Below are 72,089 nucleotides of genomic sequence, written 5' to 3' on the forward strand. Positions count from 1 at the left end.
AAAAAGCCAGAGATACAAGAGACCTGGGCAGGGTGGTTAACGTAATGGTTGACACAACACTGTTACAGCGCCAGTGACCCTGGTTTGAAACTGGCATTGACTATAAGGAGTTCGTACGTTCTCCCCCTGACCTGCATGAGTTTCCTTTGGGTGCTCCAATTTCCTCCCACCCTCTGAAACATACGAGGTTGGTAGGTTAATTGGTGTTCTTGAGCATGTCTGATTTCAAAGGCCAAAGGGTTTCAGATTCAGAGTTCAGATTTATTGCCAGAGTACATACATGACATCACATACAGCCTTGAGATTCTTTTTTCTGTGGGCAGGGCAGAATTATCACTTATTGGTACTGCAAAAAAAGCTGTGCACAATGTACACATGTAAACATGGACACAAATGTAGCAACTGACTGCAATACAAAGGAGAAAAAAACAAAGTGCAAAAGTCCTTAAATGGGTCCCTGATTGAGTTTGTTGTTGAGGAGTCTGTGGTGGAAGGGTAGTAGCTGTTCCTGAACCTGGTGGTGCGAGTCTTGTGGCACTTAGACCTCTTTCCTGATGGTAGCTATGAGAACAGAGTGTGTGCTGGGCGGTGTGGATCTTTGATGATTGCTGCTACTCTCCAATAGCAACGTTCTCTGTAGATGTTCGCGATGGTGGCCTGTGATGTTCTTGGCTGTGTCCATTACTTTTTGCAGGGTTTTATTCCCCATACCAGACTGTGATGCAGCTGGTCAGCACACTTTCCACCACACATCTGTAGAAATTTGCCAGGGATTCTGATGTCATACCAAACGTCTGCAAACTTCTGAGGAAGTAGGCATGCTGACCTGCTTTTTTCACAATTGCATTAGTATGTTGGCTCCAGGAAAGATCCTCTGAGATAGTGCATCCTAAGAACTTAAATTGCTCACCCTCTCCAACTCTGATCCTCAAATGATCACCTGATCGTACTCTTCTGGTTTTCCCTTCCTAAAGTCAACAATCAACTCCTTGGTTTTGGTGATATTGAGTGAAAGGTTGTTCCTGATGCAGCATTTGGACAAGTTTTCAATCTCCCTCCTGTATGTTGATTCATCGCCTCTTTTGTACAACCCACTACCATGGTATCATCAGTGAATTTGAGGATGGCATTGTTGCCGTACGAAGCCACGCAGTCTTAGGTGTAAAGTGAGTTGAGCAGGGGGCTAAGAACACAGGCCTATGGTGCTCCACTACTGATGGAGATTGTAGAGATGTTCTTACCAATCTTTATTGATTGTGGTCTGTAGGTGAGGAAATGAAGGATCCAATCACACAGAGGTGTTCTGAATCCCAGGTCTTAAGGGGATGATAGTGTTAAATGCCTAGGACATCACAGACCACCATTGATAAAGGGCATGCTGATGCATGCATTTTTCCAGGTCTGCAGGGCTGTAGGCAGTTAAAAAGAAAATGAGATATGAGCCTTGAAGGCAAGTAAAGGAATAGAGTTTTGAATCGGAAGGATTTGAGATGAGTGCAGGTCAGGGATTACAGGGGCAATAGGTACTTTGTACTCATGGATACAGGTAGTAAAAAATTGTGGAGGTGGGAATGGCTTCAGAGATAGATTGTGGTCAGAGAAGAATAGGGTAGGCTGCAAAGGATTAGAATAATCAAGAATTGATGGACTGCAAGTGATAGGGACCAATGCAGACACAGCTTCAGATATTACTGTGGAAGTAGCCAGTGTTTATGATGGAAAGATACTTGTGCCAAGGACAAATTGGCCCTGCCAGAATGTGATAGGTGAGATATACCACCAGGTTATTGATTATCCACTTGCTTCACAAAACAGAATCATAAGGTACTCAGTGAGAGGATCTCCCAATCACAACAACCTAAACACATCTGGGAAAGATGCCTGTGATTTAATCTGTAACAACTTAAATCAATGTTAGACTCCATATCCTTTCCTAAGTTGGGAGATTTCCATCAGTTTCACCGAATCATTTGATGCCACATTTAAACCACTTGAAGTTTCTGCAATATAAATGATAAATAATCTAGAAATAAAATTATTGATTTGTATTAAAAAGGTCAGAAGGTGAATGAAGCTCACCAATTTTGAATTTGTATGGGTTTGAAGGGGTTGCACAAATCTTCATGGAAATTAAAACTGTAAGTAAAGGCATTGAATTTCATTTGAGCAACAAGATGTTCTGAGGAAAAGCTGTGTTCATTATTGCGGAGTTAAACAAGAAAGTCTCCAGGTGCAGTTCTTGTAGTTTAATACTCAAAAGTGCTAGACAAACTCAGCAGGTCACACAGCATTCTTTATGGCAAAGACATAAGGTACAACCAATGTTTTGAGCATGAACCCTTCATCAAGGTGTGAGCAAAAAGCAAACGGGCGCCTGAAAAGTAAGGTAGGGCAGGGGAAGGGGCACAGGCCCACAGGATATGGATGGGAGGGTAGAAGAGAAAAAATGCTGGAAGTGACAGGGGGAGGGGATAGCTCTGAATGGCAAGGGGAAGGGGAGCGGAGCTGGAGAAAAGGAGACAGAAAGATGGGGAAGGAGAAAGAGAAGGGCTAATGGAACCTGGAGAAATTGTTGTTCATGCCATCTGGTTGAAGAGTGTCTAGTAGGAATATTAGGTATTGATCCTCCAATTTGCAGAAGGCCTCAGTTTGAGGCCATAGACAGGCATGTTGCTGTGTAAGTGGAACACAGAATTGAAATGGTTGGCCACTGGGCAGACCCAGATATTACAGTGGACAGAGGAAAGGTACTCAATGTCAATGTGTCAAGTCTTTCCGATGTAGAGGAGACTAGATGGCCCCTGTAGATTCACAAGTGAAATGTTGCTTCACTTGGAGGACTCTTTGGTGGTGATGGAGGAGGTGTGGGCATCACAGGGGTAGGTTCTAAGAGGGTAAGTTCTAAGGGGGCAATTAGTGGGAAGGGATAAGTAGACAAGGGAGTCACGAAGGTAGCGGTCCCTGCAGAAGCTGGAGAGGGGAGGAGAGGGGAAGATGTGTCTGGTGGTGGGATCACATTGCAGGTGGTGGAAATTATTGTGAATAATATATAGTATGCGGAGGCTTGTGAGGTGGTAGGCGAGGACAAATGGAATCCTGTTCCTGTATTGAGAGCTGGAGGGAGCCAGGGCAGATATGCAGGAAATAGAGGAGATGTGAGTAAGGGCTAGCTTGACAGCAGAAGAGGGGAAGCCATGTCTTTTGAATAAGGAGACCATCTCGGATTATCTGGAATGGAAGATCTTATCCTGGGATCAGATGTGATGGAGACAGAGGAAATTGAGCAGGACAAGTAGACTGTGTCATTGCATTCAAATGGAACAAATATTCCTTTCAAGCTGGATACAGGGGCAAAGGTCAATTTGATCTGTGAGTGCGACATCAAGGCAATGAAGATAAAGCCATACATCCATGCAAATCCTGTGCAACTCAAAGCCTGCAATGGATTGAGCATCGACATGAAAGGTACATGTAAACTCAAGGTGAAAGTTAAAGATAAAGAGTACCACCTCAAGTTTACAGTTAGTCCAGGATAGATATGAATCACTGCTGGGTGACAAAGCTTGTGAAAACTTAAGCCTAGTCAAGAGGGTGTACCATATTAACAGCGCCAATGCACAGTCCAGTGTAGAGGAAATACTGGATCAATTTCCAGACATCTTTTTTTATTGATTATTTTATTTTTGATTTTCATTGACTCATAAACATTCAAACAAACAATACAATCTCCAACACTCAAATAACATAAAGAATCTGCATTTATCCCCCTCCTTCCCCTCTCCTCACCACCACCCTCACCACAATACAACTAAATTATACAGTGTGGCGACCCTTTGCTGCTTCCCCATGGGGCCTCACAAAATGAAGGACGAACGCGATGATCCAGCAGGCTGCTCAAGGCCTGCAGGGCTGCCCTACAATTGGCCGCAAACAAAAGAACTTAACTGGCCTATCAGGGAAAGCGGATCACAAATGCACCAATGAGTGCTGCGAGGGCTTTGACCACGCCCCTCATCTTGAGAATAAAAGCAAGGCCGTGAGCCCAATAAAGCTTAGTGTGTTAAATCCACTCAACTGGGTTTGTGTCATTCTTTCTGGGAACAGCGTGTTCTTTCTGAGATAACCTGCTTGCAGCTATAACCTCTCCTGTGCTATAGGCTCCGCAGAGCCACAGTTTGTAGCAGCTAACTACAACAGATACAAATACTGGTGGGGTCAATTACTCTTACAGAAACTAAGAAAAACAACCAGGGTGACTAAATAACAAAAGGTAAGGAATAAAAAGAAAGAACTGTAAACAAAACTAGAAAAGCATGTCATCTGTGGAATGTCCTTAATTCCACTCATTTCCCTATTGGGACGGATTATTACAGTACCCATATTTCGAAGGTGGGGAGAGAGCTAATCAAATCTGTAGGCCAATGTATTTCAAATAGGGTTGCCGCACCCTAACGAATGTGTCATATTTCCTCCTTAGGTTGTTCGTGATTTTCTCCAGAGGAATGCATCTCTGTATTTCCACTTTCAATCGTATTTTGCTTAATTAGGAGTAAGACTTTCACGCAACCGCTATACACTTCCTGGCTAACGACAGGGAGATCTTCATGAACTGCATTTGGACAGTCTAAAACTCATGTCCCTGAGATACAGCTGGTGCAAGAAATTGTATTGCACCATCCTGTAACTGGCATCGATGACTTCAGTCACGCTGTCCAGACACGGGTCTTGCCACCATTCTTTGCTGATTGTTGTTCCCAGGTCCGACTCTCATCTCTCCAGCTTCAGGCCCTCACTTTGAAATATGTAATACATCTCAGAGATAAATTTACACACATTCTCCTGTCGAATTAGAATCTCCATGTGACTACAGTTAGGTAGGGTTATAGATGGTCCCAATTTTTACCTTAAGAAAGATCTTAGTTGCAAATAGCAGAAGAACATTCTATTAGACAAATTGTATTTGTTCTTCAACTGCTCAAATGACATGAGCTACCTTTGCTTGTAACAATCCTCAATACACCTGACCCCCTTCTGGCACCAGGTGTCCAGGATTTTATTACCTAGAGTCAAGGGTATTATGTTGTTCTGGGTCAAAGGCATTTTGGGAGATATCCCCTCCTTCATTCTAATACGTCGATTCATTCTTTGCCATGTCTGAAGTACATGGGGTTATCCTTGATTAAAGGGAGAGGGTAGATTAGATTTAATTTTAGTTTTTTTTGTTTCCATTTTCCTTTTTTTCTTATTATTCCTTTTTTTAAGATTAATTGATTATATGTGGGTTTAAATATAGTTGTGCTAGATCATATCATCAAATTAGATAGATATTACTCTGTGTTTTGACTATGGGTTGGTATAATGTAACTCAATTAGTTTCTATCCAGAATTATTTTTAGGAAATAATGTTAAATCAACAGGTATGGATGATTTTTTAAAATTACATTTATATTAATTTGTGATAAGTATATGACATGACATGATTTTTGTTATATTAGTAGACTTTGTATATTGGAATATGATGTTAAATTCAATTAAAAGATTTTTAAAAGAAAAGACCATATCTAGCTCAGTTGAACATGGCATGTCACCTGCTGAGTTTCTGATAGGACGTGGACTACGCACCACACTTCCCTACTCTGCAAACCCAAAAAAGAACAGAGATGTTGAAGATGTCGAAGACGTCAAATGGAAACAAAAGTGTCTGCAATGGAGAAAAAAAAAGCAAATAGAAAGCAAGAAGCCACTGGCACAACATGACACAGTGAGACTCAAGACATTCCAATGCTTGGGGCAAAAAGGCTACTGTTCTGAAGGAAGTAAATCCAAGGTCCTACATGGTCAGAACAGAGGATGGTCAAATACCGAAGAGGAATCAAAAGAGCCTGCTGAAAACAGAAGAGACACTGCAGGAACAGACAAATGCAGAAGATCCAGCCTGCACAGCAACAAAGGAAACACCACCAGTGATAGACAGTAGTGGACCCGCAGAGCTGACATAAGCACCTGTGTTATCAAAGCACCTGACAGACTGAATCTCTAAAATAAAAAGAACTGCAACCTTAAAAACTTTGCTGATGTTTGTGTTTACATTTGTGTGAACTTTAAATTGAAATGAATACTGTATTAGTGTGACATGTTGTTAGATTAAACATCTCAAGGAAAGGGGATGTACTGAGAGAATATTAGTGAAACTTTTGACCACTAGAGGGAGTTGGAGATAATTTGTTGCAGCTAGGGAGTTATTCAAAATGGATGCCTCCACGAGTCATAAGTACTTTAGCTAATATATTTGTAATAAAATAACTCACAGGGATGGCCGTTATTTTGGGTCAAGACCATGCATTTGGACTCATGACACAGGGACTCGACACAAAACACCCCCGAACTCTTTCCCTCCTCAGATGCTGTCTGACCTGCTGAACTCTCCCAGCAGTTCATTTTTTTGCTCCAGATTTTAGCAGTTGCATTATCTCATGTCTGTTATGCAAAATCTAATGAAGGAACATCATGTTACTGTACTTCTGTATGACATTTTCCCCATAGTTGATGTAAAAGTTGTTGGAATAAAAATGCAATGGAAAATAAATTTTTTGTTTTTATAAAATAGATAAATGGTTTTCAAACATTTTCTTTCCACTTACATCTTTTCTTTCTTCTTTCTTTGGCTTGGCTTCGCGGACGAAGATTTATGGAGGGGGTAAAAAAGTCCACGTCAGCTGCAGGCTCGTTTGTGGCTGACCAGTCCGATGCGGGACAGGCAGACACGATTGCAGCGGTTGCAAGGGAAAATTGGTTGGTTGGGGTTGGGTGTTGGGTTTTTCCTCCTTTGCCTTTTGTCAGTGAGGTGGGCTCTGCGGTCTTCTTCAAAGGAGGCTGCTGCCCGCCAAACTGTGAGGCGCCAAGATGCACGGTTTGAGGCGTTATCAGCCCACTGGCGGTGGTCAATGTGGCAGGCACCAAGAGATTTCTTTAGGCAGTCCTTGTACCTTTTCTTTGGTGCACCTCTGTCACGGTGGCCAGTGGAGAGCTCGCCATATAATACGATCTTGGGAAGGCGATGGTCCTCCATTCTGGAGACGTGACCCATCCAGCGCAGCTGGATCTTCAGCAGCGTGGACTCGATGCTGTCGACCTCTGCCATCTCGAGTACCTCGACGTTAGGGGTGTGAGCGCTCCAATGGATGTTGAGGATGGAGCGGAGACAACGCTGGTGGAAGCGTTCTAGGAGCCGTAGGTGGTGCCGGTAGAGGACACCAAAGCCTTCGACACCGTGAGCAGGAAAGGGCTTTGGCAAATACTAGAGCGCATCGGATGTCCCCCAAAGTTCCTCAACATGATTATCCAACTGCACGAAAACCAACAAGGTCGGGTCAGATACAGCAATGAGCTCTCTGAACCCTTCTCCATTAACAATGGCGTGAAGCAAGGCTGTGTTCTCGCACCAACCCTCTTTTCAATCTTCTTCAGCATGATGCTGAACCAAGCCATGAAAGACCCCAACAATGAAGACGCTGTTTACATCCGGTACCGCACGGATGGCAGTCTCTTCAATCTGAGGCACCTGCAAGCTCACACCAAGACACAAGAGAAACTTGTCCGTGAACTACTCTTTGCAGATGATGCCGCTTTTGTTGCCCATTCAGAGCCAGCTCTTCAGCGCTTGACGTCCTGCTTTGCGGAAACTGCCAAAATGTTTGGCCTGGAAGTCAGCCTGAAGAAAACTGAGGTCCTCCATCAGCCAGCTCCCCACCATGACTACCAGCCCCCCCACATCTCCATCGGGCACACAAAACTCAAAACGGTCAACCAGTTTACCTATCTCGGCTGCACCATTTCATCAGATGCAAGGATCGACAATGAGATAGACAACAGACTCGCCAAGGCAAATAGCGCCTTTGGAAGACTACACAAAAGAGTCTGGAAAAACAACCAACTGAAAAACCTCACAAAGATAAGCGTATACAGAGCCGTTGTCATACCCACACTCCTGTTCGGCTCCACTTACATACCACTTAAAGTAATCCCTGATACCATAGCTATTCTGTGATTAGTAAGGGATTGCTTAAAGTGTTGTGTGAGTGGGAAGGGAAGGTTGACAATCACTGCTTTAGTCCAAATGGTTACTGAAACATTTTGCTTGAGAAAAATTGTCATTGGCCCATTTCCTTTGGAGTTATGAAACCGTGCACATGATGAGTCAATGAGATACGATTAAAGCAGTGGTTTTCAAACTTTTTCTTTCCACTCACACACCACCTTAAGCAATCCCTACTAATCAGAGAGCACCGATGGCTTAGGGAATACTTACAGTGGGATGTAAGTGGAAAGAAAAAGGTTGAGAACCATGATCTCAGGACATCCGGATGTATTTTACAATCAATGAGGTATACCTAAAGTGTACCACTGCAGACAAATCAGCAAGCAATGTTACAATTGGCAGCAATCTCCTTATTCAGAGCTGAGCTCTTCCTTGGCCTCCAAATGGATCCTGAGTAATCTGATCCAAGAGCCACAGATTTACCCACTGAAATTATTGCTACTCCTCTCCTCTTCCTTTCTTCAATCTCTTTTCACAGTGATTGGTGGTAATTTTAGTGCCATTGGAATCAAATGGCGGCTCAGCTCTACTTAGATCATCTTGTTTACGTCTGTTTTCTTCAAGCACCTCATAGGCATAGACCATTGCAAAAATAAGGGAGTAAATAATCATTTGATCTGTTTTGATGTAGAATAAGGAATGAATCCTGAGAAAGACAATATATTGGAGGAAAAATGAGGAATAGACCTTAACTTATAAGGACTCACAAACTTTGCTCAACTCCACTCGAGTTGTATTCCATGAATTTATTTTTGATCGATCTATTGAGATCTTAATATTAACTCAGCGGAAAGACAGCACCTCACACTATTACTGGTCTTTTGGTCACATTGTCTGTGCTTTCTGATGCATGGATGAAAATATATCTGAACCAAGGCAACATTAAAAAATCAGAATGACAAATAAAGTTGTGATGGAGATATGGAAAGTGTTGAGACAAAAAGTAAATATAAAATTGCCTACTTTATTCTTCTGTGATATTGGTTCCAATTTCAGTTGTCATTAGAGATTAATTTATTTTATTATTACCATTGATTCAGATGGATCAGAGGGAGAAGATTAGGATTTATTTTTACTGTTAATCGATTTGTTTTAGCGGCAGTTATCCAAGGAAAAGAAGCCTTTTGATAGAAATGAATCCTATTATAATGGCCAGCTTGTATGTGAGTGAACAGTTATTCTACTGAGTGTTCTATTTGTACTTTGAATTCTCCAGTGACGAGCGTCTCATTGAATAAGGGCAGAAGCAATACAATTCATCATGGTGCGTCATCAATGAGCACTTGTGAGGTCACCAGAAAATGTGATTGACATGACTGAAAGAAGACTTGAAAGAAGCACTCAACTATTGCCATTTAGATGATTGCAATCCCTGAGTCTTGCTGATTACTGAATTGCCAAGGCCCTTAGCGTTCAGAGATTACTTCTTTTAATTTGTTTTCTGTGCCCATCCCGACGAAGCATTTTTAGCTTTGCATTCTTGCTTCTTATTCTTAAAGAAGAAACTACAGAAGAGAGAGAGAGCAGTGATGGCAGGGACAACAAGAACCCAAAAAGCTGCAAATGTTGGAAATTGGAAGTAGAAGCCAATGAACTTCACTTAACTAGTGACCTTGTCAGGGAGGCGCAACAGTGGACTGCATTTCCCGAGAGATTGAAGCAGGCAAGGCTACTGGCCACCATCATGTCAATCTTCTATAGGGCCTCTATCGATATTATCCTGGCTGGCTCCATCAGAGTGTGGAACGGTTGCTGCAGGGAAATGGATTGGAGGACAATCCACAGGACCACAAAAGTGGCAGAATGAATCACTGGAGTCTCCCTTCCCCCTCCCCATCTGACTTGATCTACTAGGATCATTGACTGGAGAGGGTGCACAAAATCGATGAAGACCCCTTCCACCCTGCACACAGCATCTTTCAGCTGCTCCTGTCAGGAAAGAGATAGAGGAGTATCAGAGATAGAGGAGTATGAGAGCCAGCACCAGGCTGAGGAACAGCTTCTTCCCACAGGCAGTGAGAATGCTGAACAACCAAAGGAACTGCTCACACTAACCTTCTGAGACTCTCATGTTGACAAAACAATATTGATTTATTTATATGATACTTGTCCTGCATATGTATTGTTTGTCTGTACATGTGTTATATCTAGTTGTGCATCTGCGTGTTTTGGACCAAGGACCAGAGAACGCTGTTTCGTCAGATTGTACTTGTGCAATCGGATGACCATAGATTGTCAAGTTGACCATCTTGACTTGACTTGAAAACAGAGGATGCCAGAAACACTAAGCAGGCCAGGCAGCATCTGCATGGAGAGAAACGGGATTAATGGTTTAAGTCACTTCAGAACCCTTCAGTCAAGTGAAAAGAAAGTTAATTTTAATTTGCAGAGAATGTGGGGGAAGATGAATTGGACAAAGGAAAATCTCTGATCAAATGAGGCCAAGTCCTCCATTCTATGGGTTAATGGGGGCCATAAGAAAGAGTGAAAGTGAAAAAGGACAGTTAGGGAGGGAGAAGAAGAAAGAATGAGAAGATCCAAAATGCAGTGGTTTAGGACATGGCCCAGTGGTTCAAGCTGTGCTGGAGAGAGAAAACCTGAGCCCATGTCATAGATAAATGACTTACAGCTCAAACCTCTACAGAGAAAGTGTGTTACCTGAAGTTGTAGAATTCAACATCGCTCTGGATGAACGTCATAGGCCCAGACAGAAGATGAGGCCTTGCTCCTCAAACCTCTGTTGGGACTTAATATAACAGTGCAGGAGGCCACTGATTGTTAAGTCGGAGTGGGATGGAAAATTAAGATGGAAGGCAGGAGAGAGCTCTGAGTTACTCCTGTAGACTGAACGTAGTTGCTCAGCAAAGTGATCACTCTATGTGCATTGTAGAAGAGAATATTCATTGAACACCAAACTCAATACACTGGATTGGAAGAAGTACATGTCAATCACTGCTCCACTTGGAAAGATCGTTTGGATCCTTGTATGGTGTGGAGGGTGTGATAGTACAGATTCTATCACCAATGTGTATATGTACAGATGGTAGTGTAGGATGACTGTGATTGGCTGAGAGTGTAGCCACACCTACTGGCAGGTCTTGAAGGATTGCTCTTAGCCAGACCAGGTCATTCTAGACTTGTCGACCTACTTGTGATACGTTCCAGTCTTTTAGTTAATAAAAGCCTTGGTTTGGATCAATAAGCCTTTGGTTTATCGACGCACTCTACAGAGGGAAGAGGTGAAAGCACAAACGTTGTCTTACCTGTGGTTGCATAGGGAAGTGCTCTGAGAAAGGAAGTGTTTGTGCGGATGCAAGAGCAGAGAATAGTGCCTTTGAAATGCTGAAAGAAGTGGGAAGGGGAACAATTGCCTGCTCGTGGAATCTTGCTGAAAGTGGCAGAAATTGTGAAGAGCGATCCAATGAGTGCAGAGGTTTGTACGGCAAAAAGATAAGGAGGAGAAGGGGTCAGAGCAGAGGCACATGGAATAAATGCGATACAGTCAAAGTCTCTGACATCTTTGGTTATGGGGAAGTCACGGTTCAGGAAGAAGGAAATCTCATGCACCTGTGTGGAAAGTTGCATCACCTGAGCAAAGCTGGAAAAGTCATACAATCACACAGCATACAAGCAGGCCATTCAGCCCAACCATCCCTGCTGAATAGTGGGCACCCTTCCATATTAATCACATTGCTCAACACATACTGCTCTTCACCTAAGAAATTCATGTGCTCAAAGGCTATTAGCAACCCAGCTTCAACTATTATCTCACATAATGCACTCCTGGTACTCACCTTTCTCTGGGTGAAGAAGATCACCCTCATATCCCCTCTCAATTCGTCCTCCATCCTAAATCATTGACCTCTAGTTTTATTTAACCTCTGATATGGGGATATGTTTCCCACAGTCCTCCCTTATTTTAATGTAATTAGACTTGCCCAATTTAATAATTTTGTTACTGGTCCATTCCCATCCCTTTTCATAACCACTTAAATCTATATTGAGTTATGGCCACTATTTCTTAACTGGTCTACCACTGACAGTCCACATGAACAGTAGCATTCCCCAAGATAAGGTGCAGTAATGTTGTTTCCCCCATTGGTCTCTCTAAATCAGGGGCTCCCAAACGTTTTAGACGATCGACCCCTTCATGGAATCCTTGATCCCTCATTGACCCCCCCAGGCACGTACAAAATAAATAAATAAATAAATATGAAGAATTACGTAGACGTGCACCTTCCATGTGCATTAGGGAGGGAAACTGCATATCAACACCTGCTTTGGTTGGAGATTGGTGAGTTTTAGTTGTAAGTCACCACTCTCCTTCAGGTTCAGTCTGTTTTGCTATAATTGCATTTGTGTGGCTAAAACCAGCTTCATCCATGTACGAACTTGTGAATGCAAGTGAAAATGGCTCAACCGCTGCACTAAACCTGGGGTATTTAGTAGCAGTATTTACATTGCTCCAATAGTCACTGAGGTTTTTTTACTTTTGAACAATGATTTAGCTTTAAGATTCACACACATACCAATGAGTTGATCTTCTAAGTGAGATTCAATGTCTGCATTTTCCATTTGCAAATCAAACAGTGTAATAATCCAGACAGGTACATGCATTTTCTCCAGGTCCTTGAAACATATTTTAAAGCCTTCCCTTAATTTTTCAAGGTGCTTTATGTAGATCTCCAAATCATAGTCTGAAATGTTTTCATCTTCTTCCAAAACTGAAAAAAATTCTTAAAATCTCTTCATGCCAATGAAGATTTAAATAGGCCTATTTTGATTTGGAAACATATTAGGATGGTTCAGGCTTGAATAATTGTAACATCTTTACCTTGAAGACATTTCTGTACTTCACTAAATTTTGAATCTAGGTCTGCCAAATAGAACAGATGGTATTACACTTTTTCAACTCGTCACATAGTGATGGGTCCACATCCGTAAGAAACTCCACAGTTGACTCATACAAGTCAACAAGTCTTTGCAAGCTATCACCTCTTGACAACCACCTTACCTCGGTGTGCAAAAGTAATTGATTCAAAGTTTCATCACTTTTTTCACAAATCATTGCAAATAGTCGCAATTTGAGAGGATATGCTTTAATTTTATTGACTGACCTAATACACACTTTCAAGGCGTCATGCAGTTCACCACTGAGTTTCTTGGCTACAAGATGGTGTCTGTGTAATGCATGGTAAACAGTATATACATTGGGAACCCTTTCCTTGAGTAAGGTAGCAAATCCTCTGTAATGGCCATCCATTCCCCGATGCACCATTGGTAACCACTGTAGTAATATTCCCGAAGGGAAACACTGTGTTTCTTCAAATAATCTCCAAACATCAAAAAATTGTCTCACCTTTCACATCATCTTTAAGGTACTTGGGAAACAAAAATTTGTCAACAATGCATTTTAGGCTTGGACAATAATACCTCACATCGGCCATGAGAATATTTGAACTGCCGCAAGTTGCTTCATCAAGTTGGATGGGAAACTTGCAATGTTAAAGGTTTCCTACACTTAATGGCATGCTTTTTAGAACAGGTTGAGAGTCTTTCTCCATAATTTTTTCAATCACATCTTTGATTACAGGTATTATGATCTCCTCATCAATGCTAGACAATTTTTGTTTCTTTGCTATATTAAGGGAGAAACTGTATGATTCCTTCAGTCCTCCTTCATTATCAGCACTGGCAGGTGTTTTAAGATAAGTCTTTAAATTTCCAATTTTTTTCTTTCAGTGCCTTAAAAAAAATCAATATCTTTTTCTTATCAGAGTGAATCCTTTCAAGGTGGTCTTTAATCTTTGCAGGTTCCATGGCATCATTACTTAAAGCCTTTTCACATAACAGGCACCTAGGTATTGTTTCATTAGTAAATGAAGGTACGAATCCAAATTTCAAATACTCTTGTGAATATTACTGGTACTTATTCTTAGCATTAGTGGCTGCCATAGTGCTTAATATAAATGTGGCAAATTTACACAGTAAATACACAACTATCAGTTCACTGACACCTCCCTGATCACTATGGATGTTGAGTATGCACTGGCTGTTTCTGGACTAGTTGGCGTCGTTGGACAGAAAATGACGTAGCTGGGAAACTCTCCCGAGCATTGCCACAACCCGGATTTTCATTACATACTTGGAAACAAAGCAAAGGCTAAGCTAAAATGTGACAAGACTACAATGCTAAGTATGTGTTTATCGACCTCCAGGCTTTTATCGACCCCCAGGGGTTGACATGGATCACTTTGGAGACCCCTGACGTAAATGCTGCATCAAAATCTCTCCTGGAAAACTCCTCAAAACTTTGGCCCGCTTGAGTCTTTAATACTAAGGCCATTCCAGTTCATATTTGGGAAATTGAAATCTCCCAGTACAATAACCCTATTTTTTTATATACATCTTTCTATCGACCTCCAATATTTGTTTTTCTCTCTAACTGACTTTTGGTCTGTAGTACATCCCCTGCAAAATGACAATAGCCTTTTACTTTTCAATCTCTACCCCATGGCTTTTAATGAGGAGCCTTTAAGGATATCCTCCCTCAATAATGAAGGAATGTAATCTTTGACCAACACCTCCTCCCTTTTTACTTCCTTCTCTGACTTGCCTGAAAATTCTGGGATATGGAAATTGAATGCAATTTTTAAACAGAAGGAACTTGGGAGAAAGGATCGTTGGGATGGCTGTGGGAATCTGCAGGTTTGTAGTTGATGGTCCTGTTGCTGTCTTGTTCGCCTGAGATGGAAAAACCCAGAAATGGAAAGAAAGAGACAACGGTAGACTTGTAAAGGCAAGAGAGGGATGGAACTTGACATTTTTGAGCTCTCAGTGACTAAAAGTGAGGTGATGTTTTCAGTATGAGGTCCCCTCAGTTTCTTGTGCCTTTGAATTATTGACTCAGATATTGCTCACAGTTATATTAGAAGCCTGGGCTTCACGAGGCGAAGTGGTATAGATCTGTGCACTCAAGAGCAACTAACCTCTTTATTAATGTTCTTCATTACCCACTTCCTACTCTCCCTTCATTACATATTCGAGAAAGGTCAAGCCATTAAATGCAATCATTATATTAACATGCTGACTATGTAAATGGACTGCAGTGAAAAGAGACTAGGATAGATATTATTCAATGTCTGGAAAGGCACTTGAACTGGTGTCTTCTCTGAGGAAATACCGCAACCTCATCATTCTCTTGGACTTGATGGCCTGAAGCAATATACAGTAGAAGTCTGAAAATCCAGACTCCCCGGGGATTGGTCAGTCTGGATTTCCTGGATTCTCGGCAGTACTTTTAAAGTTCATATTTAAGGAGAAATAAAGAGATGTACAGGCACATTTTGATAGTTTATTCATTAGCAAATACAGCATGCTTCATTTATCAAAATGAGCAATTTAAAATAAAATAAAAATGCCACCGGACATCTATGGCTCTTACGCACACACACACAAAAAGCCTGGCTAAATTTTTTAAAAGTTTGAGAGTTATCGAAAAATCCCAATTCACAGGTGATCCGGATTTCTGGCATCTGGATTTTTGGACTTCTACTATAACACTTCTTGCCCAGTTAATTTGCTGCTTCTTCGATGAATTCCAATAGGAAGGATCCAGATTGTGGACCCAGTTTGGAGGTCACAGGGCAGAGCCCTGTGAAAGAGGAAAAGTCAGGATAAAGGAAAATCAGCAGAGGGGGAGGGGAGAAATTGCAACATCAAGGTAATGGTAGCAGATTGCTATCCTCTGTGGGAATCCATCTTCTCAATGGAGAGGCACAATGAGATCATTTAAATTGTACCCCTCTGAAGCTAGCCTTACTTCTGGTTTCTATGAGATGGGATTGCCCAGGCAGGTTCCCTTTAAATGATTCCAGAACAGGCCTTACCTGCCTGTGAAGAGTAGTACCACATGAGTGCCATAACCATTGCAGGCCACTGTTGTGAAAATTAGAAACAGCTTCAGCTGAGCTTTGAACTCTACAGGATGCCATAGCACATAGATGAATCGAACTCAGCCTGTGTGTAAAACCCCAGAAGAAAAACCATGGATTGATTCTCAACATGTTATTATTCAGTGGATATAAACATTATGCTGCATTTCTTTGCAAATCTACACCAAACAGCTTCAATGTGAAATATGATTTTTAGAAGAGATGATTGAAATAAAATCTCTCCAAGTGCTTTGTATAAATTCCTTTTCTAAAAGCATCTGATCCCAACATAAATGTGGAAAGTTTCTCAAGAATCTCGTCATGTGGTTTGTGCATTCGGAGCACGAGTTAAAGGCTCCTTCTACACCCACTCCGAGTAGATTCAGAAATGCCTCAGATATCGGAGCTGTTCACCTGAAACAGCTGGGAGCCTCGCAGATTTATATCAGTCGAATATGTAACATCCTGTTGCTTGATGGGCAAAAAACCTGTGCAGCAAATTAAATTTCAAGGCAATTTTTTGATTTTACACATCAGAGATCAGAGTCTGGTACATTGTTTCATTGAGGCTTTGAATTTATTCACCTTGCCTGAGAGAAAGATCCCATCAGGAAAACTGTCCTGCGAAACACTGCCAGTTTTAAAATAAATGAGATAGCTCTGCAGTTGTCCCACACATAGGTAACCAGTGTTATTTGTAACCATGGCAATCCCTCTCCATGACTACCCTTTAACAATCTGGAGAGTCAGCTGTACATTATCTCACTGATGATTCCCATACAAAATCATATAAGCATCAAAATAAAGACCGGATCGAATGAGTGTTGACACCACCCTTATTTAACAGCCCACTAATTTCATAACATAATAATGATCAATGTATTTTGTGGTATCAATAACTTTAGCTGCCTTCCCAGTCATTCACTCCATTTCATTTTCTCCAGCATTTGCTGAGGCTGAACATACTGTTCACAGACTTTGTGGCGAGCTTTCAATCACAACTCTCTTTCAGTCTGTCTGCTTCAATTTCCTAATCTGAAATACTCTTTAAAACCTACATCTTTTCTATTTAAAATATTTTTATTGTTACTTAAAGTATAAACAGTTGAATGGTACAATTATACAAAGTGCAACATATTTTTAAAAAATACAAATATGATCATAATTAAAGAGTCAAGAGAGCAGTCTTAATAATGAAATAGAACATAACAACAAAAAAAGGAAGAAAAAAAGTTTTCAAGGCCATTTCAAAGCCCCCTTCCTCTAAGCAAGGTTGAAAGTTGTCGTGTACGAATCTAATATCTTCCTCGTTGGAGAGGGACAGCACTGCGCCAGAATTCCAAAACCACTAAATCTTAAGATTATGATAGTAGTCCAAAAAAGTAGTCTTTTGGAATTTAATATTTGAATCTTAGATAGCATATCTATTTTTCTACAAATTTAAACACGACCTAATATCGTTTAGCCATTGTGCACGTGTAGATGGCGTATTATCTCTTCATTTTATCAAAATTGCACAGTTGGCGACCAACGAAGTAAAAGATAAAATTCGCTCAGTGTGGAAGTCAGTAATACATCATCCTCTTGAGATATTCCAAAAAGAACAATTAAAGGGCAAGTTCTAATTTTAAATTTGAAATCACCAATAAGTGTTTGAAAAGCATGCCTCCAAAATTTCTCTAAGCTAGGGCAGGTCCAGAACATATGAACTAAAGAAGCATTTGTCACATAAAGGATTCATATCAGAAATAAAACGGGACAATTTAACTTTAGACATATGTGCACTGCGGACCACTTTAAATGACAATAAACCATGCCATGCACAAAAGGAAGTAATGTTAATGAAATTAAAAATAGAATCCCAAACCTCATTGGAGAGCGAAAGTTTCAGATCCTGCTACCAGGCGTTCTTGATTGTCTTAATTTAAGAGGTCTTAAATTTACCACTTTGTCATAGATAAGAGATATTAAGCCTTTATAAGGAGGTTGCAATTCAAAAAATGTATTAAGAATATTTATCTCAGGGATTAGAAATCTGAGACCAAACAAAATGTTTAATTAGCAAATATCTAAAACAAAATAATTTTAGTACAGTTGAATTTTACCATTAATTGTTCAAAATATGCAAAATTGGTGTCAAGGAAAAGATCTTTGAAACATTTAATACCCAATCTATGCTAGTCATTAAAGGGCTGAGTCTTGCAAAGAAGGTTGAGAAACGTGATTGGATATAATATGACTGGCAAAAGGAAATCTCTGAAATCAAAAAAAACCTTCTAAATTATGCCCATATTCTCAAACTCTGTTTAATTGTCAAATTATCAGTTAATTTATATAGAGAAGAGTATGAAGAGGACCCTGTTAATCTTCAACAGGGTACTCATCAAGGTTGCCCTTTAAGTCTATTGCTTTTTGATTTCGTTTTGGAACCATTAACAATTGCCCTTTGTGAGCGTCGAGGGTATTTATAGGAAGGGCATTGAACATAAAGTTTCTTTATATGCAGTTGATCTATTGCTCTTTGTATCTAATCCAGATGCTTCCTTACCAAACATACTACCTTTGTTATCACAATTCAGACAGTTTTCAGGTATAAGTTGAATTTGCATAAGAGTGAACTTTTACTTTTAAGTGGTCCTACACCAAGATTTTCTGATTCTCCTTTTAAGATCGTGAAGGATCAATTTACTTATCTTGATATTACAATTACAAGGAGTTATAAACATCTTTTTAAAGGAATTTTTTCTACTTTATTTAATCATGTAAAATTGCTCATAAGAGATGGTCACCCTTATCTATTTCTGTGATTGGTTGTATTAATGCTACTAAAATGAATATTTACCTAAATGTTTGTATCTTTTCCAATCTAAACCAATTTTAATTCCTGCCTTTTTTCAATTCACTTAATTTGCTTATATCTTCTTATATATGACAAGGAAAATGCCACCACTTGAACAAATTTAATCTTCAGAAAGCCAAAAGGAATAGTGATTTGGCATTTCCTAATGTTAAATTTTATTATTGGGCGGTCAATATATGTAACTTTATTCTTTTACTACAATTTGATAATTGAGTTGACTGCCCTATGTGGGTAGAAATAAAACTAAATTTTGCTAAGAATACATCCATGTTGGAAATTCTAGGGTCCTGTTTATCCTCTTCTCTATATAAAAAAAAACTTACATCTCTGCCCAAACATCTTTTGAAGTAATTTCAAATGTTAGTTGATAACATTTCTGTGAAGCGCTTTTGAACTACACTACCCTGAAGGCTTGATATACACGCCAGCGATGAAGTCCTGTTGCAACCAAAAATTATAAAAAGAGAAATTTCACTAAATGCTCAGCACACCTATGGAAAGAGCAATGCAGAAAATGTTCACACTCAATTACTTTACTTAGGATAAAACTGATGAAAATCAGTTTGATGGTGTGATAGACAGCCAAGATTTTCAAAGGTGACAGAGGGATCTGGAAAAATAGGCTGAAAATGGCAGATGGAATTTAATGGCGACAAGTGTGAGGTGTTGCATTTTGGAAAGACAAACCCAGGTAGGATATCCATGTTAAATGGTCAGGCACTGAGGAGTGCAGTAGAACAGAAGGATTTGGGAATACAGATACATAATTCCCTGAGAGTGGTGTCATAGATAGATAGGGTTGTAAAGAGAGTTTTTGGCATATTGGCCTTCATGAATCAAAGTATGGAGTATAGGAGTTGGGATGTTATGGCAAAGTTTTTTAAGATATTGGTGATGCCAAATTTGTAGTTGAGTGTGCAGTTTTAGTCATCTAACTACAGGAAAGATATCAATAAGATAGAAAGATTGTAGAGAAGATTTACTAGGATGTTGGCCGAACTTCAGGAACTGAGTTGTGGGGAAAGGTTAAACAGGTTAGAACTTTATTCCCTGGAGCGCAGAAGAATGAGGGGAGATTTGATAGTGGTATTTAAAATTATGAGAGGGAGAGACAGAGTAAATATAGCTAGGCTTTTTTCCACTAAGGGTAGGTGAGATACAAACATGGGTTAAGGGTGAAGGGGGATAAGTTTAGGGGGAACTTCTTCAAACAGAGAGTGGTGGGAGTGTAGAAGCTGAAGTGTGAATGCGGGCTCAATTTTAACATTTAAGAAGAATTTGGACATGTACATGGATGAGAGAGGTATGGAGGGCTATAGACTAGATGTAGGTCAGCGGGACCAGGCAAAAAATGGTTCAACACAGACTATGAGGGCCAAAAGGGCCTGTTTCTGTGTTGTAATGTTTTGTGGGTTTCTGTAGTTCTAAAACCGTATCTTTCACCAGGAGGAAGGTGCAATCTTTTGTAAGTTGCTGTAAATCATTAATTTTTTTACAGCATTACTAATCCATGCTAGATTTCAATTTAATATTAATTATGCAAGGTTCATTAATGTAACATATTTCACAACTATTGGAATTATGGTAAGTACATTGAAATCATGACTTTACACACAGTGAGGTCTAATAATTTCCTGAAGATACCTAGTGGTGCAATTAGAGCAGGAATCAACTGAGGCTATGGTAATCTGATAGAGGGCACGTAAATCCTTTTTAATCAGATGGAGCAACACTCCCACTAATGGGAAGTTGTTTATGGGAGTTGAAATGGGGGAAGCTGGGAAAATACAGATAGAAAGAAGACAAAAAAAAACTAAATGCAAGGATATGCTTTAAAAACAGTTATCTCTCAGACTATAAGGACAAATCACGTAGCTGCAAGCTATAATTTTAAGAGTGTATTTAAAAAAAAGCTCTTTTTTCAAAACTAGTTTTGATTTGTAATTGTGTTTATGTATCAATCAGGAGGGCTAAACGAAGAAGCGAGTTTGCTTTGGCAGACAAAGTAAAGAAAACCGCAAAAGGTTTCTACAGGTATATTAAGATCAAAAGGATAGCAAGGGACAAAGTAGGTCCCCTTGAAAGTGAGAGTGGTTGGCTTTGTATGGAGTCAGAAGAGATGGGGGAGATTATTTTGCATCAGCATAGAGTTTGGGGAAGGAAGGACAACAAGCAGTGAGGTCATGGAACCTGTACAGATTGAAGAGGAGGAGGTGCTTGCTGTCTTAAACCAAATAAGGGTGGATAAATCCCCAGGGCCTGACAAGATATTCTCTAGGGAGGGAGGCTAGTGTAGAAATTGTAGGGGGCCTGAAAGAAATATTTAAAATGTCCTTAGCCATGGGTGCTGTGCCAGAGGGTAGCTCACATTGTTCTGGAGTTTAAAAAAGGCTCCAAAAAGAAACCCAGGAAATTATAGGCCAGTGAGCCTGATGTCAGTGTAAGGTGGACATTCCAAAAGGTGGACATGGTCATAGGTTTGCATTTGTTGTCTTTTCAATACATTTAAAATTTATTTTAAAAATATATAACCTATGACCATGTCCTCCTTTTTGGAAATTTGGAAATGGCCACATCAGTGGTAAGTAAAGTATTGGACTGTGTTTTAAGAGATTGGATATACAAGTATTTGGAGAGCCAGGGACTAATTAGGGATGTTTAACATGGCTTTGTGTGTGGTAGGCCACGTTTAACCAATCTTTTAGAGTTTTTCAGAGGTTACCAGGAATGTTGATGAAGGAAAGGCTGTGGATGTTGTCTATATAGATGTTGTCGACATTAGACCTGGTCAATAGCAAGGCTGTTGACAACATCCAACATGAGAAAATAGTCAGGAATGTTCAGTTGCTTGATATTCATAGTGAGCTAGTAAACTGGATTCAACTTTGGCTCTATGGGAGAAGCCAAAGAGAGCTACTGCTTCTCAGACTGGAGGCCTGTGATTAGGATTATGCCTCAGAGATCGGAGCTGAGACCATTGTTGTTTATCATCCATATCAATGATCTGGATAATAATGTGGTAAATTGGATCAGCAAGTTGGCAGATGACACAAAGATTGGAGGCATTGTGGACAGAGAGGCATGCTTTCAAAGCTTGGAGAGAGATCTGGACCAGCTGAAAAAATGGGCTGAAAATTGGCAGATGTAATTTAATGTAGACATCACTGAGGAGTGCGGTAGAATAGATGGATCTGGAATACAGATACATAATTCCTTGAAAGTGGTGACATAGGAAGATAGGGTTCTAAGAGAGGGTTACAGAGTTCTGTGTTGTTTATTGGCCTATGTGTTGTGTGGTTTTATGTTTGCCTTAGAGAACCAAGGTGAAGGTGGACTGCTGAGAGAGTGGGAGATGATCTGAGCACGTGCAGATGGAGTAGAACATCCTATTTTGTACTTCTGGAAAAAGTTTAATGACCATCAACGAAATCACTCAACCATTGAGAAGGAGTTATTAGCGCTTGTTTTAGCATTGCAACATTTGATGTGTCTATTTTTACTGCTCAAAAACCATTAATAATATATACAGATCATAATACATTAGTTTTTCTGTCTAAAATTAAAAATAAGAAAAGATGATTATTGAATTGGAGCTTGATTTAATTATTACGCACATAGAGGGTATGGATATTGTAATAGCAGATGGTTTGTCAAGATGTTAATCTGGGTAGATATGAATCTTTCTTTTTCAATCTTTTTATTATTATTATAATTTATAAACACATACAGTTCAAAGAGATATAAAAATACATAGTAAGTAATGAATTAATACAGAGATATTAAACAATAATATTACAGAATAAAAATATATCATAAAAAAATTTTTTTAGATCAGTTTAGGGTGCGAACTATCTCTAAAAAAAAGATATAATTAATAACAATATATGAAAAAAGAGAAAAAAAAAACCCAAAAAAGAAGAAAAAACAAATCTGAATTAAAAAAACTTAAAAAAAAAACAAAAAAAACCTACAGATATAGCTAAACCACGCCGATCACTCCGATCTCATCTTACAGCCCAATTATCATACATAATCATAGAAAGAAAACAGAGCCAGATCAACTCACCACAAATGAATCTAATCACATAATTATTTTTAAAAAATAGTGTTTTTATTTTATTTTATTTATGTAATACTTCCATTAATTTGTTCTTGTGGACCAAATTTTTTTTTTTAGCAGGAGAGGTGTTACAGAGTTCTGTGTTGTGTATTGGCCTATGTGTTGTGTGGTTTTATGTTAAAAAGTGACAGTTTGCCTTAGAGAGTCAAGGTGAAGGTGGAGTGCTGAGTGAGTGGGAGATGGACTGAGTATGTGCAGAAAATTATCTAATATTTCTGAACTTGGACGATAAACCACTGTGCTGTGGAGTGGAAGAAGGCCCAGGGCATAAATCATGGTCTGGAGGACAGTTTAGAATGTTGGGATTTCAAAAAGGACGAACATTCTGAAGGCAGCCAGAAGGATCCGGACCAAGCCAGTGGTTCCTCTCTCTGTAGCAACACAAGACAACTTTGAATTTTGTGCTCTCTCTCTCTCTCTCTCTCTCTCTCTCTCTCTCTCTCTCTCTCTCTCTCTCTCTCTCTCTCTCAAAGAGCTTTTGGCTTCAGTTTACCAAACAAACTGAATTTTGTTTATGATCTTTGCTTCAGTTGAGATCGAAGTTTTGTGAATCTTGTGTGTTTTGTGTTTGTTTTGTGTCTAAGTTTTTCTGTGGGCTGATTGGAAATATAACTTAGACTTTAATTCCATATGTTATATTTAGGCTGGGGAATTTATTAGTTTTACACTGTTATAGAGATTTGCATAGTAACCAGTGGCCATTGTTATAAAAGGGGGGGGGGGATTTTGAATTAAAGTTTGAAGGTGAATTTTTGTTAATAAAATAATTGTTCATCTTTACTCCTGTGTGATTTGCCTTCTTTGTGGTTGCTGGTTTGATCTTGTAACATAATTTGGGGGCATCGTCCGGGATCAAACCAATTTGGAAGCTTTAGGGGCGATTGACTTGGGCTTAGTTATCAGTCATCTGAGTTTGACTCAACCTCCAGCTTGAAATTAAAAATAAACGGTGACTGTATAAATCACCAGCAGAAAAACCAGCAACTATGAATATTGACCAGTTCATCGCGAACCCTTCAGTGGTTAATTTAAAAATGGCTAAAAAGTCAGAACTGATGGTTATAGTTGGCAAGTTAAAACTTCTTACAGTAAGAACTGGGATGAAAAAAAAGGAAATTGCCTGAAACACTGTTAAGCACTATGTAGAAAGGGGGTATTTGAAGAAGCTGCATCAGAACAGTTTCCAAATGAGAAAACTTCAGAGGAAGTTGGCTTTGAGAAAACTAGAGTTAGAGGAAAAAAGAGAGACAGAAAGGAAAGCCAAACAGGAAGCAGTAAGGCAGACAGAAAGGGCAGCTACAAGGGAGGAGAGAGAGAAAGAATGGAAGCACGAGCTAGAACTAGCTAAATTGAGGCAGACCCTAACCCAAGGAGAGGGAGAAGCCCAAAACCCAGGTGCTGGTCAGAAGGAGAGGTTTCTGGTCAGTAGAGAAATGAGGTTAGTTCCTCCATTTGAGGAAGCTGAAATAGACCAGTATTTTCAGCATTTTGAGAAAGTAGCTGTAAATTTAAAATGGCCACCAGACCCTTGGTCACTCCTGCTACAAAGTGTTCTTAAAGGGAAAGCCCAACAGGTGTACTTGTTTTTCAGTGTACAACAAGCAGCTGATTATGAATTTGTAAAGCAGGCTATACTCCGATCTTATGAACTAGTTCCAGAGGTTTATAGACAAAAGTTCAGGAGTTTAAAAAAAGCAGCACCCCAATCTTACCTGGATTTTGCTTATAGGAAGATTGTGTGTTTTGATCAGTGGTGTGCCACAATGAAAGTAGAAAATAACTTTGATTTATTGAGGGAAATCATTCTGATTGAGGAGATTAAAAATGGTGTTCCTGGCGATATTCAAGTGTACTTGGGAGAGAAAAAATATAAAAACTTGGCAAGAATTGGTTAAATTGGCAGAGGAATATGCTTTAACCCACGAGTCTTAAGTGGACACCAGGGAAAACCTTTCAAAGGAATACTGCTGATAATCCAAGTAGAGTAGAAAGAAAATCTAGAAGTGAGGTTAAAGGAAGAGAGAAAGATAAATGGGTGAAGGAAATATTTTTGACTGTTATTTGCCACTATTGTAAGAAGCCAGGGCACATAATAGCAAATTGTCTAGTACTGAAAAGGAAGAAAGAGAAAGGGGTGGTACCAACTGCCTGTGTTCAGAGTGAGAAAATTAGGGATATTTTTAAACCATTCATGACTGAAGGTTTCATTTCAGTTAAAGAAGGATCCAATCAAGTGCCAGTTAAACTCCTGCGGGATACTGGAGCAGCCCAATCGCTTGTATTAACGTTTTGAATTTTGGTGAGGAAACCGATATTGGAGATGTGAATTTAATTAAAGGCATTAGTGGTGAAACTGAGCCTAGACCTTTACATAGAATAGTGAGGAAATCAGACTGAGTTAATGGCCCGGTTACGATAGAGATAATAGGGATAAGATCAAGTCTGCCGGTGGATGGAGTTTCTCCTTTGTTAGGAAATGATTTAGCAGAGGATAAAGTCATATCTGCAGTGAAACTCACAAGTAAGCCATTGGTTTATGAGTCTGAAAAGGATTTGGAAATCTACCCTGTATGTGCCATTACTAGAGCCATGTCTAGAAAAAAGGTAGAGGTAGAGAAAGTCTGTGATGATCCTGTAGTGGGGGCAAGCATTGAGGACAAAGCTAAGGATCCAGCTTTGCTGTTGTCAAGAGAAGAATTAATAGCCAGACAAAAGCATGATCCTGATCTTGTTGGGATAAGAGATAAGATTCTGTCTAACCAGGAAATTGAAACTGTGCCAGTAGGTTACTTTGTTCAAGATGGAATATTGATGAGAAAGTGGAGACCACAAGTGATACCCGCCAGTGAAAACTGAGCGGTAGTAAGGCGAGTTGTAATTCCCAAAACTTACAGGAATGAAATATTAAAGTTGGGTCATAGTACATCTTTAGGAGGTCATCTTGGAGTGAAGAAGTTTTATTGGCCAAAATTAAGAAAGGATGTTGTGAACTTTTGTAGAACCAGTCACACTTGTCAACTGGTGGGGAAGCCTAATCAAGGACCACCAATTGCACCTTTACAACCCATCCCTGTTTTCGGGGAGCCCTTCTCAAAAGTGATAGTGGACTGTGTTGGCCCATTGCCAAAAACCAAAGCAGAAAATGAATGTTTGTTAACACTCATGTGCACAGCTTCAAGGTTTCCAGAGACTATTCCCCTGAGAAACATTAAAGCAAAGACCATTGTAAAGGCTATGCTAAAATGTTTCACACTGTTTGGCCTACCAAGTGAAATTCAATCAGACCAAGGGAGTAATTTTATGTCTGGAATATTTCAACAGGTGGTGTATGAATTGGGGGCCCATCAAATTGTGTCATCTGCCTATCATCCGGAAAGTCAAGGGGCCTTGGGAAGGTTCCATTTAACTGTGAAAAATATGATGAGGGCTTATTGCATGGAAAATAATAAGGATTGGGATGAAGGAATCCATTTGTTACTGTTTGGTGTTAGAGAGGCAACTCAGGAGTCTCTTGGCTTTAGTCCATTTGAGTTGGTATTTGGTCATAAAGTCAGGGGTCCATTACTATTGTTGAAGAAACAGTGGATACATAATGATATACAATCAAATCTGTTGGATTACATTTTCAAATTTAAAAACAGATTACATCAGGCTTGCGAGATGGCAAGGAAAAATTTAAAAACTGCTCAGGGAAAAATGAAAATTCGGTATGATCAAAAAGCAAAACTTAGAGACATTAAATCTGGTGAAAAAGTATTGGTTTTGTTTCCAATGCAGTCAAACCCTTTGAGAGCTCAGTTTTCAGGACCACATAAGGTGAAATCAAAAATTAACCAGGTCACCTATGTCATTGAGATGTCTAATCGTCGAAGAGAGACACAGGTCTGTCATGTGAACAAGCTTAAACCTTACTTTGAGAAAATGACTGAGGAGGAGACCAGGATTTCAACCAACGTGCTAGTTATAGAGGAAAGTAAGGAGGAGATAAGTTTCATGGAAGGTCATGGAGCACAGAAAGTGATAAGCCCCAGGATGGAAAATTCTATAGTTTTACAAAACATAGACTCCAAGTTAATGCATTTGACTAAATCAGAAAGAGAAGAAATTAAGACATTACTTATGGAATTTAAGGATATATTCCCAGATGTTCCAAGAAGAAGTACTGTGGCTTGTCATGATGTGGAGGTCAGTGATGCTAAGCCTATTAAGCAGCATCCTTACCGAGTTAATCAGGAAAAGAGCAGATTGTTGGATCAAGAGGTGGATTATATGCTCAAAAATGACATCTGAAAATTAAGTTCAAATTGGAGTTCACCCTGGTGTTATGGTGTCTAAGCCAGATGGCTCAATTATGTTTAGTACAGATTATCGAAAGGTAAAGATGGTGACAAAGACTGATGTGTTCTCTATTTCCAGAATAGATGATTGTATAGATAAGGTGGGTAAGGCTAAGTTTCTTACAAAGATTGATCTCTTAAAAGGATACTGGTGTGTTCCTTTGACAGAGAAAGGCAGGGAGATTTCTGCATTTGTTACACCTTCAGGATTGTATGAGTATAATGTTATGCCTTTCGGGATGAAAAATGCACCTGGCGCATTTCAGAGAATAATTAATGCAGTAATTCAGGGTTTAGAGCACACAGGAGCCTATATCGATGATTTAGTAATTAGTACGGATACATGGGAAGAATACATGCTTGAATTAGAGCAGTTATTTCAAAGGCGGTGGAAGCACACCTCACAGTGAATTTGCACAAGAGTGAGTTTGGACATGCCACTGTAATTTATCTGGGTTATGTGGTAGGGCAGGGACAGGTGGCACCAGTTGGAGCGAAGTATTGGCTATCACTGTGTTCCCTATCCCCGGTAATAAGAAAGCTCTTTGGAGATTTCTAGGTATGATTGGCTACTATCATAGATTTTGTAAAACCTTTGCAGAAATTGCACTAACATTAACAAAACTACTCAGAAAGAAAGAAAAATTTATCTGATCAGATGTATGCCAGGAAGTGTTTCTGAAGTTAAAGGCCATGTTATGCCATCAACTTGTACTTTTGTCCCCTAACTTTGAAAAGCCATTCTTTTTAGCCATGGACGCCAGTGACGAAGCGGTTGGTGCTGTACTATTACAGAAGAAGGATGGTGATGGAGTAGAACATCCTATTTTGTACTTCTGGAAAAAGTTTAATGACCATCAACGAAATCACTCAACCATTGAGAAGGAGTTATTAGCGCTTGTTTTAGCATTGCAACATTTGATGTGTCTATTTTTACTGCTCAAAAACCATTAATAATATATACAGATCATAATACATTAGTTTTTCTGTCTAAAATGAAAAATAAGAAAAGATGATTATTGAATTGGAGCTTGATTTAATTATTACACACATAGAGGGTACGGATATTGTAATGGCAGATTGTTTGTCAAGATGTTAATCTGGGTAGATATGAATCTAATCACATAGTTATTTAAAAAATAGTGTTTTTATTTTATTTTATTTATGTAAAACTTCCATTAATTGTTAAAAATTTGTTCTTGTGGACCAATTTTTTTTTTTAGCAGGAGAGATGTTACAGAGTTCTGTGTTGTGTATTGGCCTATGTGTTGTGTGGTTTTATGTTAAAAAGTGACAGTTTGCCTTAGAGAGCCAAGGTGAAGGTGGAGTGCTGAGTGAATGGATGGACTGAGCATGTGCAGAAAATTATCTAATATTTCTGGACTTGGATGATAAACCACCACTGGGTGGTGCTGTGGAGTGGAAGAAGGCCCAGGGCATAAATCATGGTCTGGAGGACAGTTTAGAATGTTGGGATTTCAAAAAGGACGAACATTCTGAAGGCAGCCAGAAGGATCTGGACCAAACCAGTGGTTCTTCTCTCTGCAGCAACACAAGACAACTTCAAATTTTGTGCTCTCTCTCTCAAAGATCTTGTAGCTTCAGTTTACCAAACAAACTGAATTTTGTTTATGATCTTTGCTTCAGTTGAGATCGAAGTTTTGTGAATCTTGTGTGTTTTGTGTTTGTTTTGTGTCTAAGTTTTTCTGTGGGCTGGTTGGAAATATAACTTAGACTTTAATTCCATTTTATATATTTTGGCTGGGGAATTTATTCGTTTTACTCTGTTATAGAAATTTGCATAGTAACCAGTGGGGGGGATTTTGAATTAAAGTTTGAAGGTGAATTTTTGTTAATAAAGTAATTGTTCATCTTTACCCTTGTGTGACATGCCTTCTTTGTGGTTGCTGGTTTGATCTTGTAACAAGACCTTTTGGCATATTGGCCTTCGTAAATCAAAGTAAGGAGTATAGGATTTGGGATGTTATGGCAAAGTTGTATAAGATATTAGTGAGGCCAAATTTGTATTAGGTTGTACAGTTTTGGTCATCTAACTGCAGGAAAGATATCAAAAAGATAGTAAGAGTACAGAGAAAATTTACTAGGATGTTTCTGGGACTTCAGGAGGTGAGTTACAGGGAAATATTAAACAGGTTAGGACTTTATTCCCTGGAATCTAGATTAATGAGGGGGATAGACAGAGTAAATGCAACTTAGCTATTTCCACAGGGGTTAGGTGAGACACAAACCAGAGAGCATAGGTTAAGGGTGAAAGTGGAAACATTTAGGGGGAACATTAATGTGGTGGGAAGGTGGACTGAGCTGCCAGCTGAAGCAATAAATGTGGGCTCAATTTTAACATTTAAGAAAAAAATTGTCCAAGTATATGGATGGGAGGGGTAAGGAGGGCTATGGACTGAATGGAGTTCAGTGGGACTCAGCAGAATAATAGTTGGGCACAATCTAGAAGGGGGCCAAAGGGCCTGTTATCTCTGCTGCAATGTTCTATGGTTCAGTTTTTATTTCTTTTGATAGTCCTTTAGCCAGAGTCTGAAAAACTTTGCCCATTACTGTAGTCCATACTATTCCATCCATAATCCAACAGGGGAACATTAGCACATTAAACACAAAGAGTAACTGATAAACTTTGGATGATGTAGACCATCCAGTGCCTGCATTAACTTCTCACTGCAAGTAATTGTAAATGACCTTTAGCAAGTGAATTGCAAACTGCTTTCTGACAGCTCCATGTAAAAAAAAATGTATCTACTGTTCCATAATATGTGGAGAAATAAGATATGTTCCTTCAGAGGTATGGGCACTGCTCAAGAAAATGCAGCTATCCATCAGATATATCAATATGGACAGTGCCAAACATTCTGGCAGCTTTATCCTGGAACATACGCTTAAGAGGTTACCTCCCAGCATTTTCAAGGCAACTTTGCTTCAGCCATCTGTTCGCAGATTGTATATTTACACTGGGAACATTTGTGGGGAGGCAGCTCTTTCTGGCATTGTAACTTCTTGCAGTGACTATATCCATTGGAGAATTCTGTCCAGTGTAAAGCAGAGAGAACGTTCCTGGTTGCGTGACATTTCAGCAACAGTGAGGGAAGTGCCTTGCATTTTAAATGTGACTGGCAGACTTCCAGGGTACGATTCAGGTTAAAGTGATTTCAAATGCATTATTGCAGCTGATCCTTTCCTGAAGAAATGATAACACAGTGGAACCTTGGCAGATAGCAACTTGTTATATTGGTGGCTTTGGATTTATCATGGGTATATCATATCCTTCAAATATGGGGTGCATTTTCATTCCAAGGTCACAGGGAGGCAACAACATTCCTAGCTCTGCTCGGCTCGATTCCTTTGGTTGGGGGAGGGGGGGGGGTGGTGGAGAAGAAAGTCACGTGAAACTTCCCTGCCAGAAGATGTCTTCGGCCCTGCAGCAGCTGGCAAATCCATCCCACCGGAAGCCCAGTCATTCCTGCTGTGAGAAGCAGAGGTGCCTTCACAGATTTCACTCGAGACAAAAATTGAGAACAAAGAAAATTTATTTTACAACAGTGCAAACTTGGGTGCTTCCCCTTACCCTGGGAATACACACACATATACTGGGGCTCACCCAACTTTTTATACATTCTATTTCAGAACAGAGGCACCTCCCCCCTTAACATTCTTCTGCCTCCTGGATTGGTTTGGCATTAGGTAATTCTGCCTACTGCAGTTTGTGTGCCTTTCTGTAACTTATTTACCAGGAAGTGTCATGTCTTTGTTCTTATAAATCTCAACCCCCAGGACTTGCTAAATCTATCTACTTGCTATAAGACCCCTATTCTATTATACTTGCTTAACCCTTTCTCACACTCCATTCTTACTCCACCCTTATTCAACCCATCATAATTCATTCCTATTTAGCACTTGCTTGACTTCCCTTATTCCATGATCCCTTCACCCCATCCTAATTCATTCCTATTTAGCAATTGCTTAACTTCCCATATTCCATCATCTCTCACACTGCATTCACCCAATCTGCATTGTGTTCCTCCAGTGCAGAACAGACCAGTGTGAGCATCAAACTCAATACACCAGATTGGAAGAAATGCATACGATTGCTCCTTTACCTGAGACCACTGTATTGTGTCCCTGGATGGTGAAAGGAGTGAGATAAAAGAGCAAGTGTTGTAAAGCAAAGAGACACGATGAGGATAGTGGTTGCTGAAGATGGAAGATCAATGGGAAAAGCTCCATTAATACGTTGACAGGGATGCAGAGAGGAAGATGTGTCAGGTTGTGGAACTGCATTGAAGCTGAAACAAGTTGTGAAAGATTATTTGCTGGAGGTAACATCGGAGGAATCATAGGGCTTGCACTGGCTTAAAGGAGGAAGAGTGAAAGCAACGGCACTAGAAATAGATGAGATGTGGTTGAGAGCTCTGCTTACTATGGTGGGTGGAAGTCACAGTTATGATCAAGGGATATCTCAGAGGCACCTGTGTGGAAGGTGGAGAAAGAAGAACTACAGAGGTGGAGGAAATGGGAGAATGGAAAAGAGTTGGGGGAGGAAGTATGATCAACATCTGAGGAAGTCTGTGGCATCATCATAGATGTTGGTCACTTTCCTATCTCTTGAGAGACAAGTAAAAAGGAAAGAATTAGAGATAGATCATGTGAAAGTTAGAGCAGGATGCAAATTGGCAGCAAAAGTAATGAATTATTTGAGTTCTCTATGTGCAGCCCCATTGAAGTCATTCATGTACTAACAGAAGGGTTGAGGGAAGGCACTTCAATAGGACTGAGGCCAAGAATTGTTCCACAAGAGGCAGGCTTAGCTTAAACACATGGACTTTCCCATACAGTATTTTCACTGTTGGTCTGTAGGAAGTGAATGGAATTGAAGGAAATGTATGAACAAGGTGGGCCAGGTGATTGAACATGTTGGTGGAGAGAAGCTGGATGTGTTTCTATTCTTCGATCCCACCTTTTATGTTTTCCTCTCCATGATATCCCATTCAGCCATCAATGTCACAGCTGAGTTCCCAGTCTCTTCCCCTACCCCACCTTTTGATTTCTGCCATGTCCACTCAGTTTCTCTCCAAGCACTACCCATGAGGAATTGCCATTCCTTTTTAGCTGCAACTGAGCATGAGATCTATCAACTGGAAAGTTACTGGAATACTACAGCAATGACCATCCAGAGCATGGATAAGATGTATTACAAAGTTCTTTTCCAATATGTCCAAAACTAAAATAGATTAATCACTCAATATTCAGAAACTTCATGTTGTACAGCAACTATTATAAAACAGTTCATGATGATAATCTATCAAACTGTAAATAGATAGCTAAATTATTGAAGATCAAAATGCAGTGTCCATAGGAAATAAAAATATATTACCAAAGAGGAAGTGCTCAGGCCCAAAACATCTATGAACTCTGCAAAATCATCTAAGTTCCACCAGCAGTTCTGTGCTTTAACTACAATCACAGCACCTGCAGACAAGTTATTGAAGATGACTTTACACCATTGCTTTTGAAAAGTAAAATCAAATTAAATCTGAAAAGTGAATATTATACATTGATAATTCGAATATTATTTGAGATCATTATGAAAATTTAATATTTAATCAGTTGATCATTATTTCCCAGTGATATTTAGCAAAATTTAGCCATAAATTAATGATCCAAATTTTAGTATACTAATAAGGAGACTGTTATTACTGGTTAAAACTGAAAATAACTTTTGATAGCTTTTACTCCTTTCCACTGTTAATATGTAAACAGTAAAACCCCTGGTTATCTGGAATTCAAGCAACCAGCAGCTTCAAACAACCAGCAAAAATACAATGGAAAATAAGTTTTAAGAATTAAAATCAATAAATTAAAAAAAAAAATAAGAATTTTTAAAAAATAGGTAAAAAATACGTAAGTTTAAAATTGTAAAATGTTCTTTGAAGTAACACATTAACCTTTGGTGAAGATGGGAGCAAATATTCAGCAAGTGGAGCTCTTTGGTCGTGTTTTGCTTGTAGCAGCTGTTCTTATTTTAATTTAATTTTCCATTTGCGTCAAAACATAAACAGTATTTATCCATAAAATAAAAATAATAAAAACTATGACACAAAAGTACAGTTTCTATGTATTTCACCACCCCCCCATCCCCACCCATTCCCTCCCTCCCCAAAAAATTAGGAAAAAAAGAAAAAGAAAAGTCTGACTAATAAACCTATATCTTTTAATTAATTAATTGCTGTTTACATAACCATCTTAAACCTTAACTAATTAGGGTGGGTTGGATGGGGGGAGGGGGAGGGCGTGGTGGACACTGGAGGTAAAGTCGTAGCCAGTAAAATCCATGTAGGGTTTCCAAATCTTATCAAATTTTTCTGGTTGATTTCGTAAATTATACATTATTCTCTCTAATGGTGTAGAATTTAACAATTCCGTTCAATCCTACAATATCACCAGATTTCCATGTTACAGCTATAGTTATTACACTTAAAAATAACTAACTTCAATTGTGAAATATCTTCCAATAAAAATACTCTGGGATCCTTCAAAATTTGTGTCTTCAAAATTTGTCCCAATAAAATACTCATATTTTTCCAAAACTTTTCTACCTTTTCACATGGCCAGACTGCATGTAGGAAAGATCCTACTTCTTTATTACATCTAAAACATTGATCAGAACAATTTGAATGGAGAGCATGCAATTTGTTGGAAGTATAATATAATTCATGTAAAAAATTAAATTGTACTATTTGATATCCAACATTAATTGTATTAGTTACACTTTCATAGCATAATTTTGACCCTACTTCATCTTGAATCTGTTTATTTAAATCTTTTTCCCATCTGAATTTGGATTTGAAGAAATCCTTTCTCTGAATAGTCTCTTGTAATTTGATATACATATTAGTAATAAATCTTTCAATAACATAACATAACAATTACAGCACGGAAACAGGCCATTAGGCCCTTCTAGTCCGCACCGAACCAAACACCCCTTTCTAGTCCCACCTCCCTGCACAATGCCCATAACCCTCCATCTTCTTCTCATCCATATACCTGTCCAACCTTTTCTTAAATAATACAATTGACTCCGCCGCCACTATTTCTCCCGGAAGATCATTCCACACGGCTACCACTCTCTGAGTAAAGAAGTTCCCCCTCATGTTACCTCTTAACCTCTGCCCCTTAATTCTTAACTCATGTCCTCTTGTTTTAATCTTTCCTCCTCTTAACGGAAATAGTCTATCCACATCCACTCTGTCTATCCCTTTTATAATCTTAAATACTTCTATCAAATCCCCTCTCAACCTTCTACGCTCCAAAGAATAAAGACCTAATCTGTCCAATCTCTCCCTATACTCTAGATGCTTAAACCCAGGTAACATTCTGGTAAACCTTCTCTGCACTCTCTCCACTCTGTTTATATCCTTCCTATAATTAGGGGACCAGAACTGCACACAGAACTCCAAATTAGGCCGCACCAACGTCTTATACAATCTCAACATCACCTCCCAACTCCTATATTCCATGCAATGATTGATAAAGGCCAGCATACTAAAAGCCTTCTTCACCACCCTATTCACGTGAGTTTCTACCTTCAGGGAACGATGTACCATTACTCCTAAATCTTTCTGCTCTTCTGTATTCATCAATGCTCTCCCATTTACCATGTATGTCCTATTCTGATTCTTCTTACCAAAATTAAGCACCTCACACTTATCAGCATTAAATTCCATCTGCCATTTTTCAGCCCACTTTTCTAAGCAGCCCAAATCCCTCTGCAATCCTTGAAAACCTTCTTCATTATCCACTATTCCACCTATCTTAGTATCGTCTGCATATTTACTAATCCAATTCACCACCCCATCATCTAGATCATTAATGTATATAACGAACAACAATGGGCTCAATACAGATCCTTGAGGCACACCACTGGTCACCGGCCTCCAACCTGACAGACAATTATCCACTACCACTCTCTGGCCTCTCCCTTTCAGCCAATGTTCAATCCATTTGACTATCTCAAAATTTATACCTAAAGACTGCACCTTCCTAACTAACCTTCCATGTGGTACCTTATCGAAGGCCTTACTGAAGTCCATATAGACAACATCCACTGCGCTACCCTCATCCACATTCCTAGTCACCTCTTCAAAAAATTCAATCAGATTGGTCAAACATGACCTTCCTCCCAGAAATCCATGTTGAGTGCTCCTGATCAGACCCTGTCTATCCAGATATTTATAAGTACTATCTCTAAGAACTTTCTCCATTAATTTACCTACCACAGACGTCAAACTTACAGGCCGATAGTTGCCAGGCTTCCTCCTTGAACTCTTTTTAATTAACGGAACCACATGCGCAATGCGCCAATCCTCCGGCACTATCCCCATATCTAATGACATTTGGAAAATTACCGCCAGAGCCTCTGCTATTTCCTCCTTCACTTCTCTCAATGTCCTGGGGAAGATCCCGTCTGGTCCCGGAGACTTATCCACCTTTATATTCTTCAAAAGCCTTAAAACTACACCTTTTGTAATCTCTATATTCCCCATATTTACCCAATTTGCTTTTTTTATCTCACATCTCCCAACATCCTTCTCCTTAGTGAATACCGAAGAAAAGAAACTGTTCAATATCTCCCCCATTTCTCTAGGCTCCACACACAGTTTTCCGCTCTGTTTTTCTAAGGGACCAATTTTGTCTCTAGCTTTCCTTTTACCATTAACATATTTGTAGAACTCTTTTGGATTAGTTTTCACCCTGCTTGCCATATTTTCCTCGTACCTTCTTTTAGCTTTCCTAATTCCTCTCTTAAGATTCCTCTTACATTCAATGTATCTTTCAAACATCTCCTTAACTCCATGCTTCTTATATCTAATGCACGCCTCCCTTTTTCTTTGAACCAAGTTTCCAATATTCCTTGAAAACCACGGCTCTCTCAAACCTTTTGCCCCTCCTTTTAACCTAACAGGAACATAAAGCTTTTGCACTCTCAAAATCTGATCTTTAAAAGACTTCCATCTCTCTACTACATCCTGCCCATAAAACAAATTGTCCCAATACACACCCTGCAAGTCCTTTCACATCTCCTCAAATCTAGCTTTTCCCCAATCAAAAACCTCAACCCTTGGCCCTGACTTCTCTCTTTCCATAATGACATTGAAGCTGATGGCATTATGATCACTGGACCCGAAGTGCTCGCCAACACTAACTTCTGTCACTTGACCCATCCCATTTGCCAACAGTAGATCTAACACTGCTCCTTCTCTGGTCGGCACCTCTACATATTGTTGTAAAAAACTATCTTGCACACATTTCACAAACTCTAACCCATCCAGTCCTTTCACAGAATGTGTTTCCCAATCTATATGTGGAAAATTAAAATCTCCCATAATTACAACCCTGTGCTTATCACAAATATCTACTATCTCCCTACAGATTTGCTCCTCTAGGTCTCGGTCCCCTCCGGGTGGTCTATAATACACCCCTACAAGTGTAACCTCTCCTTTCCTACTCCTCAGTTCCACCCAAATAGCCTCCGTGGATGTGCCCTCTAATCTATCCTTCCTAGGCACCGCTGTAATATTTTCCCTGACAAGCAATGCAACCCCACCTCCTCTTGCCCCTCCGACTCTATCACACCTAAAACAACGAAACCCAGGGATATTCAGCTGCCAATCACATTCCTCCTGCAACCATGTCTCACTAATCGCTACCACATCATACTTCCAAGTATCAATCCACACCTTCAGCTCATCCACCTTTTTTACAATACTCCTGGCATTAAAATATATGAATTTCAGAGATTTCCCAATTTTTAATCCCTGTTTTCCCTCATCTTTAATAACAACATTATTTACTTTTCCTCACCAATTGCCCTTCATCTTCTTCCAGAGCATTTCCCTTCTCTATCACCTGCCCATCCATATTCAAATACTTACTACAAACTTTCTTTGTTTGCATTCTAACCTTCTCCTTACTGCTCTGTACTATTTTGTTCCCTCCCCCCAGCCATTCTAGTTTAAAGGATCCTGAGTAGCCCTAGCAAATACCTCTGCCAGGATTCTGGTGTCCCTGGGATTTAAGTGTAACCCGTCCTTACTGTACAGGTCACATCTTCCCCAAAAAAGGTCCCAGTTATCCAGAAACTTAAAACCCTGCCCCTTACTCCACCCCTTCAGCCACGTGTTAATCCTCCACCTCATTCTATTTCTATTCACACTGTCACGTGGCACAGGGAGTAATCCAGAGATTACCCCCTTTGCGGTCCTTCTTTTTAACTCCCTACCTAACTGCCTGTACTCACTTTTTAGGACCTCTTCTCTAATTCTCCCTATGTCATTGGTACCTACATGTACCACGACCTCTGGCTCCTGTCCCTCCCACTTTAGGATATCTGGGACACGAGCAGCAACATCCCGGACCCTGGCACCAGGGAGGCAAACCACCATCCGGTTCTCCTTGCTGCGTCCGCAGAATCCCCTATCCGTCCTCTTAACTATGGAGTCTCCTACCACAATTGCCCTCCTCTTCCTTTCCCTCCCTTTCTGAGCTACAGGGCCGACCTCGTGCCAGAGGCACAGCCACTGTCGCTCCCCCCAACCTTGATGTCCCCCTCAACAGTACTCAAAGGGGCGTACTTATTGCTGAGGGTTACATTCACAGGGCTCCTCTCTGGCACCTTACGTTTTTTTGTCCCTCTCCTGACATTTACCCACCTTTCATCTTCCCGTGGCCCTGGCGTGACCACCTGGCTGTAACTCCTGTCTATGATTTCCTCTGTTTCCCTAACCAGCCTGAGGTCATCGAGCTGCAGCTCTAGTTCCCTAACACGGTCCCTGAGAATCTGCAGCTCGACACACCTAGTGCAGATATGGACATCCGGGAGTCTGGAAGACTCCAGGACCTCCCACATCCGGCACTCCCGACAACACACAGCCTTAACACTCATCCCTTACCCCAATGAAGTAGTAATAAAGACTATCTTAGCTTTCTCTCCGCCTGCTTTCGCCGAAGCCTGATGAGCCAAAGCCTGGAAGTCCCACTCCTTCACTGGGCCACTCACTCGCTGGGCCGCTCGCTGTCCCTCTTATTTATTGGCCCTTTACCAATTAACCCCTACACACTCTCCTGTACGCTCGCTCAACCAATGGCCGCCTCCGACGCCAAATCCTCCCCGCAGACCCTGGTAAGAGACTTTTTTAAAAGTTTTCTTACCTGCCCCGGACTCTTTTCTTTTCTGTCCTTCTCCTCTCTCCTTTTCTCTCCTTTTCTCTTCTCTCCTCTCTTCTCCTCTCCTCTCCTCTCCCTTCAATAAACATATCCGTTATTAGATATTCAAATGGACTTTGTTCTGGTAATTTAAAATTCCTCCCTAATTTTATTTTTAAACATGATTTCAGTTGATAAGAAAAAATAGTGTTATGTGGTATATTAAACGTAACTTACAATTGATCAAAAGTCAAAAAACGGATCTTAAAAAACAATCCCTTATTTTTTTATTCCACAATTATACCAAACATCAAATAACAATTATTAACCATGAAAAGAATTAAAGAATTTTGATTTAATATCATACTTCATTCCTCTTTCCGAATGTACTCCACTCCATACTTTGAGTATATACTTCCTTTAAATAACCTCTTTTGCCATTTATATAAAATACATTCAGAATTACTTTCTCCTATTTTAATCAATTCAATTTGCATCATGTAATCTTCGCATCGGTCTGATAACAAGAAGACAAAAATCTAAGTTGAGCTGCTTTATAAAAATTTTTAAAATTAGGCCATCGAAGTCCCCCTTGTAGCAGCTGTTTGAATAAAGTTGTGTGCGACAGCAATGGTGTCGCCCAGGATAAGGAGATGATTAATGCCACTCACCGTTGAGGTGTCTGTTTAAGAGTCTCCTTAGCCCAGCTTAGTAAGAGTCACTCTGTCAAAGGGTTTATTTGTAAACTTGGGGGAGGAGGGGCTAATTATTATATATAATTATTGTTTGGCGGTTCTGTGGTGGGGGGAGGAACCTGCAGATGCAGCAAGGGTTCAATGTTTTCAAAGAGTGTGACTGAAATTAAAGTAAAATGCTTTAAGATTTATATATTCATGTAAGTGAAGCATATTCAGTGTAAGTACAGTCTAGTATTTTTGTATTTTAAGCTGTTTATTCTTAATGCAGATGTTTTAATTAGGCCTTATATTGCCTTATATGTTTAAAAGAAAATAAATTGTGGAAGGATTTTTTAGTGTAGGTCACATACAAACACTTCAAAATGGATCTTATTGAAAATGCCAGAGCTCTGCTCAAGCCAGACAGTCCAGGCTCCAGGTGCCTTTGTAAAAACTTTGAAGAATGCCTATAAGGACTTGACAAGTAGGTGTTAATTGGACATGCTGTGGAGAAATGGATTATTGTTTTGGAAAGCAACAGATGAACAAACTCAGAAGATTGGGTCTGGTGCCACAGACTGAGTGCAGATAGCTGTTCTAAGAGGGTCATGTGGTTTTCTCTGTGAGAGAGAGAGAGAGAGAGAGAGAGAGAATTCAGTTCTACAGTTCAGCTGCAGCAGCAGCTTGGACTGGAACAGGACAAGCTGGCAAGCTTGTGGAAAAATCCCATTTGGAAGACAGGTTGTGAGTTCTTAGTTCAGCCTGGTCAAAGTCCTTATGATTCATACAAGAGGAGATGGCTGGCTGCATAATGTTTCACTTGAAATAAGAGAAATGAAAAGGAACTCTGTGGTGACCAGAAAGAAAATCTGGAAAACCCTGATGGGGCAGGTTTCTTCGGCAAGACACTGAAGTGGCAGGTTGAAAGGAATCAGTTGTGGGTGTCCAACAAGCAACAAATCTCTCTCTGAAAACTGACAAGAACCTTCCTGAGTGGTAACCATTTACCTTTAAAACACCAAAGCCTGGTGAACTTCATAAATGTTAAATTCTGTGCACAGTGTAAGAATTGTCTGCAACTAGTGAACTTGGAGGAGTGAGAAGTGAGATTGGACTGTGAATTAAAGTACTTTTCTGAACTTACACACTCATTGCATACACTTGTGCCTAGAATTAGAAGGGGGTTAAGTTAATAGTAATAAGTTAAAGTTTGATCCCGTTTTCATGTTTAAAGATAATTAAAAGCAACTTTTGTTTAAGTAACCATTTGTCTTGGTGAATTTCTATTGCTGCTGGGTTTTGGGGTCCTCTGGGCTCGTAACATTTGTAACAGTAGGCCTCAAGCATTGGGAAACTTCACTTATTAAGCATCTACCAATCCCCATACGTGCTGGATACCAGCGGTTCTACTGTATTCACCATTTTAAATCTGATAAAGCAAGGTTTTAATAAAAAAAGAGAAATTGATATTTTAACAGCCTCCTAGAATTTCTGCTTTTTGAAAATTAATTATTTTTTTATTTTCCAGGACATAAATTCTTAAATAAACTATCACTGAAGTAACTGGATACTTATTGATGCCCATTCCATCAAGTTTCCCCACACCAGAAGAGCTGTAGCATTTTACTCACCCATATAACTCGCTCACAATCCAGATAACGTAATGCTTCAAGTGTATTATCTCATTGCTGGTTCTTGGAAGAGCAAAGTTATGGATATTGGTTGTGATTGAGGACATTTTCAGCGCTGTAATAGGGAGGTGCATTGGCAGAGCTGATACAGCCACCCCATCACCCTCTCCCTTTGCAGTGTTTGGATGTTTTCCCTATAACTTCATTGGCACCCTCTGGGGTGCTCTGGATTCTTTCCATGTAGGTTTATCGGCCACTGTAAATATCCCCCGCTGTATAGGTGAGTGACATAATGTGGTGGAGGTTCATGAGAATATGGGTGGAATATTTTAAAAATAGGATGAATGCAGGATTAGTTATTGAACTTTGGTGTGAACTCAAGGGCCATGTTGAATCTCTCCATTACTCTTTCTGATAAAGGCTTAAAGAGTAATTTTCAACTTTCAGTAAACAATAAGATCAGGTGGCCTGCTGTATTAGTTTCTTCACTCTTGTGAAGAATTAAAAAAACACCCATCAATGTTTTTTTTCAAGAAGTGATTTCTGTGGTACTCTCAAATAGGACTTGATGTTTCATGTTAAGGATAAAATTAATCAGATTTAAAATGATAAAAGCTGAACTTTCTTTATGACAGTGTGATGCCATCCACAATTTTTTTGAAACTTAATTGCTGTTTAGTGTATGGGAATATAAATTCTCATTTAGAAACCAGAAAATCTTTGAAGAGAGAAGGTTATTAGATAGTTTCTGCCACCGAGTAATTAAGAGAGATTTTTTTGGTTTATTAACAGCCAGTGGTCTTCACCTTTTAAAAAAAAGGCTCATCCTGAGTCTATATTTACTCCCTTTTAAATCCCCCACAATGAAGGAATGTATAGATTTAATGACCTCTTCTGAAGAGTTAAATATTGGTGCTGTCTCCATGGAGCTATGGTGTTGAGAAAGCAAGTAGCAATTTGGTGACTTTAATGAATGCTAGAAATAACTAAATTAGCAAAGCACAGAATCTGGAGGAGCATTTTATTGTGGATGCGCACGTCCTCCCGTGAAGGTGCTTCTCAACACTGCATTAACTTTACATTTGTGATGGACATTTGCTGTTTCCTAAGATTTAATTGCATTTTTGCAAAAAAATAACTTAGTCTGCCATTCACTAATGATACTAACCAAACTTATTTTTCAAACAAAGCTATTAAACATTACCTGCATCAATTACCACATTCATTACAAGGGCATTTCTCCTCATATAATTGAACAATGTGACAGTTGTACTTTTAATCCCATGAGTCACAAGGGTCATGATTAAATGAGGAATATATTTATTTTTTGTTCTAATGGAAGAAACCATCAACCAAAATCATTGCTGGGAATTAATAACTGAATCAAACTTGGACTCTTGAAAATAGAACTACCATGGTGGCCCACTAATTACACAATTGAACCGGTGCAAATGGTGGCCTCACACGGCTAAGGAGAACCGCTCTTAAGAGGAGAACTCCTCTTCATCGTGGAGCAAAGCCCCTGCGCACGAAGAATCTTTTGTATTAGCGGGCAACGTCACATCCAGTGGGAACTAAAAGTGCGAAAAAGCCAGTCGAGTGAATGCTGATTAAACCAGTTAGAACTACAGCTCCGACTGAGCCCATCTGTTTGTTCTAGTTCTGTGTGTAGTGCATCGCTACAATTGGTGACCCCAATGCAGTCTCACCGAATCTGACAACTTTCTGGACATCACGACCACTTGTGTAGTTCGACCAGGCAGAGGCACAGTTCAACATCTAGCGAGAAACCTCAGATTCCGCCCACTACTACAATGTAGTCAGCTCCCTTGATGAGGAAACAACGAGCTGGGTTGTAAATTTTATACAGATGTCTCCGGAAGAGGGCAAGTACACAGTGTTCAAAGAACTCCTCATAAAGGGGTGGAGGTCACGTCATGTGGAGAGGGTAGACGGCACGATCCCAGAGCTCCCGAAGGAGAGATAAAATTAAAGAAAATTTCAAAGGAACTACCAGAATATGTACAAGAGGCATGGGAACATGTTATGAAAGTAAAAATGACCAAAAAAAAATGTAAATCCACTGGGAAGGAAACATCTCTGAAATTGAAGATCAGAGCTGAGGAGCCTTGTGGCAAGGAACATGTGGGGCTGCGTTGAGGCCCACTGAAGAAACAGCCACTTCAAAACAGCAGCCCATCCAGCAGAAGGACTCCGTTCTGGGAGAGGTCATGGTCCCAGATTGATGGCAGATGGAAGCCCCAAGATCGACGAGGTTGGGAGAGAGAGGTTTGACCCCCCTCCCATGTTGGGAGTGGCAGATGAAGCACCCTTGTAGCCTGGGTGATCCTAGCGGCGGCTGCAACGGGTGCGAAAGACATGAGTCAGAGAGGCTTCAGTCCATAGAGAGGGTAGTATCATGGAGACTGAGTACATGGCAAGACTGCTTTCAGACCATTCTCCTTTAGTAGTCAGGATAGAGATGCCGAGCAAACAGGAAACGGTATTCAGATCATGTCCTAATGCATTGCTGTTAAAGAAACTGGAGTTTTGTAGCTTTATAAGAACGCAGATAGATCTGCCTTGTTAGGCTAACTGCACCTCCACTCCAGATAAATTCCTTTCAAGGGACACCCTCAAAGCGTATTTGAGGGGTTCAAATAATTGGATATACTAAGACAATAAAGAAAGAATACAAGAGGGAGGTAGGTGAATCAGAGCAAGAAATCGCTCGTTGAGAAATGGGCATTTAAAATTCGGGCTCAGAAGACCAATATAGGGTCTTAGCAAAAAAGAAGATAAAATATAAAACTCTACAAACATATAGTATGAATGAGGGGAGAGAGCCTATAAGGTCCTGGCATGGCAGTTGAGAGCAGAACAAGCCTCAAGAATGATCAATGTGATACAAATGGGGATGCCAGGATCTCTTACAAGCCAAAGAAAATGAATGATCCCTTCCAGGAATTTTATGAAGGTTTATACAATTCAGAAATGGAAGGGAAATCAAACAAAACTGGTGAGTTCCTATCCAAGATAGAGTTACCAATCTTGGACCTGGAGGGCAAGAAGGCCTAGATTTCCCTTTTATGGAGGAAGAAATAGTGAGCATATGAATTCGCTGCAAGCCAATAAGTCTCAGGGAGAAGATGGGTTTCCACCTGAATTTTATAAGGAATTCAAGGATCTGTTGATACCTCTTGATATGGAGGTGATAGATCAGGCAATGGAGACCCACAGACATCTGGAATCTTTATCAACAGCAATCATTATGATGATTTTGAAAACAGATAAGGACCCATTAAAGCTGTCCTCATAGACCTATTTTGCTGTTAAATACAGATAAGATAATAGCTAAAGCCCAGGCAAACAGATTGGTGAAGCATTTACCACAGGCATCAGTTCAATGGCAATGAGCCTGACAGAATGGTGCAAAAGAAAAGGAAAAGGAGAAATGCAGTAGTTATTGGGGACTCCATTGTCAGGGGTACAGACAGGAGGTTCTGTGAGCCAGATAAGTATACCCGCATGGTGTGCTGCCTCCCTGGTGCAAGGGTATGAGATATCACAAATCGGGTCCAAAATATTCTGAGACGAGAGGGAGAGCAGCCTAATGTCTTGGTACATGTGAGTACAAACGACATTGACAAGAAAAGGGAGAAGGTAATGAAAAGGGATTGCAGTGAGCTGGGACGAAAGCTGAAAGACAGGAACGCTATGGTGGTGATCTCGGGATTACTACCTGTTCCAAATGCAAGTGATGAAAAGAATGTAAGGATAAGGAAAATGAACATGTGGCTGAGGTGCTGGTGTACAGGGCAAGGATTTGGCTTCTTGGATGCTTGGAATCTCTTTTGGGGAAGGCATGATCTTTACAAGAAGGACGCGTTGCACCTAAATCCAAAAGGTGTCAACATTTTGGCAAGTATGTTTGGTACAGCAGTGGGGCAAGGTTTAAACTAATTTGGCAGGGGTATGGGAACCAGAGTGATAGGGAGAAGGGTAGGGATGATAAAGTAATGGTCAGGAAAAGTAAAATAAGAAAAGTAATGTTGGGAGGAGAAAGTAAAAAATCAGATGGTGCAGTGAGTTTTCGGGTCAATGATAGTGTTAAGAAAATTACAAAGAAAAATAGTGGGGAGAAAAATCAAAAGAAAAGGTCACAGAAGTCACTAGATATTAAAAGGATAAAGAACATAAAGGCACTTTATCTGAATGCCCGCAGTATTAGAAATAAGGTTAGTGAACTTGAGGTTCAAATCGGTACCCATGCCTATGATTTGGTCACCATCACGGAAACATGGCTACAAGGTGACCAAAAATGGGTATTAAACTTTCAAGGGTATCAGGTGGTGCAAAGAGATAGACAGGATGGTAAGGGAGGTGGAGTTGCACTCTTAATCAAAGATGAGCTCCAGACAGTAGTGAGGAATTATATAAGATCTAAAGAGCATAATGTTGAGTCCATTTGGGTAGAGATAAAGAATAACAAAGGGAAAAAATTATTGGTGGGTGTTATCTATCGCCCACCAAATAACAATAGTTTAGTGGCACAGGAAATAAATAGAGAGATAAGTGAGGCATGTAATAATGATACAGCAGTAGTCATGGGGGACTTTAACTTCCACATAGATTGGGAAAATCAAGTTGGTCGTGGGAGTCTGGAAGAGGACTTCTTAGAATGCATCCGCGATAGCTTTCTTGATCAGCATGTTAAGGAACCAACAAGAGAAAATGCTCTCCTGGATCTAGTGTTGTGCAATGAGATAGGTAGAGTAAATAATGTAATAGTCAGAAACCATCTAGGAAATAGCGATCATAGTATGATTGAATTTCTCATTCAGATGGAAGGGGAAATAGTTAGATCTAAAACTAATATATTATGCTTAAACAGGGGTGACTACCATAGGATGAGAGAGGAAATGGGCAGAGTGGACTGGGAGCACAGGCTAATTGATGAAACAGTTGAGGAACAGTGGAAGATTTTCAAATAAATATTTTGTAATGCTCAACAAAAATATATTCCGGTCAGGAAAAAGGGCAGCAAAGGAGGGAAAAATCAACCGTGGTTAACAAAGGAAATAAAGGAGAGTATAAAATTGAAGGCACAGATGTATAATGCTGCAAAGAGCAGTGGGAAAATAGAAGATTGGGATAACTTTAAGAGACAACAAAATGGGTAATAAAAAATGGGAAAAAGGATGATGAAAGTAAATTGGCACAAAATATAAAAACAGAAAGCAAAAAAATTTATAAATATATAAAACGGAAGAGGGTGGACCCTTGGAGGATGAGAAAGGAAAACTGGCAGCAAAAAATGAGGAAATGGCCGAGGCATTGAACAAATATTTTGTCAGTCTTCACGGTGGAAGACACGTCCATCATGCCCAAGTGCGGAGTTAAGGATGCGAATGTTGGGGAGGGCCTTGATAAAATAGTTGTTACAAAGGAAGTAGTGATGGAGAAGCTAATGGGACTAAAGCCAGACAAATCACCTGGTCCTGATGATATGCATCCAAGGGTTCTGAAGGAAATGGCAGAAGTTATAGTTGATGCATTGGTGGTCATATACCAAAATTCCTTGGATTCTGGGCAGGTCCCGACAGACTGGAAGTCAGCAAATGCCACTTTTTAAGAAGGGATGTAGGCAGAAGACTGGAAATTATCGGCCAATTAGCTTGACGTCTGTAGTTGGAAAAATTCTTGAAGCTAACATTAAAGATGAAATAATGAAACTTTTGGAACGTAAGTGTTCAATCAGGCAGATGCAGCATGGTTTTAGAAAGGGAAGATCTTGTTTGATAAACTTGTTAGGATTCTTTGAGGATATAATGGGTGCAGTGGATAGAGGGGAACAGGTTGATGTTGTATATTTGGATTTCCAGAAAGCATTTGATAAGGTGCTGCACAAGAGACTTATCAGTAAGTTACAGGAAAGTGGAGTCCGGGGAAGTATATTGGCATGGATTGAAAATTGGTTGTCTGACAGGAGGCCGAGAGTCGGGATAAGTGGGAGTTTTTCAGGTTGGCAGAGAGTGGTAAGTGGGGTGCCGCAGGGGTCGGTGCTAGGCCCACAACTGTTCATCATTTACATTGATGACTTGGAGGAGGGGACAAAATGTGGTGTAGCCAAGTTTGCGGATGACACCAAATTGAGCAAATTGTAATGAGGATGTGGAGAGTCTGCAGAGGGATATAGTTAAGCTGGATGAGTGGGCAAAAGTCTGGCAGATGGAGTACAATGTTAGTAAGTGTGAGGTTATCCACTTTGGCAAGAAAAATAAAAGAGCTGAATATTATTTAAAGGATGAAAAACTACAACATGATGTTGTGCAGAGCGACTTGGGAGTGCTTGTGCCTGAATCGCAAAAAGTTAGGTTGCAGGTGCAGCAGGTTATTAAGAAGGCAAATGGAATGTTGGCCTTCATCGCTAGAGGAATTGAATTCAGGAGTAGGGAGGTAATGTTGCAACTGTATAAGGTACTGGTGAGACCGCACCTGGAGTACTGTGTCCAGTTCTGGTCTCCATATTTGAGGAAGATAGACTGGCTTTGGAGACAGTCCAGAGGAGGTTGACTTGGTTGATCCCTGGGATGAAGGGGTTGACTTATGATGAAAGATTAAATCGTCTAGGATTATATTCGCTCGAGTTCGGAAGAATGAGAGGAGATCTTATAGAAACATATAGGATTATGAAGGTATGGATAGGATAGATGTAGGAAGGTTTTTTGAGCTGGCCGGGGAAACTAAAACGAGAGGACACAGTCTCAAGATTCACGGGAGTAGATTTAGGACAGAGATGAGGAAAAATAGTTTTTCCCAGAGAGTGGTGAATGTTTGGAATTCTCTAACCAGGGACGTGGTTGAGGCTGCCTCATTAAACATATTTAAAATTCGGTTAGATAAATTTTTACATGATAGAGGAATTAGGGGATATGGGGAGAAGGCAGGTAGGTGGAGTTAGGTCATAAATTAGATCAGCCATGATCATACTGAATGGCGGAGCAGGCTCGATGGGCAATTTTTGGCCTACTCCTGTTCCTACTTCCTGTGTTCCTCTTCCTATGTAACTAATCAACAAAGATCAAGTGGGCTTTGTACAAAAAAGACAGGAGGCTGATAATGCGGGCAGATTACTAAGTTTAATACATTTGGCGCAAGCCAGAAATGAAGGGGGGACTCGCTTTTGGTGCAGAAAAAGCATTATTCAAAGTCCTGTATAACATAGGGCTAGGGCAAACACTCATTAATTGGATAAGGGTGCTGTATCATGCATCCAAGGCGAAACTTGTGACTAATGGGCAAGTTTCTTCAGCCTTTCTACTCATAAGATCAAGCAGACAGGGATGCCCACTATCTTCAGCTCTGTTCATACTGGCCATGGAACCACTGGCTGAGGCCATTCATCAAAATTCAGACATTAAAGGGTACCGAGTGGCCCAGGAAGAATATAAAATCCTGCTTATTTGCTGATGATGTATTGATATATTTGACAGACCCAATAAACCCGTTGCCCAAGCTGCGCTCCAATCTGGAAGATGACGGGAATGTTTCCAGGTACAAGATTAATTGGGATAAGAGTGAGGTTATGCCACTTACAAGAGGGGATTATAGTCAATGACGGAAAAATAGTTACCTAAAGTGGCAACAAAATGAGATCACGTATGAGGGAATCAAAATAGATAATAATCTAAACAATTTGTACAAATTAAATTAAACTCCCATACTGGAAAACCTCAATGAGAACCTAAACAGATGGATGTCCCTGCCCATAATGTTGCTGGGCAGGGTCAACTGTGTGAAAATGAATGTGCTACCAAGACTCCAGTATCTCCTTCTGACCTTGCCTGTGATGTTGCCCAGGCCCTGCTCTCACGGATAAGAATGTTCTTATGGAACAGGAAGGAAGCCAGGGTCTCTGTGGAGAAATTGACCTGGGACTATAGTCTGGGCAGATTATGGATGACGGACTTAAAAAAAAATATTGGGCAGCCCAGCTGAGGTACATCTCCTCACTCTTTGGAGGGCGGGGGAGGTGGGGGAGAGGTATCATCCTGGGCACAAATTGGTCTGCACTTAGTAGATGAGAAGTTAGCAAAGGACTTTAATTACAAATGGGATGTCAAATTGCTCTCTGGAAAGACAGACAGCCCCATACTAAAGCAGATTAGTCGCATCTGGGGTGACATTAATCGGTACTTAGGAATAAAATTGGGGCTGATTCCAAAAAAAACCCCTGACTCCAAACCGGCTAATAACTTTGGCAGTAGGTAACAAGATCTTAAACGCCTGCCACAGGAATGGTGTCAGATGTATAGAGGGCTGTTAAGATCAGGGGCAATTAATGTAATTTGAGCAGCTTATGCAAAAATACGATTTGTCAAATAAGACATTCCACAGTTCCTTCGGATAAGATCTTTTTTACAGGACAAATTAGGTCCATCTATGGCGCTACCAAAGTGCCGTGACATAGAGACCATGATTCGAAGGGGGAAATCACACAGAAATTTATTTCAGCAATGTACTTCCTGCTCCAAGTGTAAGGACCCAAACGAGGTCATCACAAATCGAGACAGAGGTGGGAGTCAGATCTGGGAACAATGATTGATGAGCGGTGCTGGTCCACCCTATGTCAGATCAGCATGACAGCAGTAATCAATGCGAGGTACAAGCTGGTGCAATATAATTTCTTGCACCAACTGTAACTGACGCTGCAAAAGATTAGCAGGTCCAAGCTGGAACTATCACATCAGTGTTTCAGTTGCGATATTGAGACAGGGACATTTGTGCACGTGACCTGGACATGTACCAAGGTGAGGCTTCTGGACATATCTTGGTGAAGTCCTGGGGAAAATCATAGGTAAGGAATTCCCACAGGATCCTGAGCTGCTCCCGTTGGGTAACATGATGGACATAAGACTTACAATTAAGCAGTCAAAATTCCAAATTCAATTTGTCAGTGGCCAAGAAATGCATAGCGATTACCTGGAAATCTGACTCTTGCCTGAGTATTGCACAATGGAGCAGGGAGATGCAAGCCTGTGTTTCCCTGGAGAAAGTTACCTGTAACCTGAGGGGAAGTTACGTCACCTTACAAAAAATTTGGCAACCATACCTGAGCCATATAGGAGCACGGTTGTGAAAGAGATAACTTTGCCTCAGAGCCCAGTTCACCCCAATTCCTCCCCAGTCACTGGAGGGTGGGGGGGGAGGGGTGTGGGGGAAGGGGGAACAAGAGGTCTGCCTCAGTCCAGCCAGGAAAACAAAGGAAAAATCGGCCCAATCTCTGGCTGGTAGGCCAGGCCAGACCCACAACTCCCTGATATGACTTATTCCCATGTTTTGCACGTTTTAATGTCTTAAATGTTTTTTTTCTTTGGTTGTCTAAGTGTTAAGGGTTGGAGGTCAAGGGAATGGGCTGGAGGTGGAGGGAGAAAGGGGAAGGAGTGTTAGGTTTGGACTCGACAGAAAATTCCCATAGATAGGACAAGGATAAGTTGAAATTGACCAGATTTGTAAAAAACTGTTGACGTGTATAAACTGTTGAGTTCAACTTTGAAAACTACAAATAAAATATAAAAAAATGAATTTCTCATAAGAACTTTCGGCCTCTCACACCGCAAACAGGGCACCCGCTTGCTCCCCCTAGAAGGCCTAGGGGATAGATCCCCATCAGCGTTAATGAATGAAATGCTGGTCCTAGCTGAAGGCCACTCTTCCTGCATCATGTTCGAGCAGGCGATCCCGGAACAACTACCAGGAGACATACACCTGCTGCTAACTGACCCCGTAAGCTGGCGGCTTGAGCAGACATGCTGTGGAGAGCCAAGAAAGAAACTGCGGTGCCCATCGCACAAGTTACCAGGAACCACAACCAGCTATAACCCCAACCACCCCCAACAAGCAGAAGGTCCCCAAACCAACAAGCAGTGGTGTTTCCTCAACCAGAGATGGGGCACAGAATCCCGCTGCTGTCGCCCACCATGTACGTTTCCAGGAAATGCCAGAGCCAGCTGCCGCTAATGGCTACGGTGGCAGGCCACCAGGATAGTCTCCTGTACATCTGGGACAGACTAGCTGGATGCCGCTTCTTGGTCGACTCTGGAGCGGAAATCAACATCATTCCCCCAACAGGGAACGACACCCGAAACAGGAAGGCAGGGTCCACCCTGAGGGCGGCAAACAGCAGTATTATATGGACGTACAGCACCCCGCACAGTCCAGCTGCAGTTTGGTACCAGCGATTTCACGTGGGATTTCACACTAGCCATCATGGACCAACCACTCCTGGGAGCGGACTTTCTGCAAGCCAACAGCCTGGGAAATGACTGGTTCATGCCAAAATGTTCCGATGTTCTCTTTAGGTGAAGCCAAGCTCCCAGCCCCACACATGAACTCCATCAGACTCTCAGGGGGACAAGTTCTCCAAACTCTCGGCAGACTAGCCGTCAGTTCTAGCCCCACAATTCACAGCAACCATGCTCAAACATGGGGTGCAGCACCTTATACCAATCCAGGCACTGCCACTCCATGCCAGAGCCCACAGACTCCCCCCTAGACGTGCTCTGCCTAGCAAAGGAGGAGTTCAAAAAAAATGGAGGAATTGGGGATCATCTGGCAATCTGACAACCCATGGACTCCCCCCTTATATGGTGCCCAAGGCAGCAGGGGTCTGGAGACCCTGCGGCGACTACCGCCAGCTGAATGAGACCACCACCCCTAACCACCACCCCGTGCTGCACATTCAGGACTTTGCGGCAAACCTGCACGGGGCAAAGATTTTCTCCAAAGTGGACCTAGTTCCGGGATACCACCAGATCCCAGTACACCTAGGAGACATCCCCAAGACCACCATCATCACCCTGTTCAGCTTATTTGAGTTCCTTTGCATTCCTTTCGGACTGAAGAACGCCACACAGACCTTCCAGTGGCTGATGGACGCAGTGGGGCATGACCTGAACTTTACTTTCATCTACTTAGATGACATACTGGTGGCTAGCAGCAGTTGTCAGGAGCATCTCCCCCACCACCACACACTCTACACCCGCCTGTGTGATTTCAGCCTCACCATCAACCAGGCCAAGTGTCAGTTCAGGCTCGACTCAATCGATTTCCTGGTCCAAAAGATCACCAAAGATGGCACAATGCCATTATAAGCCAAAGTCAACGCAATCCGCTAATTCACCAGACCCAACATGGTCAATAGCCCGCAGGAGTTCTTCAGCATGGTGAATTTCTATCACGTCTTCATTCCCTCAGCAGCCCGAATCATACGCCCTCTGTTCACCCTAATGGTGGGAAAGGCCGAGGACATTACCTGGGATGAGGCCTTCATGACTGCCTTCGTGAAGGCGAAGGAAGCTTTGGCAAATGCTGCGCTGCTAGCAGACTCCATGACAGATGTTCCGACCACCCTCACAGCAGATGCCTCCAACACGGCAGTCAGTGAAGTGCTGGAACAGTTAATCAAGGGGTGCTGGCAGCCACTGGCATTCTTCAGCAAGCACCTAAGGCCACCTGAACTGAACTACAGTGCTTTTGACTGGGAGTTGTTGGTGCTGTACCTGCACATCCACCATATCAGGTATTTCCTAGAGGACAGGGTATTCACTACCTTCACGCTGACCTTTGCATTTGCCAAGAGGTCCAATCCCTGGTCCTCCTGCCAACAGCAACATCTGTCCTACATCTCCAAGTACACAACAACCATCAGACATGTCGCGGTGAAGGGCAATGTCATAATGGACGCACTTTCCAGGCCAACAATTCAGGCCTTGTCACAGGAAGTTGACTTTGCAGCATTAGCGAAGGCACAGCAGGAGGATGGCAAGATGCCCAGCTAAGAACCACAGTCTCTGAGCTACAGCTGCGGGACATCATGTTAGTACCCGGTGACGACACCTTCCTGTGCGATGTGGCCACCGGCCAACTGTACCCCATCATTCTGGCAACCTGGAGACGGTGAGTGTTCAAGTCTATCCATAAACTCGCTACCCCTCTATTGGAGCAACGGTCTGGATGGTCACCAGCAGGTTCACATGGCATGGCCTCTGGAAGTAGGTTAGCGACTGGGCGAAAACATGCACACAGTGCCAGACAGCCAAGGTACCGCAGCACACCAAAGCCCCACTGCAGCATTTTGAACCCACCTGCAGAAATTTTGACCATATCCACATAGATATTGTGGGTTCCCTCCCAGTGTCATGGGGAGCACGATACCTCCTCACCATAGTGGACCTCAGAGGCAACCCCACTCACTGACGTGACCAGCTAGTCCTGCACCCGAGCATTGATCGCGACCTGGGTGGCACATTTCAGACTACCGGCCTACATAAAGTCTGGCAGAGGTGTACAATTCACCTCCAGTCTGTAGCCGACCGTCGCCAGCCTGTGGGGAATGCAGCTACACCACACGACTGCATACCATCTGCAATCAAACGGGCTTGTAGATCTGATCTCGGCACTAATGCCCGCCTGAAGGGGCCTAACTGGGTAGATGAACTTCTTTGGGTCAGTCTGGGAATCTGCACGGCCCCCAAGGAAGACACGAACACCTTGTCAGCCGAGCTGGTCTACGAAGCAACCCTGGTCATCTCCGGCAAGTTCATGCCAGCCCCACGGGTGCAGGAAGAAGAAACCTGCAGCAGTCCTGGACAGGTTATGCTAGCGGCTTGGCAACCTGGCCCCCTTAGCGACTTAGCAAATCAGACACACCAGGACCTGCGTACCCAAGGACCTACAGAACTATGAGTTCGTGTTTGTCAGAAGGTGGAAGGGGGGGTGCGCATTGGACACCGTTGCAGCAGCTGTATGAGGGGGCTGTTCAAGGTGATCAAGAATAACGGGTCCACATATGTCCTGGACACTGGGGGGAAAAGAGAAGGTTTTTACGATAGACAGACTCAAGCTGGCCCATGTAGACTTGACTCAACCTGTGGAGGTCCAGTCACCTCGGCGCAGGGGCAGACTGCCCAAACAGAGACTTATTCCGACCTTGGGCACTGGGGACTGTAGCGCTGGTTCTTGGGTGGGGGGGGGGTGGGTCATGTGGTGGCCCACTAAGTACGCGATTGAACCAGCAAAAATGGTGGCCGCACACAGCTAAGGAGAACCGCTCTAAAAATGGCGCCGGACATTCCTCGTCCTCTTCATAGTGGAGCAAAACCCCCATGCCCGAAGAATCTTTTGTATCAACGGATGGTCTCGCTTCCGGCGAGGGTGCCGGGAACCGGAAGGGCAAAAAAGCTGGTCGAATGAACGCTGATTAAACCAGTTTGAACGGCAGCTTCGACTGAGCACGCCTGTTTGTCCTAGCTCTGTGCATCACTACACACAGTAGTTGGTGAAAGGAAAATCGAGAAACTGCAGATGCTGAAAATATGAATGATTCATTTCATTTTTCACTTGAATTTTTTTTCTTCTCCAAATTGATTTTTGGGATGAAATTGATCTGTGCAAGCAGTACAATCTGGGTAATGGAGAATGATACCTGTGACAGCCTGCAACCGTCAGCCTGTCCACTGGCTCCTTCAGCTCCTAGGTCACCTTAAATATGGCTGTCACCTGCAGCAGCTGTTCGATAATGTTGCTGGTATCGTGCTGCTGAGTCTTCCTCGCCAATAAGTTCCTATTTATGTAAATTGTTATCATTTTCAAAACTTCAAACAAGCAAGAATTTTTTTAAAATTGCATGTTGACCATTGATAATGTGATGTTGGGGCAAGTGGAAGATGCGGGCTTTGTAAAGGAAATGATAATAGAGTCAGTATCAGCAAAAAGACCACATCAAGGCCTAAAATAAAATATTCCTGCAGTCCATGCAATTTGACAGGAATCAAAGGTCAGAATAGAAAGAACAGAGCACTTATTGCCACCTCTAGGTCAGCCAATGAATTGGAGGTGGGCAGGACATGTGATTCAGCAAATAATCTATTCCATTTAAGGAGTAAATTATTTTAATGAACAGGGCCAACAACTTATCCCAGAAAAGGAGAACTTCTGCAGGTGTACCACGGAGAGCATTCTGGCTGGTTGCATCACTGAATGTTATAGAGGTGCTCAGGATAGGAAAAAAACTCCAGAGGGTTGTTAACTCAGCCTGCGACATCACGGGCACCAGTCTTCACTCCTTCAAGGTCATGCCTCTATCCTCAAGGACCCCACACCACACACCTCTTCACTCTGCTACCATCGGGAAAAAGGTACAGGAGCCTAAAAACAAGCGCTCAAGGACAGCTTCTTCCCCTTCCCCATCAGATTTATGAATGAACAATGAACCATAAACACTAACATTGAACACTGTTTATTTTGCAATGTGGTTAATAAAAATGTTTGCTCGAGACGCTGCCACAAAACACCAAATTTTGTGACATGTTCATGAAAATAAATTCTGATTCTGGTAATTTCATATAAATAATGGACATAAAATCAATCTCAGAAATAATTCTTACAGTACAAGCTTGAAGAATTATCTGTCCACCTCAATTTTTGCTCTGGTTAAAAAAATAAAAATATCATCCAAATGGAATCCAAACCAAGTTTCCACATCCAATTATTGCTGCAGATAAAGCAATTTGGATATCCTATTAGTATGAGATAGTACTAAGCATTTTTTTAAACAATACAGCACAGTAGAAGTTCTTTCCACTCATTAATAGCCATGCAATTACACCCAATTAATCTACCAACCCCGTATATTTTTGGAAGGTGGGTGGAAACTGGAGTAGCCAGGGAAAATCAATGCAGGTCATGGAGAGAACGTACAAGCTCTGAACAGATAGTGGTGGATTCAGACCTGGGTCTCTGGTAATTGACCAGTGCCACCCTTCATTCTGATCTACATAGAGAACGAGAAGGGCATTGCCCAAAGTGGGTCTAACCTGAATATTTTCACAGAAAATATGCCAAATCCCAAATCTGATGCTCCACATGGAATACTACAGAGCTCAGATCATGGTGTTGGGCGCTAATACATTACATAGCCTCAGTGGAAATGTTTTAATGGTGTCCACAAGAAGGTTGAGGAACATTTCAATCAGCAAAGACCACCTAGATAAGAAAGAAAAGAAAACTTTGGATAGGAAAATAGACCAGATTTTATGGACATGTTAGGAAAGTTTTTCACAAGGAGGGTGTTAGGCATTTGGAACATGCTGCCAGAACAAGTGGTCTGTTACCACTGTGCTCTTAAAGGAAATGGTTAGTGGGGTATGGACAAAAAGGACTAGTGCAGAAAAACATCTTTTTCTGCGGCACGGTTAGCACAACACCTTTACAGCACCAATGATCGGGACAGGGGTTCGAATCCCACACAGTCTGTCAGGAGTTTGTACGTCCTCTCCATGTCTGCGTGGGTTTTCCCTGGGGGCTCCAGTTTCCTCCCACTGGAGATGTAGGTCAATCAGGTATAATTGAGCAGCACGGACTTGTGGGCCGAAAGGGCCTGTTACTGTGCTGTATATCTAAATTTAAATTAAAATCTTGTTGGCATAGCTGAGTTGGGCAGAAGGGCCTATTTTTGTGTTCTCTATGATTCAAAACGTCTCAACATTTATCACTGCTACTCTGTGAAACACTGAAAATTCCACTGCAGTTCAACATGGAAATCCTGGATTATAGTCAATAATCTTATGCACCTCAACAATCTACCCTGTTCCAATTTCTGCGTGTGTGGAGTAGTGAGTGCCTCATTGCCCCACTTTATTCTCATCACAAATTCCAGGACATTGTAGTGCAATAAACACAAAGGAGTTTGATGTACAAATATTCTGAAGGCATTGAATACAACACATTCACAATGAGATGACTATTTCTCCCATTTGCAGTTCACCTAACCACCCACTCTCCACATCCCCAGAAGGATTTTCTGGTCATGCTTTAACTTGTTACAGCTGTATCATTTTCTAGTTTGAACCAAAGGTCACCAGTTTTATGCCTTTAAACATTTTTCAGGAGATTTGTTTTTCAGCTCAATGTGGTTAAAAATTACGTTGGTGATGAATGTTGTTTATTGCCTGAATTTTAGTGAATTTTTGGAAATTTAAACCAGATAAAAGATACCAGGGTGAATGAAACTCTTGCCAAAAAGCCAGGAGATAAATTTCCTGAAAACTGGAAATGGGCTTATTTTTCCTCTACCCTGAACAAAGTCTTCTTTTAATTTAATCTCTTGTGAAGGAATTCCCAAGCCTCTCCCTCTTCACAGATGCTGCCAGACCTACTGATTTTCTGTTTAGATTTTTGGTTTTTAGCATCTGAAGTTTTGTGACAGGAGATTTTTTAACCGTGTTCATTGTAGAAGAAACGCTGACAAAGTCATCCAGGCGTTGCCTTTCTTTTCGTGAGAAGAAACAGCACAAAGTCATTAATAGCTACCTGAAGTAATGTACCTGGTCTCAGTTTCAATCCAGTTTGAAAGATGGAATCATTGATTATATAACAGAGCAAAAAAACAATCTGCTGAAGGAACTCAGCGGGTGGAGCATCATTAGTGGGAGAGAGAGAATGGTCAACGTTTCAGATCTTTAAACTTTGACTATTCCTCAAGCATACTGTCAATTGTATGATGTTCCCTCAGCACTGACATACCCAAGTTAAGTGCTTAAGTCTTCCAATGGGCTTTGAATGCATTAATAATATCAACCAAGCCAAGATGAAACTTAAAACCCAGTATTTTGTTGCCAAGTTAGAATCTATTCCCTTTAAAACTGCCATTGTCCAATGTTAAATAAATACTGGGTGAAGTTATAATCTTAATTGCTCTTTATGCTGCAGTTTCAAACCAGGCCTTTCAGTTTTCCAATCTAATTGGTAAGATTAGTTAGAATTTAGCAGTCTTGCTGACTCGTGTTAATTAAAATAATTTCGGTCACGAGAGGAAATTAATACATCCCAAAAGACTTCCTTATATCATTGTGGATTAGAATCATAAGAATTTGTAATATTGCAACAGTGCGACGGGGAAAAATGACTGCTTTCGTATTAATATAGAATTTTCTGTGATGGATCTCCGAGTGAATCAAGTGACCCATGGCCTTAAAGCACCGGGATAGTGCACAATATATTTTCAACAATGAGCAAGTACCATGTGACTAAGTAAATTGCTTTGGACCATATTCTATTGTTGAATCAAAATGTTCAATTTTGTTAAAATGCAATAAGATTTCAAGATGGTGTTGGAGAGGCAGTGGGTGAAGAGCAAAGCTCCCCAGAAGAAAGAAGGAAAAAGACAGGAAAAAGAAGAACCCCTTAAAAAAATGTAAAGGAAGAAAGAAAACACTGAAGAAATAATAAACATCAAGAAAGAATAAAGCAATGTATCAAAATAGAAGAGAAAATGGGAGAGGGTCACCTCCTGTTGGAATGGAGAAAGAGGTTGACCTTGGGTCCATGCAGACATCTGCAGCAACAGCGGCGGGAGTGGAACCCCAGATCGTCCCGCAGGTCATAAACGTACCCAGTGGGTTGAGTGAGATTGGCATGGAAAAAACAGGAGTGTGAGGGGATCTAGAGAGGGCCGAGAGGCAGGCAACCAAGGAGTGGTGAGGGCTGCAAGCAAGGAGGCAGGAATGCCATTAATGGATGTCCCATGGAGGCCAGTGGGCAGCTCAACTGACTTGGGACCGGAGGGGCAGGGATGGTGATGGTGGCGGCAGCGTCAACAATAGGGAAGAAAAATAAAAGGCATTCAACTGGTAAATCCGATTGAGGCAGTGATGGACGCACGAGGCGTCAGGGAGGAGCTTGGACGTCGAGGACAGCGGGGCACCATTCTTCAGAGGAAGAAGAGGGAGAGTCAGAAGGGGAGGAGGAGGAAAGAGAGGAACAAAAGATAAAGGCAGGGAGGAAAGAAAGTCAAAGAAAAAGGCTCGGAGCCCTCTGCCTGGGACATTATGGATGCTACCCACCAGGTGCTTCAAAACATTTGGTGGCAGGCCAGAATGGCATCAAAGATAGACTAGATAATTTAACTAACAGGGTGGAAGTAACAGAAGAATAGAAAGAGTGGAAGAAAAGATGGAAAAAAGGAAGGAGAGATGGACAGGCGGGGGAAGAAAAAAGAAGGAATATGGGAGAAAATGGATGCCCTCAAAAATGTCAGGGAGTGAAGGAGGATACCAAAGGAAGAGACCCGGTGGGGTCTTTCAAAAGTGGATCCCTGAGGTATTGGGGAGGGATAAAATCAGAGATAATCTGGATATAGAGTGGGCCCACTGGTTTCTTGCACCCCAACCAGGTACAAATCAGTGACCCTGATTTGTCCTGGTTAGGTTCTTTTGCTACCAAGATAGAGAGAGTTTTACAGGCTCTGGCAGGGGAAGTGAAGGAGAGAGGGTGTCCGGTGAAGTATGGAGGAGTGAGAGTCTCTTTTACCCAGTGCTGTTAAGGTGCAGGAGGGAGTCAGTACCAATATTTCAGGCACTGGAGCCGATCAAAGTTGGGGGAGATTAGGTGGGGGGGAGAAGGGCAGGGAAAAACATTAGTTGGGGGTACTTATTGTATTTCTTTGAATTGTTAGATCTAGTCTTTTTAGTTCATTTAGGTTTTTGGACTATGGTTGTCTGTGCCAGATGTCTACATAAGATAAACAGGAAGGAAGACGAGTACCAGAGGAATAGGAGGAAGAGGAGAAAACATTGGAAGGGCCATGGGGTAATGGATAATATAATTAAGTTTGTAAGTTTTAATGTGAATGGGATTAACAGATGGATAAAGAGAAAAAGAGGTTTGGCACACCTAAAAAGGATGCAGGCAGACATAGTGTTTCTGCAGGAGCATATAAAGTTAAAGAAGGGGTGGGTGGGGCAGGTGGCAACTTCTTCCTTCAGTTTCATGGCCAAGAGAGTGGCTATTCTGATAGGGAAGAATGTTCCAGTGGTGATCCAGGGTGGGAGATTTGTGATGATGCATTATCAAATATACTCCGAACCATGGACACTCATGAATATTTATGCCCTGAATTTTGATGACGATCAATTTATACAAGATATATTCTTGAAGGTAACGGAGTGGGGTGAGAATGTCTTGATTGGTGGGGACTTCAATTTTTGTCTAGATCTGGTCATGGACAAGACAGCAAACAAAGTAACAAGAGCCAGGATGGCGATGTCCACATTGGCCTTTATGAAAGAGCTGAATTTAATAGATGTCTGAAGAAGGCTGAATCCAAGAAAAAGGGATTATTCCTTTTACTTGAGACAACACGATTCCTACACTAAAATTGATTTCTTTTCAGCATCAGCCCAGTTGGAGAGTAGGAATATGGGGACCGAGTATATGGCCCGATTGCTGTCAGACCATTCACCCTTGACTCTGTCCATCATAATGCCAGATAAGCAGGCCATGGCGTATAGATGACCCCTGAACCCATTGCTGTTGGGAAATCCAGAATTTTGTAGCTTTGTTAGAGCTCAGAGAGAATTGTTTTGTGAGATGAACTGTCCCTCTACTGATGATAATTTCCTAATATGGGACACACTGAAGTCTTATTTAAGGGGCCAAATAATTGGATATACCAAAGATATTAAAAAGAGGCACATAGAGGAGATTAACAATTTGGAACAGGAAATAGCCCAATTAGAAAAAGACTATCAAAGAGTAGGTTCAGAAGAAAAATACAGGAATTTAATGAATAAAAAGTTCAAATATAATATGCTGCAAACATACAAGACTGAAAAGTTGATCTTAATATATCGACAACAGTACGATGAGCTGGGGGAGAGGGACCTTAAGTCTTGACCTGGCAGGTGAGGGTGGAAGAGGTCTTAAGATCAGTCAATGTGATTCAAACAGGGGAAGGCAAAATTTCACATAAACCAAAGGAAATAAACTAAACATTTAGCAAGTTCTACAAAGAGCTGCATATTCCATCGGGGTATATTCCGGGGTGGGGGTGGGGGGTGGAATCCCACTAAAATAGATGATTTCTTGGTGACATTGGAACTACAAAATTTGGATCTGGTGGATTAAGTTGAGCTGAATGCCCACTTCTCCAGAGAGAAAATTGCAAAGACCTTGGGCTCATTGCAGGCTAACAAATCATCGGGGATGATGGTTTCCCTGTGAAATTTTGTATAAAGTTCAAGGAGCTTTTAATGCCCCTCCTTATGAAGGTGGTGGATCAGGCAGCAGAGATGCATATCCTCCTGGAGTGTTTCTCAACAGTAATCATTGTGGTGATCCCAAAAGAAGACAGGGACCCATTGAGTCCCTCCTCTTATTAGCCCATCTCATTATTGAATGCAGACAATAAAATAGGTTGGGGGTATATTTGCCAAAATTAATCAATCCAGATCAAGCTGGATTTGTAGGAGGCAATTGGCAAACAACATAGCTAGATTGCTTAATATAGTACATCTGGCACAGTAGTGGTTATCACTCTGGATGTGGAGAAGGCCTTCCACAGACTGGAGTGGGACATTTTGTTCAAGGTCCTGGAGAAATTTAGACAAGGACAAATATTTTTTAATTGGATCAGGATTCTCTCTTATAAACCCCAAGCTAAAGTTATTATAAACTGGCACATGTGTTTCCATTGAGTAGGTCCAGTAGACGGGACTGTCCATTGTCCCCAGCGCTGTTCATACTGGCCATTAAGCCACTGGTGGAGGCCATTCGGCAGGATCCAGGCATAATAGGGTTCAAGGTGGGCCAGGTGGAACACAAAATCAATCTATTCGCTGATAATGTGTTAGTGTATTTGATGGACCTGGGGGCTTGGGAGGGAATTGGCCAGGCTAAGGACCACAATGGAGGATTATGGGAAGGTCTCAGGGTATAAGGTAAATCTGACGAAGGGGGATTATAGACAATATCAACAGGGAAGGAAATTCAAATGGCTGCAAGAAGGCATTAAATATTTGGGTATAAAATTAGACAAGGATTTATGCAACTTAAACAAATGTAATTATCTCCCTTTGATCCATTTGGTGGGCAGTGTTAACTGTTAAAATTACGGTGATGCCAAGGCTACAATATCTATTTCAGCCATTACCCATTCCGTTGCCCCAGGGTTTCTTTAAGAGGCTCAGTGGATATGTCAGAAAATTCCTGTGGAACTGTAAAATGGCAAGAATCTCCATGGAAAAATTGACTTGGAATTACAAACTGGGGGATTTAAAATTGCTAGATTTCAAAAAAATATTACTGGGTGGCCCAGGCGAGGTTTATCACCTCACACTTTGGGGAAGGGGACTGCATGTGGTAGGTGAAAATATAGCAGGAGAGTTTATATATAAATGGGACACTAAATTAATTTCAAAGAAAACTGATAACCCCACACTATCAATGTCCCTGTTGATATTGTCTATAATCCCCACACTTCAGGCATGGCAAAGAATAAATCAATGTATTGGATTGAAGATGGGGATATCTCTCAAAACACCCTTGACTTAGAACAATTTAATACCCATAACTCTAGATAATAAGATCCTGGATACCTGGTGCCAGAAAGGGGTCAGGTGTTATTGAGGATTGTTACAAGCGAGGACAGCTCATGTCATTCGCTCAATTGAAGAATAAATACAATTTGTCTAATAGAACATTCTTCTGCTATCTGCAACTAAGATCTTTTTTGAGAGACAAATTGGGATCATCTATGACCCTGCCTGTGTTCAGTGACATGGAAATTCTAATTTGAAGGGGGAATACATCTAAGTATATTACCATGAGGACTTGGAGGACATTCTGAAAAATATTACAAAGGTGGATTTTCCACAAGATCTGGAATTGTACCTTTTGGAAAACATTATAGACTTTTGTTTTAGACTGCCCAAATACCAAATTCAGTTGGTGAAGTTCACCTCGGCGGTAGCCAGGAAATGTATAGCGGTCACGTGGAAGTCCAACTCCCAACTAAATATTACATGATGGAATATGGAAATGAAGAAATGCATTCCCCTGGAGAAAATCACATATAACTTAAGGAGGAAATATGACACATTCATTAGAGGGTGGCAACCTTATCTTCAGTATATAAGTCTCCAGATATGATTATCCCCCTTTGGAATAAGGGTAATGAAACAATCCTTCCCAATAACGAAATGATTGGAATCAATGATATGTGATATGGTGCAGGCGACATACTCTGTTAGTCATTTTTTTCTTTTTATTCCCTACCTTTGATTATTTGGTACCCACCAGTATTTGGGTTTTTCCTATCTGTATGATTTATATGACTTTATTCTTAGTTGTATCGGGGCAAGGGGGATGGAAAAGGGGTGAGGGAGATAAAAACGGACTTTGGATGTTATACTGGTGTTGGAAGAGATTGCATTGTATGTTTGAATTTACACAAGTCTGTCAAAATCAAAAATCAAATGTTTTAAAAAATGCAACCAGAAGTCAAACATAAAAGGAAGTAAATTGCTCCCGAAGTTATACTGCTATTCCAGGTCCAGGAGCTCCATGATTTCAATTATCATTGATCTTTTTCTCACATTTCATTCTCTTTACTCTCCCTTAATCTAATTGGTCATCTCTTCTCTTTCTTTCAATGTCAGTACAAGAATTAGCGTGGTTAATTTTTCTGACTGAGAATAACAGTTTGTTGACTTGCTAATGCCCTCTGAAGTGGCCTGGCGGGTCATTTAGAGGGAAATCAAGGAATTGTAATAAATGCTTGCCTTGTTAGCAGTGCTTAAGAGTCTGAAAAATGAATACATTTAAAAAGCAGGTTGACTTCAGAGATAAGGGCATTATCTTATGAGTATGGATTGAGTCATCTAGGACAATACTCACTGTAATTCTGAAGAATGAGAGGGGGATCTTATGGAAACATATTTGAAAGGAATTAAATAACACAGAGGCAGGAACGATGTTTCCATTGGTAGGTTAGACCAGACTTAAGGAACATTACTTCAAGATTTTGGTGAGTAGATTTAGGACAGAGATGAGGAGGAACTGTTTTGCCCCAGAGAGCAGTGAATCTGTGGAAGTCTCTGCCCAAGAATGCAGTAGAGACTTGATCTCATTAAATATATTTAAGACAGAGTTTGATAGATTTTGTATAGAAGGAGAATTGATTGTGTGAAAGATTATAGATATATTTTTAGGAGATAAATTGGAGAAGGTTATTTTTTGGTGTAGGTTACTACAAACACTTTAAAACAGATCTTCTTTAAAATACTGGAGCTCTGGTAGACAGTCTGGCTCCAAGAGCCTTTGCAAAAGCTTTGGAGAGTGCCCAAGAGACTTCACTAATGGATTGTTGTTTACAAAAAGGCAACAGATGAAAGAACTCGTCGGAGCCACAGGCTATCTGGAGTGGAACTTGCTGTTCTAAGAGGGTCATGTGGTTTTGCAAGCAGATAGAGTAAAACAGGCTTTTCTTTGGGAGAGAGAGGATTCAGTTCTGCAGTTTTACAGTTCAGCAGCAGGTTGTGAGTGCTTAGTTCAGCCTGGTCAAAGTCCTTGTGGTCCATACAAGGGGAGAGGGTTGGCTGCCTAATGTTTCACTTGAAATAAGAGGAACAAAAAGGAACACTGATGTGACCTGAAAGAATGAGGTTATCATCTGAAAAACTCTGATGAGGCAAGTTTCTTCAGCAAGACACTGAAGTGGCTGGTTACAAGGAATCAGTTGTGGGTGTCCAGCAAACAACAAATCTCTCTCTGAAAACTGACAAGAACCTTCCTGAGCTGTAACCATTTACCTTTCAAGCACCAAAGCCTGGTGAACTTCATAAATGTTAAATTCTATGCACATTATAAGAATTGCCTGCAACCAGTGAACTTGGAGGAATGAGAAGTGAGATTGGACTGTGAATCAAAGAACTTTTCTGAACTTACACACACATTACATACACATAGGCTTAGAATTAGAAGGGAGTTAATAGTGATAAATTAAAGTGTGATTCTGTTTTCATGTTTAAAGATAATTAAAAGCAACTTTTGTTTAAGTAACCTATTTGTCTTGGTGAATATCTATTGATGCTGGGTTTTGGGGTCCTCTGGGCCCGTAACAATGGCTGTGGCTAAAGGCAGGTAGGTGGAGCTGAGTCTGTGGCCATATCAGCTACAATCTTACTAAATGGCTGGCTGCTGGCAGAGTATGCTCTACAGGCTCATCACTGACTCCTGTTCCTATTTCTTATGCTCACATAGTTTTCAGATCTCCTGTAGAGGACACTGTTTCACAATGGATTTCTTGCACTGCAAAATGTCCTTGTCGGTCTGTGATTAAAGCTGAGTGGAATAAATTACTGGCACTGTTTGGAGCTGTTGATGTTTTTGCATGTATATTCACCAACTTTGTTTTGTTTTCTATGAATCTTTTAGCTCTGAATATCATTATATATTCCATTAAATAAATATTTAACCTTTTTTTAAAAAAAAATAAAGCAGAGTATTATGTGTGAGGAGTAAGATATGGCACAACAATTTTAGGGTGCTTTTATTTTGCCACTGATTCCTGAGATTTAGCATAATTAACTTGAAGATTAAAGTGTTACATATCATCAGGGTGGGTTCTTGAGTATGTGTATCACAGAAAATGAAGCAACAGCTCCTGAGTCACCCTGCACTGGGGGTATTAATGTGAGGAGTTTTTACTTTAAAGTAACTTGTTTTCCTAAGCTTTTGAGAGGCCCAATCCTGACCTCAGGTACTATCTGTACGGAGTTTGCGCATTCTCCCTTTGATCACATTAGTTTCCTCCCACATCTGCAAGATGTGTGGGTTGCTAGATTAATTGGGCAATATAAATTATGTAGGCGAGCAGTAGAATCTGAGGCAAGAATGTGGGGAGAATAAAAATTAGGATTAATATAGGATTAATAATGGGATGTTGATGATCAGTGCGAATTTGGTGGGCTGAAAGACTATTGCCATGATCTGTCACAATGAGAGAAAACCCTTAAGTTATTAGAGGCAGGAAGACAGATCTGGTCATCAGGAGCTGCAGGCATCTGTGTCCAACCCGATTTAGCTGCCTTAACATGATCAAGAATCCGTCATAGATTTTACAATGCTCAGTTACATTGGGAATGGAAGTGATAATGACACAACCTGTCCAGCCAAGAGTAATGCATGGATAATATAACAACCTGTAGCTGAACAGTCTACATTCACTTGCATTGCCAAGCTGGTATTTTCAATAGTGAGGCTTCGTGTGGCTTTTGTGTCATAAGATGTCATGTGCTGGAGAAATAACTGCCCACAAAATTACAGTCTAAGAAAGGCTAATCCCATAAGTTTAGCCACCTGTCCAAAGCACTGGAAGACTTTGAATATTTTGGAATATTTCCTACCTTTAAGAAACACCCTAAAACAGTGAAAATGTATTCAAAATGTAGTGAAATAAAAAGCTTAAAACCTTTGAATAAATTCACAATTTTTAAAATTCATTAATTATCTAAGATTTGATTTAGTTCCTGTAGCTGCACATGTGAAATTTAACCGGAGTTGTTCAAACAAATTTCCCAGTGTAGCTGTTGGTGAACAGCCAGAACTTCCTAAATCTTGGAGGAATTAGTGAAATTAACATGAACAGCTGACCACAACTTGAGGAATTCAATGTTCATGCTGCAATCTCAGAGCTGGAGTTAGTCACACAGAGAAATGATAGGAATGAACATGGGTAAATGCCATCATTTTCCTGTGGACTCCAGACCATGGCTGTGCTGCGAGTCATGCAATAAATAAGACAAAACTGTCCTCCAACTCATTGCTCCACTGAGAAATCCTGACTCAAAACCCTGACTACGGATGAAGGAAACATTTGTTGGAGGTCCAACTTGTCCTCAACCTGTCAAAAGCAAAGGGAGTTTCCTCTAAGCAGAAACGAAAATATTCCAAAAACATTTCTAATTTCCCGCAATCTCTCATTAAAACTTCTCCAGGATTTTTGAATGAAGGGCTTTAACCACTATTATTAATCACCATCAACAGATTAAAGGGAGCACTAACTGTAGGTTTGAGCATTTCTCCATCTCATTTCGAAGTAATATAATAAATTGCCAACCACAGCAATATGTATTTCATCAAAAGACATGGGGCTCATTAGAAATGACAACATGGGATGAAACTGAGAAATGATGGGATCCACCCTAATATGCAAACCTCGGAAAGTGCAAACACAATTCCTGAGCCAAGAAAATGTTGGAAATATTGAGCAAATGTGGGGCCAACATGTTTTCTAACATTTATCTCGGATATCTGCAGTGATTTCCTCCATATAAAATTATACAGATTCACAAAGAAGAAACACTTGCCTGTCTGTAAAAGATACATTAACTGTTTTACTTGTTAGTGTTTGTATAAAGAGGTATGGAATACAGTTTGTATTGAGACAAGTATTTCAACCTGCCATCTGCAATTCGCACGTCGAATATATTTCAAAGTATTTCATTGGGTATAAAGCATTTATGATTTTTTTAAGGTTATGAGCCACACATAATATCATTTAAAATAGTTGGTTTTATCCATGGAATATTTCTCTTTTTCCCTTTCCCATAAATAGATAGATTGGATTATTAATTCTGATTGATCTCTACAGTTCAAGTTATTAAAGAAGATTTTGCGAACTTGCTTTCCTAATAAATAGAAAACTTTTGATATCTACAGTCTCTTGAGTCTCTAATAGAAAACCTTACTGACCCCTTACATTGAAAAGGGGATTTATAAAATCTATTCTCTAATACCCAAGTTAATCTGTTTCAGACAGACTCATATTACTCCAGTACAAAAGACAATATTTCTATCTGCAAGCTCCTCCATCTTATGGAATGCTTTGCAAAGTCTAGTTGCTAAACTTGCAATAGGCACTATGTACACTGGTTGTACACCTGGACTTATAATCCCTGTGCTTTCTGTCATATATCATGAGGTCATTGGGCATGAACAATAACATCAAATGGCTTGCGGTGTTCTGATGTTGGATGCAGAATTACATTGTGCAAATGAGGCTAATGATTGGAACATGTTCTGCACATTGAAACAATTTTGAATTGGTTTTCAAATCAGCTTCAGTCTTATTTAAAGAATGCCCAACAACACCTGGATCATTGCAAGAGAGCTCCAAGCACCCACCTTTTTCCATGGGCTCCCTCTAAAATGTTCAATGAAAATTGATTCTCCTCCCTTTCTTGCTGCTCCTCCTACCTTTCCTCCCTGCCGTCTACACCCAAGGCCAACTCCGTTAGGCAACTTCACTCCACTCCACATTTCTTTGATCTTCTCCAACACGGGATCTCCCCAATCATTATTTCTGCTTTTTCTTCCACCTCACTGTGATCCTCTTCTAACTGAAATTGTTCCCCAATGTCTTGTAGGATTCTCCCTCAGTCATCTTTCCCCATCAATCTGCTAAACAACTTACTTCCTCTGGAATTCCTATCATATTCATTGGGAGGAAATTGAAGGGAAAGGGCTTTTAGATAGTTTCCTGCATGGTCTAATCTACTGTCCAAACACCTTTGGTACACAGGTGACACACTGCAGACTTCACACTGATGTGTGGCAATCCTTTGCAGTAATGTACATGAACAGATACCTTAAAATTCTTAGATCAAGTTAGCTTTGGATCTAGCAAAATAAAAATGCAATGCAAACTTAGAAGTTTAACAAATTTCACTTCCCAGAGGTGTCAATAAAACAGTTCAAATAACACGGAATGACTGTCTCAAATTTTACTTATCTGCATTTGCAAAAATCCAAATAATTCTATCCCAAGGTCAAACACTAGGGATTGCACAAGAAATAGACAGATCAAAAATCAAAATAACTGCAGGGTTTGGAAATCAGAAAGCTGGAAATGTTCAGTAAGCCTGGGAGCATTTGTTGAAAAAGAAACACTTAACCATGTGGTTCTCTACCTTTTTCTTTCTACGCACATGCCACTTTATTCCCTATGCCATTGGTGCTCTGTGATTAGTAAGGGATTGCCTAAGGTGGGATGTGGGCGGAAAGAAACAGTTTGAAAACCACTGTTTTAATCGTACCTCATTAACTCAATATGTGCACGGTTTCATAACTCCAAAGAAAATGGGCCAATGGCAAGTTTTCTCAAGCAAATTATTTCAGTAACAATTGGGTCTAGAGCAGTGATTCTCAACCTTCCCACTCACATCCCACCTTAAGCAATCCCTTACTAATCACAGAGCACCGATGGCTTAGGGGATTTCTTAAAAGTGCTATGTGAGTACAAAGAAAAAAAAGATTGAGAACCACTGACTTAATATTTCAGGTTCATGACCCTTCACCAAAATGTTCCCAGCACTTTCTGCTTTTAGTTTACATCCACCAACTGAAATTAAATAATTTGTTTAAAAATATCTTGCAAATTTAGCTTGTTACAGGACAATAAAGTTATGCTTAATATTCAAGAATGCAGCACTTAGGTTCAACACATTTATAAGTTTTCAGTATTAATTAAAGCTTGTAGCAACCTCTGTGGCAGCACTACTGAATAAAGATACATCCACACTGTGTGAGGGTGAACCAAAGAAGCACTTTATTGATTTGAATTCACCGCATCTCTGTGCTGGCCCGCCCACTCCCGTTGACATAACCGCCGGCTCCTTAGCCCGCAAGCGGGCTCCTTCTCGGCAGTGTAGGAGAGCCCGCGCTATCTTCGATCGCACGCATGTTGAGGTGATTCGGCCCGTTTACCCACGCGGTTGCTTGGCCTGCTACACTACCCCCCCCCCCTACAGAATCGCCGTCGCTCTCTAAGTGATCTGACTTACAGTCTCTGGGTGGTCTACCTCTGTGCTTGACCTGGGGATCCGGGGAGTCCAGGTGCATGACTGTGAATCTGTCCTGTCGACCGCCAATGTCCAATGTGAACACCATGCTGTCTCTCCACAATACCTTGAAGGGGCCTTCATACGGGCACTGTAGGGGGTCCCTTGCTGTCCTCTGCGTACGAAAATGTAATGGGTGAACTGCAGATCCACTGGAACATGTCTGGGTGGCGAGCCGTGTCTGGATGGTGGTGGTGGGGAGGGGTGGGTTGTCTGCCCACTTGCCCTCTCAGCCTGTGCAGGACGTCTAACATGCTGTCTGCGGGTCAGGGGGGATTGAAATGTAGGTCCCCTGGGATGGAGCGCAGCGCACTGTATACCATCTTTGCACATGATACTGGTAGGTCCTCCTTCGGTGCCATATGGATCCCGAGCAGTTCCCACGGGAGCTTGTCCATCCAGTTCGGCCCAGTCAGTCGGGCTTTCAATGTGGCCTTCAGGTGGTGGTGGAACCATTCGATCAGTCCGTTTGCTTGGGGATGGTAGTAGGCTGTGGTATGGTGGACCTGGCTGCCACAGAATTTCACCAGGTTGGACCAGAGGGAGGAGGTGAACTGCTCTCCTCGGTCCAATGTGATGAGGGTTGGGATTCTGAAACGCACGACCCAGGTGGCAAGGAAAGGTTGGGCACATATCTGTGTTGCACACCGCCATGGGTATCGCCTCTGGCCAGCGGGAGAATCTGTCAATGGTAATGAACAGATACCTCATACCTTGTCTCACCGGGAGGGGGGCAACAATGTCAAGGTGGACATGTTCGAACCTGCATTGCGCAGGCTCAAAAGTCTGTTGGGGGGCACCTTAGTGCACTGGCACTGTAAGCAGGTTCAAGCCCACAGGGTAACATCTCAGCGGAGCCCATGCCACACGAACTTGTACGAGAGCAGGTGGACCATGGACCTTAGGGAGGGGTGTGATAAGCCATGGATCTGGTTGAAAACCCACTGTCGCCAGGGCGCAGGTAGGATTGGCCTTGGGGACCCAGTGGAGATGACACACAGCAGGGTCAGTTCTCCTGGTGTGGGGCAGAAATCTCTAAACTTCAGGCTGGTGATGGCTGTGCAGTATGCCTGAATGTCTGCATCCTCCCTCTGGTCCTTGGTGAGCTGGGCCCTCAGCAGAGTGCGGCGACAGCAGGCTGGGACAGCGCATCGGGTACTATGTTAGCCTTGCTGGCGACATGACGGATATCTGTGGTGAATTCCATTGCGTAGGAGAGGTGCTGTTGTCTTGCTGACCATGGGTCTGAGACCTTGCTCGGTGCATAGATCAACAGTTTGTGGTCTGTGTAGGTGGGGAATGCCCTCCCCTCTAGCATGCAGCGAAAGTGCTGTATCTCCAGGTACAAGGCCAGCAGTTCGTAGTCGAACGCACTTTATTTGAGCTCTAGTGTTCATAGGTGCTTACTGAAGAAGGCGAGGGGTCGCCAGTGCTCATCGACCCATTGCTCTAGTACTGCGGCCACAGCTCTGTCTGAAGCATCCATTGTGAGGGCCAGGGGGAGGTGGGATCTGGGTGTGCCAGTACCATGGCCTTCGCCAGTGCTGACTTTGTGGTGTGGAAAGCCTCCATGGTCTCCGGCATCCATTGCAGCGTCTTGTCGCTGAGTCTGATGAGGCTGAACAGGGGCTGCATGAGGTTGGCCATTCCCGGGAGGAAGCGATGGTAGAAGTTGACCATCTCCAGGAACTTCTGTATTCCTTTGGTCGTGCTCGGCTTAGGAAAGTTCTTAATTGCCTCCACCTTGTTGGTTAGTGGCGTGATGCCCACTAGGGTGATGAGGTGTCCCAGGAAGTCTATTGTTTGCAGGCTGAACTGGCACTTGGCCGGGTTCACTGTGAGCCCGAACTGCTGCACTCTGTCGAGCAGGCAGGTGAGGTGCATCCTGTGGGTGCTGGCATCGGGACTGGCAATGAGAATGTCGTCCAAATAAACAAAGATGAAGTTGAGGTCCTGCTGACCACATCCATTAGCCGCTGGAATGTCTGGGCCATGTTTTTGAGTCCAAAAGGCATTCTTAGGAATTCAAAAAGGCCGAAAATTGTGATGATGGCCATTTCTGGATATCATTGGGGTGTACTGGGATTTGGTGGTACCTCTTTATGAGGTCCACCTTGGAGAATACCCTGCAGCCCTGTAGCCTCATGGTGAAATCCTGGATGTGTGGGATGGGGTACCTGACTGGGACTGTCACCTCATTTAGACATCAGGAGTCACCACACAGATGCCACTGAAGTTCTTATGCACCATGTGGAGCGGGGATGCCCATGGGGTACTGGAATGGCAGACGATCCTCAACTCCTCCATGATGGTGAACTCGACCTTGACTTGTTGGAGGTTGTCTGGCAGGAGGCGTCGGGCTCGTGTATGCACTGGGGGGCTGGCGGTCTCTATGTGGTTCTCCACTCCATGTGGCACGTTGGAGTCATGAAAGTTCGGTGCCAATAAATCCAGGGATTTGGCC

The 72,089-nt window shown here is 41.3% G+C and overlaps 1 protein-coding gene and 1 long non-coding RNA gene across 2 annotated transcripts; both read right to left on the reverse strand.

Moving 5' to 3' along the window:
• Positions 1-30,614: 30,614 nt before the first annotated feature.
• On the reverse strand, positions 30,615-38,667 carry LOC138762861 (uncharacterized). Its single transcript, XR_011357214.1, has 3 exons — positions 38,582-38,667; positions 32,748-32,842; positions 30,615-30,872 (listed from the first exon to the last, which is right to left on the reverse strand). It is a non-coding gene; the product is annotated as an uncharacterized lncRNA (long non-coding RNA).
• Positions 38,668-71,074: 32,407 nt separating this feature from the next.
• Positions 71,075-71,509, reverse strand: LOC138765365 (uncharacterized). Its single transcript, XM_069942406.1, has one exon. It carries the CDS (start codon positions 71,507-71,509, stop codon positions 71,075-71,077), a length of 435 nt encoding a protein of 144 aa, XP_069798507.1.
• Positions 71,510-72,089: the final 580 nt, after the last annotated feature.

This window comes from Narcine bancroftii, chromosome 5, assembly GCF_036971445.1.
Source record: "Narcine bancroftii isolate sNarBan1 chromosome 5, sNarBan1.hap1, whole genome shotgun sequence".
Lineage (NCBI taxonomy): Eukaryota > Metazoa > Chordata > Chondrichthyes > Torpediniformes > Narcinidae > Narcine > Narcine bancroftii.

Excerpts from the sequence above, each read along its gene's own strand:
- LOC138765365 (XM_069942406.1), bottom strand. The coding sequence starts at position 71,509 with ATGCACCTCACCTGCCTGCTCGACAGAGTGCAGCAGTTCGGGCTCACA.